This window comes from Scyliorhinus torazame, chromosome 7, assembly GCF_047496885.1.
Source record: "Scyliorhinus torazame isolate Kashiwa2021f chromosome 7, sScyTor2.1, whole genome shotgun sequence".
NCBI classification, from domain to species: Eukaryota; Metazoa; Chordata; class Chondrichthyes; order Carcharhiniformes; family Scyliorhinidae; genus Scyliorhinus; species Scyliorhinus torazame.
In genome coordinates, this window is record NC_092713.1 from 189963921 (window position 1) to 190036009 (window position 72089).

Here is a 72089-nt window from a genome sequence, read left to right on the forward strand (position 1 = left end):
TCAATTCGGGGACAGCCTGTTCTTTGCTATAACAGCGACTCGAAAAGGTTCCCTCGGGTCCTCGGTGTCACTGGTCTGCGGGAAGTCGGAATCAGACTCGATTTGGGGGTGGGTAACTGCTTGCTGCAGGGTTCTTCGGAGGTTTATTTCATTTCCTGGTTCAATTGAGGCATTGTGCTGTCATTCCAGGTGAAGGAAAGTTGTTTTACAGCTTTCAAAGATTGTTTCTTTGATTTGGGACGTTTCCCCTTTAAATGGGTGTGGTCCGGGGCCTCTGGTGTCATGACGCACATGCCATAGCACGGGGAGGCATTTGCGCATGCGCAGATCGCAGTTCCTTTACTGATGGCCGTTTCCGTGATTGCGCATGCGCGGCGTCGCGCAAATGCGCAAGTGCAGTCCCTTTAGAAAGATGGCCGCCGACCAAAATCGTTATCTGCTCCGGGATTTCGGCCTCGAGGTGAGTGCTGGCGCTTCTCTTACCTTGCCTTGCTGGTTGGAGTGTGTTTTCCTCACAGTATTTGCCGAATTTGTCCAGGACTGCCTGGAAGTCGCTCCTGTTTTGCCCCTTGGAGAACTTGAATTTTTTTAAGCTTTCTTCTGCTCTGGCACCGGCGATGGTGAGGAGAAGCTCTGTTTTTTCAGGATCGGCCAGGTCTTCTAGTTCGGCAGCCAGCAGGAAGATTTCAAACTTTTGCCGGAATGCCCGCCAGTTTTCGCGGAGATCGCCGTGGCACTGGAGCTGCTGTGGAACCCGGATCTTGAACATCTTGCCTGGTTATCGTTGCTGGTTGTCACTGTACGCTGAGGTGCCGGTGATGCGGAGCGGCGGCGGTGGGTTGATGTTCTCCATACTTCAGGATGCCGGAATGCTGATTAGTTGCAGGTGGGTCTCAGAAGTGCTAGTATGCAACCAAACCTTGTACCATGATGTGTTGGGTGTTCTGGATCACAAACAGGTCACCAACACTGGAAGTGCTGCAACTCTATTTTATTAAAAGGTTAACTATATTAACATACTTGAACTGTGGGTAAATGCAATACCAGCTTTAACTGTTGACCCTTGCCTAGTCCTAACCGGGTGATGCACTCAGCACATGGTGAATGTCTGTGTTGCAGGCTGTGAGCTCTGTGCTCCGAGCTGGCTGCTACTAGAATGAATGGGCACTCTCCTGTCCCCTGTCTTTATAGTGCGTGTGCTCTCACTGGTGATTGGCTGCGGTGTTGTGTATGCTGATTGGTCCCACTGCATGTCCATCAGTGTGTGTGTGTGTGTCTGCACCATGATATACTGGTGAATATTATGACAGTGTGGTGGCCCTCCTCCCGGGGCTGGTTGTGCATCCTCCTGTTGCCCGTACCCTGAGCTTCTTATCTGCCATTCCCCTCACCTATTCCTGTGCTCTGCTGCCCTCGCTCCTACCTTCCTCTCTTGGCCGGGAAACCCCCCAGTGCTGTTCCACTTGGTCCACGTTTGTGTGGACCAGTAACGAACGGCGCCCAGCTGGGGACTCCCTGGGGAGGCTGTTAGATACCGGGAGGCCGGTTGATCCCGGGTGAGTACGCGTTAGTGTGTTTGAGACCTACTTAGGCGTGCGCAGCTTGTTGACGCCCATTATGGGATCCTGACTTCACCACCTTGCGAGTTCCGGGTGGATCTCTCAAGGTGTACTGGCTGCCAGGAAGTCCGCGTGCGGCTTCTCCCGGCATCTACTCGTCACTTTGCACTCTCATTCGGGTGCGATGGGGCTGGTAGGTCGTGCCCCGTGTCTTCAAACGTCTGGACCCTTAACTTTCCTCCCTAAATTTACCAGCCTCTTTCTCATCCTTTGAAAGTCTCCTTAATATGACCTCTTTGATCAAGGATGTGGTCATTTGTCCTAATGTAACCGTATGTAGCTTGGTGTCAATTTTTGGTCTGGTAACATAACTATGAAATACCTTGGAATATTTACATTATGTTAAAGATGCAATATAAGTCAATTGTTGTTGTACATGTTTGGGTATTGGACACCAATTTACACCACGTTGGTTTGGAAGGCAGCTTCGCAGGATGCCACCCCTTTTCATAATAAACCGACTTTTGTATTTCTCAAACATGTTTTAACATAATTTTCTCTTGTGATTAATCATTCTCCAAAAATTATGCTGAACACGTTAAACTGCTCATTGGAGACTTTTGTACCTTGGCAAAGTTTTTGCCATTACTTTAATTGCAAGGCATTGATTTCACATGTCATGATTTGTTAATCCATCTGAGTTTTATTCCTGCAGGGCTTGAACTTGATGATCAGCCATGATCATAATGACTGGAAGCGCAGGCTTGAAGGGCTGAATGGCCTCCTCCTGCTTCTATTTTCCATGTTTCTATATCCCAAACAGACCATTAACAAAGGAAATCTGCAAAATAAGCTTCATTATTGGTCACCAGGCAACAGATTATGGGGGTTCAGTTGGTAAGCAGTTTGGAACTGACTCTTGTGGACTCAGAATGCCCCATGTTCAATCCCCTGTCTGTGCAGAGTTTACTGATTCTGGCTCAGAAGTGGAGACACTCCAGTTGGCCTCAACGTCCCTTGGCAACTTGTGCAAACTGGGTCACATCAAAGGCCTTGAAGAGGATGCAGAAGAGATTTGCTGGATTGGTACCAGGAAAAATACAATGTCAACATGTTCCTGCAAAGGTAAAGGGTGGGACCAACAAGTCTAGAGAATCTTGGATGCCAAAGAATATACAGCATTGGATAAGGAAAAAAGGGAGGCTGATGACAGGTTGAGGGAGCTCAAAACAGTCAATGCACAATAAGAATATAGAAAGTGCAGGGGGGCATGCAAGGGGGCACTTAAAAAAGAAATTAGGAGAGCAAAGCGGGAGCATGAAAAAACTCTGCCGAGCAAAATAAAGGAAAATCCCAAGGTTTTTTTATAAGTATATTAAGGGCAACCAGGGAAAGAGTGTGTGGAGCTGAAAGTTGTCGGTGAGGTACTAAATTATTATTTTGCATCTGTGTTCACTATGGAGAAGGATGATGTAGGTATAGAAAGCAGGGAGGGGAAATGTGATATAATTCAACAGATTAGCACTGAGAAGGAGGAGCTGTTAGCCGTTTTAGCAGGCTTAAAAGTGGATAAACCTCCAGGCCCAGATAAAATGTATCCTAGGCTGCTGGGTGAGGCAAGGGAGGAGATTACAGGGGCATGATGCTAACATTGAAATCCTCACTGGCCACAGGGGAGGTGACAGCTAATGTGGTACCATTACTCAAGGTCAGAAGTAGAGAAAAACCATGTAATGACAGGCTGATGAGTCTGTGGTAGGGAAATTATTGGAAAAAGTTCTGAGGGACAGAATTAATCTCCACTTGGGGAGTAAGGATTAATCAAGGATAGTCAGCATGACTTTGTCAAGGGGGAGACCATAGCTAACAAATTTGACAGAATTTTTTGAGGAGGTTACTGGGTGTGTAGATGAGGGAAGTTGATGTAGTCTACATGGACTTCAGTAAGGCTTTTGACAAGGTCCTGCATGGGAGACTGATCAAGCAGGTAAGAGCCCATGGGATCCAGGGCAATTTGGCAAATTGGATCCAAAATTGGCTCAGTGGCAGGAGGCACATAGCGGAGGGGTCAATAACCAGGGGGCATAGACATAAGGTAAAGGGCAGGAGACTTAACAGGAGATTTGAGGGAAACTTTTTTCATCCAACGGGTGATGGGAAGCTGGAATGCCTGGAAGGGTGGTAGAGGTAGGAACCCTCACAACATTTAAAAAGCATTTAGAGGAGCAGTTGTACTGCCATAGCATACAAGGCTATGGACCAAGTACTGGAAAATGGGATTATAATGAATAGGTGTTTGACAGCCGGCACAGACACAATGGACCAAAAAGCCTCTTTCTGTGCTGTAAAACTTTATGATTCTATGACTAAAACATAGGAATTTGGAGCCTCGAGCCTGCTTCACCATTCAGTACGTTCATGACTGATTTGGTAGTGTTCTGAAAACCACATTCCTATCTATCCGTGACAACCATTGATTCCCTTGCCGAACAGGATTCCATCTCCACCTTAAAAATATTTAATGACCCCACCTCCACTGTCTTTTTGCCTGAGGCAAAGAGTTCCAAAGTCACACAACTTTCTGAGAGAAAAATAAAATTCTCCGCATTCCTGTCGCAAAAAGAGCAACTCCTAATTTTACAACAGTGCCCCCTAGTTCTGGATACACCCACAAGAGGAAACATCCTCTCCATGTCCACCTCATCAATATCATTCAGGATCTTAAATGCTTCAATTAAGTCACTCCTCTCTCTTCTAAACTCCAGTGGAAAAAAGTCCAGTCTGTCCAACCTCTCCTCATAAGACACGCTATTCATTCCCGCTATCTATCGAACAAGTCTCCTTTGAACCATCTCCAAAGCATTTACATTCTTCCTTCAATAAGGAGAACCAAAATTGCACACTGTGCTCAAGATGTGAGGTGTTAATTATTTAGAGAGACTCGAAAAACTTGAACACTTATCAAATGGCTAAGGGGAAATTAAACAGAGATGTTTAATCTCATGAGAGGTTTTGAAAGAGCAGATAGGGAGAGGCTTTTTCTATTGTTAGGAGGGCTGGGAACCAATGCTCACATATTTAAAATAATTGGAAAAAAGTACAGCAGGGTGATGAGAAGTTGTGTTTTAACGCAAGGAGTTGTAATGATCAGTCATGCACTTCTTGAAAGGGCAATGGAAGCAGATTCAATTATAACTTTCAAAAGGAAATTGGATCTCTACGGTTTTTCTTTATTCTTTCATGCAATGTGAGCATCATTGGCAAGGCCAACATTTACTGTCCATCCCTCATTGCCCATGAATTGAATGACTTGCCATACCATTTCAGAGGGCTGGTAAGAGTTAACCACATTGCTGTGGGTCTGGGGTCACATGTAGGCCAGACCAGGTAAGGATGGCAGATTTCCTTCCCTAAAGCTGTCATGGTGGGACGTGGGCCCATGCCCCCAGAACATTAGCCTGAGCTTCAGGGTCACTGATCGAGTTATGTTACCAGGCTACGTGAAAGAACAGGAAAGTGGGAGTAATAAGATAGTTCTTTTAACCCAATACAGACATGATGGGCAGAATGGCCTCCTTCTGCACTCTATAATTTCATGATTGTATGTGTATGAAGAACGAGGTAAGGAACAGGCTCAAGTCAGATTCACCCAATGGGAAATAGCCTGCTGATGCTCGGTGCCTACGTTACGTGTGAAGAATGTGGTTTATATACTGGAGCACCCCTCTGGAACTGGACCACAATGTGAGTCAGTCCCTGCAGGAGATGAGGTTATGATTGGGGGACAGTAAGAAGTCTTACAACACCAGGTTAAAGTCCAACAGGTTTGTTTTGATGTCACTGTGGTGTCGGGTGCTCTGAGGTACAGACGAACCAACACGGTTGCGATTGGTACAACGCAGTTTTATTCCAACTAGTTATTTACACATCTGACTTGGTACTCAGCACGTGGTGATGTGTGAGTGTCTTGTTAATGAGGTCCTGGCCTTGTCCTGTCTCCAGATGGACTGGCCAGAAGGTGTCGTGTTTCTTATCTTATACTGTGTCTGTTCTTGTCTGTGATTGGCTGTCGTGTTATGTGTGCTAATTGGTCTGTTGGTCTGTCTATCATGATGTGTGTGTTGTGATGTGTGTTTGAATATCATGACAGTCACTAGCTTTCGGAGCGCTGCTCCTTCCTCAGGTGAATGAAGAGGTATGTTCCAGAAACATATATATAGACAGATTCAAAGATGCCAAACAATGCTTGGAATGCGAGCATTAGCAGGTGATTAAATCTTTACAGATCCAGAGATGGGGTAACCCCAGGTTAAAGAGATGTGAATTGTGTCAAGCCAGGACAGTTGGTAGGATTTCACAGGCCAGATGGTGGGGGATGAATGTAATGCGACATGAATCCCAGGCCTCAACCGGGACGTGGGATTCATGTTGCATTACATTCATCCCCCACCAACTGGCTTGCGAAATCCTACCAACTGTCCTGCCTTGACACAATTCACACCTCTTTAACCTGGGGTTAGCCATCTCTGGATCTGTGAAGATTTAATCACCTGCTAATGCTCGCATTCCAAGCATTGTCTGGCATCTTTGAATCTGTCTATATATATGTTTCTGGAACATACCTCTTCATTCACCTGAGGAAGGAGCAGCGCTCTGAAAGCTAGTGATTTAAAACAAACCTGTTGGACTTTAACCTGGTGTTGTAAGACTTCGTACTGTGCTCACCCCAGTCCAACGACGGCATCTCCACATCATGATTGGGGGAGGAAGAGGACATATATTACAAAACAATCTTGCCAAAGGTGGATGAAGAGGGCACTTGCTAAAGCTGTCTAAGCAGCAAAATTGCTTTATCATTCACTGAAATGCTGAGGAAGTAATTATGCACCAAACCCTGTCAAATAATTCTCGGAAAGTGAAAAATCTTCGGCACTAAAACTCTGTGAATTCAGAGCATACTTCAGTGTGACACTTAAGGTCAAAGTTAAAAAAGCTTCGATGATTCAAAACACACACTGCAGCTACCTTTCACCACATTCCATGTTACTGATGTAACAGGATGCAACTGAGCACAGAAACCAGAGACAGGTATTTATAATTCCCAAAAACGAGTGGGCTTTGGTCAGACGTTATGCAAAACTATTAACAGTCTCAAACCGCAACCCGACCCACCTCTGACCAACCTGCTTTTGGTTTTAACAAAACCATTCATAGAGACAGGCAGTCAGTCTGCTCGCAGGAATCAGTTTGGTCATTTAAATATTATAAGTAAGCTGTATGTCTCAAATTTAATCTCTATTTTACAATTTTGCCTGGCAGTGTTAGGGAGGTGCAGTTTACTGAATCCAGTATTTCAGTGACTTTCCTGTACATTTTCACTTTTATCTGCTGGATTCACAATTCCTGTCTTCCCTGCTACCCCTGTGATTAAACATTCCGACAAACCATGATCGCCCACAGACTGACCCTTCAGATCTCCCCTAAAACCCCTCCGATTGCCTACTTCCAACCTTGTGATTCCCCAATTGGCTTCTGATATCCACCCTATCACTTTGGCCAGTCCAATCCTTTCCTGTCGCTGGTCTCCCCACTGCACCTCTGATCCCTCTTCCATACGTGTCTCTGTTCTCCTGCTGTGGCTCAGGTCCTTCTCCCTGATTTGTCTCCTTAATGAGTCTCTGCTTTCCCTGATGATCCCTCTCCCCAAAGCGTATCCGGTGTTCAATAATTATGGGGCAACTTTAATATCCACATAGCCAGGGGGAAACAAATTGGCAAGGGTAGCCTTGAGGACAAGATCATAGGATATATCTGGGACAGTTTTCTTTTCGAACAATTTATTTTGGAACCAACCAGTGAACAGGCCATTTCAGATGTGGTCATGTGTAATGAGTGAGACAGAATTCATGAATGATTCATCGATCAGTCATGAGTAGTAAAGAATGATTGAGGGAAGAGTGATCATAACATGCTGGAAATTCACATTCAATTTGACGGTGAGAAACTTGGATCAGAACTGAGTGCCTTAAACATCAATAAAGGCAATTGCAAGGTGTGAAGATACTTAGCTATATTGGACTGGAAAAATAGATTAAAAGGTAGGATGATAGACAAGCAGAGGTGGACATTTAAGGAGTTAAAGGCACTTGGCGTGATTCTCTGGAAAGATTTCTAAGTGTAGTAGCGAGCGGAAATTGCCATGAGCTTCCTGGCGCTCAGCTCAGCGAGGCCAGCAACGCTATTCAATGTTAATTGGTTCACTTAACGAGACCCCATGGGCTTCGCACTGCAAATGAAGGCTTGTCAGTCGATTCGCTGGGACCGTGCTTGCCAGCTCCCCTCCGCTAACAGGGTCAAGCAGCACTTAAACGGCAGTTGCACAGCTAACCCCATTCAGATGCAGCCATGCCATTGAGACAAACAGCCCCAAGATTGGGGGATGCAGACCTGGGGAGGCTCCTCAATGTGGTGGAGGCAAGGAGTGATGTCCTGTTCTCCCAAGGGTCCTGGAGGGTGAGCCACAGGGCAGCCAGTGCCGCCTGAGATGAGGATGCGGTGGCCGAGAGCTCAGGGAGTGTGACCAGGAGGACTGGCCTCCAGTATCACAAGAACGTCAACGATGTGAGCTCCCCATGTGAGCACCCATCCCCGCCAACTCTCCATGTGACCCCCCAACCCTCCTTTAACCCCAGTCTCCCTTCAACCCGCCCCAACCTTTCCTTCACACACACCATCCCACCACTCTGAACCAAACGTGTGGCTAACGATGCACTCTCTGTGTCTCCTCAGGAGAAGCTCTCCCACAATCGCCAGGAGAGGGCCCAGACTGGTAGAGAAGTGGCGGACATACGAATCCTCACCATTTTTGAGGACCGGCCCTGGAGGGAACTGGGGTGACTGAGGACAGAGCGGTCACCAATATGGAGGTTGGCAGATGCCACAGAGGTGAGGAACCACCGGGCCACACCCGGAGATCCTGTCACACTTGAGTTATTGCCATACTGACTGATCCATCCCTCCCACTGACCACATGTTCATCCACCCACCGGTCCTCCAGCCGACGGCGCTGGCCCATCCCGGCGGCCCCTCCCCCCTCGGTGGCACCCCCCACATCTCAGGAGAATACCTCAGAAGAGAGCTTCGAGGATGCCACGATCGGCGCGTCACAGCTGCCATCCCCACCCTCCACCAGCACAGCAGTGCCTCGGTGGGAAACGTTAGTGGTCAGGCTTCTGGGGCACAATCTGGTGAGAACCACACAGCTGCTGATGTACATCAAGTGGAGGCAGTAATACCCAGGCAAGACAGCTCTTGGTGTCGACTGGATCCCAGGTCCCAGCTGGATCCCAGCCTGATACTAAGCCAATGGAACAGGGTTACTCAGAGCTGATGGAGGTATTAGGGGGCAGCTAGGACATCCAGAGGGAGATGTCAGAGAAACTCCAGCAGGTCCATAGCTGATTGGAGGAATCCCACAGGCTACAGGTGTAGCAAATGTCTTTGGAAATGCGTGGTACTGAGGCTAACATTGCTAGGGTGGTGACCACAGTCGACAGTCTGGTGCACAATGTCAGCACAATTAGTGAAGGTGTCCAAGGCGTTGCACAGTCGGTGATGACCATGGCTGAGGGCCTCGGCAGATTGTCCGATTCGCTGGGTGATGTGACCCAATACTAGACTGTCCTTGATGAGGTTCTGTGGGACATGCCCCACTCTCAGATGGGAATGGCTGAGGCGCTGCGGAGCTTGTCCCAGTCGCAGGTGGGCATTGGCAAGGTGCTGCGGAGCTTGTCCCAGTCGCAGGTGGGCATTGGCAAGGTGCTGCAGAGCTTGCCGCAGTCACTGACGAGCATCGCCTAGGGTGTTGACCCCCTTCGTGCAGACATCGGGGAGCCGCCAGTGCTGGCAGAGACAGATGATGCAGGGGCAGCCAGGGCCCGAACGTGGTAAGCAGCTGGCTGCCCCCAACTCCGATGTGCATCCTGGGGTTACACCGAGATGTAGCGGTAGAGCAAGGAAGGTCAAGTATGTTTAGCAACACTGAAGGCACCAGGGAGGGGCGGGGGGGAGGGGAGGGGGCTGTGAGGGGGTGTTGGCAAGAGTGGGGCGGTACCATCGGGAGAGTGTAGCATTGTTCCTGTGACACATTAAAAACCCTTGGCCACAAGCAGTATGACGCCTGTCAATTTCTTCCACAATGCGGCCCAACCTCCGAACCCTTGACATCTCCAGGCATCTTACCCTCCCCGTAGTACTTGTTGTGTTATGTAATTTGGAATAACACAAGCTGCCACTTGATGCAGTGTTGAGTAAAAGATGCTCCAGACTTTGAAGTGAGTTCAATGTGTTTTATTGAACTATTAGCACAGTTCTCAATGAGTTCGACTCTCTGCTAATCTAAATGTAGTAACTCAGTCTAACTGAACCAGCCTTGCTCTGAGCCACGTGCTGGGGTGTGTTGCTGAGGATACACCCTGTCTCACTCTGTCGATGTTGGTCTGTGGAAAGAGGCGGGGTGTGAGTGCCTCATCCCTTTTATAGTGAGATACCACCCCTGAGTGTCCTGACTGCTCATTGGTCGTGTCGTATTCTATGTGTTCATTAGCTGCATGTTTGCATATCATGACATCGCCCCTTTTTAAAAATGTTTTGTTGGAGTATGTGAATGTATTTACATGTGAATGAGTCTGTCTAACGTGACTGACAGAGGACAACAGAACAGAGCAAACAAAACAAACGTTCATAAATCCAGTCTCTGAGGCTTGCATCTGATCCTGGTCGACCGCCGGAGAGGTGACGGAGGGGACGACGGCACCTTGACAAGCGGGATGGAAGCCTGACTGGTGGCCTCGTGGTGCTAGGTATCAGGAGGTGGCAATTCAACATATGGAAATGGAGGAAGAAGTGGTTGCGGGCAGGCAACCACTTTGCGCAGTCCCCATCGATTCCTTCGCACGATGGAGCCATCAGCCATACATACAACATAAGAGCGGGGCACGGCCAGTCGAACAACGACAGCTGGGGCAGACCACCCACCATCCGGTATCTTGATCCTGACAGTGTCTGCCAGGGATAGCACGGCCAGATCGGTGGCATGGGCATCATAGCCCTGCTTTTGACGATCTCTGAGCTGCTGCATCTTCTGCAGCACCTGGAGGTGATCCAGGTTGTGCAGGTGTATGGCTGGAAGCACCGTCCACAGGTCCCTGTTCATCAGCAGTTGAGCCGGCGACATGCAAGTGGACAATGGAGTCGGCCTGTAAGCGAGCAGTGCAAGGTGTATATCGGAAGCAGAGTCTGTGGCCTTGTAGATGAGCTGTTTCACAATGAGCACCCCTTTCTCGACTTTTCCATTGGACTGCGGATAGTGCGGACTGGAGGTGACATGCTGGAAATTGTATGACCTGGCAAACGTGGACCATTCTCGACTGCTAAAGCACGGGCCATTGTCGCTCATAATGGTGATTGGAATGCCATGCCTTGAGAACGTCTCCCGACAGGCTTTGATGACGGTCCGAGAGGTGAGGTCCAGGAGCTTCAGCACCTCAGGGTGTTTCGAGAAATAGTCGATGATCAATACGTGGTCGTGACCATTCGCATGAAAGAGGTCGATGCCAACCTTGGACCACGGAGAGGTCACTATGTCATGCTGTTGGAGCGTCTCCTTGCTCTGCGCTGGCTGGAACCGCTGACAGGTAGTACAGTTCAGGACCATGTCCATGACGTCCTGGCTGATGCTGGGCCAGTAGACAACTTGCCGGGCTCTGCGTGAGCACTTCTCGACGCCCAGGTGTCCCTCATGAATCTGGCGCAGCACCAAGCTCTGGAGACTGAGCGGAATGACAATCCTGTCCAGCTTGAGGAGGATACCATCAATCACCATCAGGTTGTCCTTCACATTGTAAAATTGTGGGCACTGCCCTTTCTGCCAGCCATTGGTGAGGTTGTGGATGACTCGCTGCAAGAGGGTGTCTTTGGCTGTCTCATCACGGATGAGAACTACCTTCTCATCTGTCAGCAGGAGAGTGCTAGCACACAGCTGCACCTGCGATTCGATGAGCTGAATGATCTCCAGAGGCTCACTGGGCGAGGTGACGGAGCGGGACAATGCATCAGCGATGATGAGCTCCTTGCCAGGTGTGTACACCAAGTTGAAACCTCCTAAGTTTAAGTAGGATTCTCTGCAACCGAGGCGTCATGTCGTTCAGGTCCTTGTGGATGATATGGACCAGAGGCCTATGATCCAATTCGACAGTGAATGTCGGCAGGCCGTAGACATGATCATGAAATTTGAGGATGCCGGTGAGAAGACCCAAGCACAATCTGAGCATATCTGGTTTCAGTGGGGATCATCGCTCTTGATGCGTAGGCTACGGGTACCCAGGATGATGTGTCATCTCGTTGAAGCAACATCGCACCGATGCCATCCTGACTCTCATCTGTGGATATGTTTGTCTCCCAGTCCGGGTCGAAGAATGCCAGGACTGGTGCAGTGGTGAACTTGGCTTTCAGCTCTAGCCACTCTGTCTGGTGTGCCGCCTTCCACTCAAAGGCAGTTGACTTTTTCACCAGGTTGCGTAGGGCCGTGGTGTGTGTGGCCATGTTTGGAATGAACTTGCCCAGAAAATTGACCATACCCAAGAAGCGCAGCACTGCCTGTTTGGCCTCAGGGACCTTCATCACCTCAATGGCCTTGATTTTGTCTGTGTCCGGGCACACACCATGCTGTGAGATCCGGTCGCCAAGGACCTTGAGCGTCGATGTGCCAAAACAACATTTGGACCTGTTTAATTTTAGGCTGTTGGCATGTACACGGCGGCATACCTTCTGGAGATGGGACACATGTTCTTCAGGGGTCGTGGACCATATGATCCACGTACACACGAACTCCTTCAATGCCTTCCATCATCTACTCCATGATGCGGTGGAATATCCCCGATGCCGAGATGATGCCAAATGGCATGCGATTGCAGCAGTATCTGCCGAAAGATGTGTTGAAGGTGCAGAGCCTTCTGCTGGACTCTTCCAGCTGGATTTGCCAAAATCCCTGTGATGCATTCAATTTGGTGAAGAAGTGCACGTGTGCCATCTCACTCGTGTGTTCCTCCCGCTTCGGGATGGGGTAGTGTCCCCGCATGATATTCTTATTGAGATCCTTGGGATCAATGCAGATGCGCAGGTCCCCCGAAGGCTTCTTTACGCACACCATCGAGGTGACCCAGTCAGTCGGTTCGGTGACCTTGGATATGATGCCTTTTTGCTGAAGATCCTTGAGCTGTGCCTTCAGGCGCTCCCTCAGCGGAGCCGGGACCCGGCGTGGTGCGTGGACCACTGGCTTGGCATCAGGTCGTAGCAGAATCTTGTATCGATACGGCAGCGTACCCATCCCGTTGAACACATAGGATACTGGGCGAGGATGTCGTCGATGCCAGCCTGAAGATCCACATGGGAGGATGTCATGGTGTGAACCCTTTCAATGAGGTTCAGCTGCTTGCAGGCCTGCGCACCTAGGAGGGATGCCCTGTCCAGCTTAACAATTTCAAAGCGTAACTGTGCTTGTGTGTGTCGGTTGGATACGTGCAGATGGCAGGATCCCAGTGCTGTGATGGCATTCCCGTTGTAATCCAGGAGCTTGCAGGCAGCTGGAAGGACCGTGAGGGGCTTCTTAATGCGCCTGACGTCTGCCTGTGAGAGGAGGTTGGCAGAGGCACCTGTGTCCAGCTTGAACTGGATGGGGCAGTGGTTGACCTTCATCACTGCTCGCCCTACCTCGAACATCAGGCGCCTGCTGAACGTGATGATGACCCCCTCCGGGGAGAGAACACCAGGGGTGATCGTCTCCCTAGATGCAGAACAGGCCTTCGACAGAGTCGAATGGAAATACCTTATAGAGGTACTGGAGCGGTTCGGGCTTGGAACAGGGTTCACCTCCTGGGTAAAGCTCCTATACAACACTCCCATGGCGAGCATATGGACCAACAATACCAACTCCCGATACTTTCAGCTGCACAGGGGCACCAGACAAGGATGCCCATTGTCCCCGCTGCTGTTCGCTCTGGCGATCGAACCACTAGCAATCACGCTCAGAGCAGCAAAAAGCTGGAGGGGGATCCGAAGGGGAGGCAGAGAGCACAGAGTCTCACTCTATGCAGATGATCTTCTCCTCTACATTTCAGACCCACAAAGCAGCATGGACGGAATCATCGCGCTCCTGAAAGAGTTTGGCGCCTTCTCGGGCTACAAACTCAACATGAGCAAAAGCGAGATCTTCCCGGTACACCCACAAGAAGGTGGGGCAGCCCTAACCGGACTGCCGCTTAAACAAGCACAACACAAATTCCGCTACCTGGGGATCTTTTGGGAGGGCCACGAAGAATCCACCCCGAGTTTCAAGGATACAAAGAAATAACATTTATTTACAATAACATATATATACACAACAGCAGCAACCTCACTTGCTGCTTACTCCTTCCTGATGATTCCAAACTGGCCAGCTTTATTTATACAGGGAGTCTGCTAATGATTTCTCCGCCCCCCTCATTGGGGAAGCTCATACTCCCACAGGATTGTGGGATTGTCATTAGTCCCCAGCCAATGGTAAGCAGGCAGGTTATAACATCCGTCCCCCCCCAAAGTCCAAGGAATCCACCGAAGACCCTGGCGAAGGAGGGCGTCGGACCCGTTTTGCCGCAGTCCGGACACCATTTGCACGAGGCGCTGGATCGGGCGGCATGTAACGAGATGGAAACCGGCGCTTCCGTGATCAACGCCGTAATGGTTGTACATCCACGGCCCGTGGGCCCGAGGATTCCTGTGTCTCCATCTTGGAGTCAAAGTCTGCTGCCTCTGTAATCTCGGCATCTCTATCTCCGCGCGGTTCTGTAACGACCTGCGCAGGCTTTGAGTGAGGCACCAGAGGAAGATTGTGAGGACAACTTTCCATTGTCTCCGGTCTCTGCGGCTGTAGAAATGATCTCCGGGGCGGGGAATCTTTGGAAGGGATAGTCTTCTGGACCGAATGTGGTCTACATGTTTGCGCTGGAGACGACCCTGGGCTTGCACCTGGTAAGATATAGGGCCCGTTTGGTGAAAGATTACGCCAGGGACCCACTGGGCACCCCCAGCAAAATTTCGAACGAACACTGGGTCACCGGGTGCAAACTGCCGAATTGGCCGATGCTGAGGAAAACCCTGTCCCTGCCGTTCTTGTGTGCGGCGTACTTTTGCGCCAATGTCAGGGAAAACCATACTAAGGCGGATGCGAAGTCTCTGACCCATTAGGAGTCCTGCGGGAGCGACCCCAGGCACCGCATGGGGGGTGGTTCTATACGAAAACAAAAAGCGAGCCAGTCTCGTGTCCATTGACCCGGAAGACTGCTTTTTTAGGCCTCGTTTGAATGTCTGCACTGCGCGCTCCGCCAACCCATTTGAAGCCGGATGGTAAGGGGCAGTGCGGATATGGCGTATGCTGTTCATCTTCATGAACCTCGCAAACTCCTCACTGGTGAATGGAGTGCCGTTATCCGTGACCAGCACCTCGGGGAGACCATGTGTACCAAAAGACAAACGCATCTTCTCAATTGTTGCGCAGGATGTTGTGCCGAGCATCTTATGCACCTCTAGCCATTTAGACTGGGCGTCGATTAATAAAAGGAACATGGATCCTTGAAAAGGGCCGGCGAAATCCGCATGCAAGCGTGCCCAAGGCCGCCCTGGCCATTCCCAGTGATGTAGGGGCGCTGCCGGCGGAAACTTCTGATGCTCCTGACAAATGGAGCAGCTTTGGGCCACCTTCTCAATGTTGGTGTTGAGGCCTGGCCACCAGACATAACTCCGGGCCAACATTTTCACTTTGGTCACACCTGGATGCCCATTGTGCAAGCCTCTTGATATTAGCTCCTGTCCTTTTTCCGGGACAATCACACGCGTCCCCCACAAGAGGATGCTGTCTTCCACGCTGAATTCTGACAGCTTGGAGGAAAATGCCCGCAACTCGCCTGGGAGCTGTCTATGCTGCCCACCATACAGGACTCTGTGTCGTACCTTTGACAGGACTGGCCGTCTGGGTCCACTCACAGATCTGCGATGCCGTGACAGGTAAGGTGTCCATAAAATCAAGGTTTTAACCACCTCACCGGTCGTGGGGGTCGACTTGGGGCCGGTCGATAAAGGCAATCAGCTCAGTGCGTCGGTATTCGCTATCTGCGTTCCTGGTTTGTGCTCCAGAGAATACTCGTATGCAGCGACCAACAAAGCACAGTGCTGGATCCGTGTGGAAGCAATGGGCGGTATTGGCTTATCCTCTCTGAAAAGTCCCAGCAGAGGCTTATGATCAGTCACGATAGTGAAGTGGCAGCCATACACATACTGGTGGAAACGTTTCACCGCAAAGACCACTGCAGGCCCTCCTTCTCGATCTGCGCGTACTTTCTTTCCGCAGCAGTCAATGTGCGGGAGGCGAAAGCTATCGGCCGCTCGGCCCCGTTCTCCATCTTGTGGGACAGGACGGCCCCAACATACAGGGATGCATCACATGTGACGAGCAAAGGCTTTCCAGGATCATAGTGGGTTAGTAACCCAGACGACGACAATTGTTGTTTTACCCGCCGGAAAGCGGTTTCTTGCGGCTGACCCCAAACCCAGGTGTGATTTTTCTTTAGCAGAAGATGCAACGGGGCCAGCGTAGTTGCCAGATTGGGGAGGAACTTCCCGTAATAGTTTACGAGGCCAAGAAAAGAACGAAGATGCAAAGTGTCAGTCAGGGCGGGGGCCTGTTGAATCGCGCGCACCTTCTCTGCGACGGGATGCAAACCTTCGCGGTCCACTCGATAACCCAGGTAGACTACTTCCTTCGCCTGAAAGACACACTTTGGGAGACGTAAACGGACTCCAGCCTCCGAAAAGCGTCTAAGGACAGCCTCCAGATTTTACAAATGTTCCTGCTCCGACGTCCCTGTGATCAAAACGTCATCTAAGTAGACAGCAACACGCGGTAAACCTCTCAAAATGCCCTCCATAACACGTTGAAAAATAGCGCAGGCAGAGGATACTCCAAAGGGCAAACGGTGTGTATTAATCGTTACATATGGTCGGGAGGCAGGGTCCAGCTCCAACTGTAGGTAGGCATGACTCATATCTAATTTTGTGAACGAGAGTCCACCTGCAAGCTTTGCGTAGAGATCCTCTATGCGAGGCATTGGATATCGGTCGAGTCGGGAAGCTGTATTCACTGTAAGTCTATAGTCGCTGCACAAGCGAACTGTGGCATCTGGCTTCATTACTGGTACAATTGGTGCTGCTCAGTCAGCGAAACGGACGGGCCTGATAATACCCAAAGTTTCCAAACAAGTGAGCTCCCCTTCTACCTTCTCGAGCAAGGCGTAAGGCACCGGGCGCACCCAGAAATAGCGCGCGTGGCTCCTGGTTCGACTTGGATACGGGATATGGCCCCTTTTATTTTCCCCACACCGGGCTGGAATACATCTGGGTATCGTCCTAGCACCTCAGTCAACCCTCCAGAAACTGTTTGGAGGATGTGCTGCCACTGCAGCCGCAAATGGCGCAACCAGTCCCGACCCAATAGGGAAAATTAAAACGTCAGCAGCAGCAGCGACCCGTAGGGGAGTGGGGGTGAGTGCTCCGTTGGGAGGGTGTGGGAAGACTGAGGTGCGTGGGGTCACGTCTAGTCAATTGCTATTGTATATTCTCTTTTTGCACTATGTTAATGTTCACTGTGTTTTGCTGTGTTAGGATTATTACTGTTTATTCTGAAAAACTTTGCAAAACTTTAATAAAAAAAGTATTTTTTTAAAAAAATCACTGCTCGCCATTCATCCTCGGAATCCACATCTAGGATTGACTGGACTTGCGATGAGTCTGGTGAGCCATATTCACACGTTGTAATAATGCCCACACGGTAGGCATTGTCCAGGCATTCATCATCTGGATCCGTTGCACTGCTGGGATCAGAATCCTGTTGGCGTTGTTCCACACTCCGGATGCGCCGTTGTCGGAATTGGGAGCGCTGGCTCCTGACTGGTGGTGCAGATCTGCACAGGGCTTCATAGTGGCCAAGCTTCCCGCAGTTTAAACAGTGTCTGCCTCTTGCAGGGCAGTGGTTCTTTAAATGGGCGGTGCCACAGTTCGAACACGTCATGACATCAGCGTGCTGATGCTCCGTGCGTCGTTGCACATGCGTAGTGCGGTTCTCAGACGTCTGCACCTGCGCAGTACGGGTTTTGGCCGCGTCGTTATTCCGTTCACATCGCGCATGCGTCGGGCCACGGGAAAAGCGCGCGAAATGGTCGCTTTCGTCAATGTTGAGGCGCTGCATTCGGGAGATGGCCTGCACACTCTCCGCCTCATGGGAGGCTAGTTTATAATTTCCTGCTGTTTTTGTACTGGGAACAGCGATTTTCAGCATGCTCGTGCACTGTGCATGTTTCAATCGCGACTGGCAGGGTCATATGCTTGATCTTCAGTAACTGCTCTCTCAGAGGATCAGAGTGAACTCCAAAAACGATTTGGTCTCTGATCATGGAGTCAGTGATATCACCGAAGTTGCAGGATTGCACTAGCAGTCTAAGGTTAGTTAAATATGAGTTGAAGGATTTGTCTTTACCTACAGGACCTCCCTAACTAAAGGGACCCCTCCAGTGACCCCGTAAATAGGGAGACACCCCCACAGGGACCCCCAAAATAAGGAGATGACCACGGGCAGCCCCTAACTGAAGGGACCCCCTCCAGGGACTCCCTAAATCAGGAGACCCACAGAGATCCGTAAAACAGGAGACTCCTTAGAGACCCCCTAAATAGGGAGGCTCCCAGGGACCCCCTAAATAGGGAGACCCCCACAGGGATCCGCGAAATAGGGAGACACCCTAGAGGGACCATTAACTAAAGGGACTCTCCAGGAACCCCCTAACTAAAGGGACCCACCAGGGACCCCCTAAATATGCAGACCAGCTACAGGTACCCCCTAAATAGGGAGTCCCCCCACAGGGATCCTCTAGCTAAACGGTCTCCTCTAGAGACCCTGGGCAGGATTCTCCGAGCCTCTGCGCGGAAATCGCGCTCGGCGCTGTTGTGTTATGCTGCTTTGGATAACACAGGCTGCTACTTGATGCAGTCTTAACTAAAGGATGCTCCAGACTCTGAAATGAGTTCAACGTGTTTATTGAACTATTAACACAGTTCTCAAATGAGTTCGACTCTCTGCTAATCTAACTGTAGTAACTCAGTCTAACTGTGCCAGCTTGCTCTAAGCCACGTGCTGGGGTGTGATGCTGCTGATCAACCCTGTCTAACAATCTAGATGTCTGTCTGTGGAAAGAGGCAGGGTGTGAGTGTCTCATCCCTTTTATAGTGTTTATGTCATGCCCCCTTGTGGTAATGCCACCTCTGAGTGTCCTGACTGCCCATTGGTTGTGCCCTAATCTGAGTGTTCATTGGTTGCATGTTTGCATATCATGACATCTCCCCCTTTTTTTTTAGATGTATATACATGTGAATGTGTCTGTCTAATGTGACTGACTGAGAAATACAGACCAGAACAAACAGAACAAAGTCCAGTTCATAAGTCCAGTCTCTGAGGCTTGCGTCTGATCGTCGTCGACCGTCGGAGCGGTGGTGGAGGGGATGACGGTGTCTTGACAGGCGAGTGGGAGGCACGACAGATGGCCTCATGGTTCGAGATGTCTGGAGGTGGCAATTTGACATGTGGAAACGGAGGGGAAAGTGGTTGTGGGCAAGCAACTTTTCACAGTGACCTTCGATTCCTTTGCACAATGGAGCCATCAGCCATATGTATGACATAGGATCGGGGCACGGCCTGTGAACAACGACAGCCGGAGCAGACCACCCACCATCCGGTATCTTGATCCTGACCGTGTCTGCCGGGGATAGCACGGCCAGGTCTGGCTGTCGCGAAGCGGCTGCATCTTCTGCAGCACCGGGAGGTGATCAAGGTTGGGCAGGTATATGACTGGAAGCATCCCCGCAGGTCCCTGTTCATCAGCAGCTGAGCTGACAACATGCCAGCGGACAAGGGAGTAGCCCGGTACGCAAGGAGTGCAAGGTGTATGTCGGAGGCAGAGTCCGAGGCCTTGCGGATGAGCTGCTTAACAATGTGAACCCTTTTCTCGACATTGCCATTGGACTGCGGATAGTGCGGACTGGAGGTGACATGCCTGAAATTGTAGCCCTTGGCAAATGTGGACCATTCTATATGTGGAAGCACAGGCCATTGTCGCTCATGACGATGTTCGGGATGCCATGCCATGAGAATGTCTCTTTACACGCTTTGGTGACGGTCCATGAGGTGAGGTCTGGCAGCTTCAGCACCTCAGGATAGTTCAAAAAGTAATCGATGATTAAGATATAGTCGCGACTATTCGCGTGGAATAGGTCAATGCCAACCTTGGACCACGGAGAAGTCTCTAGGTCATGTGGTTGGAGCGTCTCCTTGTTCTGCGCTGGTTGGAACCTCTGACAGGTTTCGCAGTTCAGGACCATGTCCGTGATGTCCTGGTTGATGCTGGGCCAGTAGACAGCTTGCCGGGCCCTGCGTCTGCACTTTTCCACACCCAGGTGTCCCTCATGAATCTGCAACAGCACCATGCTCTGGAGACGTAGCAGGTTGACTATCCTGTCCAGCTTGAGCAGGATGCCATCGATCAGCATCAGGTCGTCCTTGACGTTGTAGAATTGAGGGCATTGCCTTTTCTGCCAGCCATTGCTGAGGTTGTGGATGACTCGCTTCAACAGGGGGTCTTTGGCCGTCTCTTCTCGGGTGAGAACGATCTTCTTTTCTGTTGCCGGGAGAGTGCTTGCACACAGTTGTACCTGCAATTCACTGTGCTGGATGATCTCCAGTGGTTCACTGGGTGAGTTGACAGAGCGGGACAATGTATCGGCGATGATGAGCTCCTTGCCAGGTGTGTACACCAAATTGAAATCATACCTCCGGAGTTTGAGCAGAATTCTCTGCAAACGAGGCGTCATGTCGTTCAGGTCCTTTTGGATGATGTGGACCAGAGGCCGATGGTCCGTCTCAACAGTAAATGTTGGCAAGCCATAGACATAATCATGAAATTTGAGGATGCCAGTGAGAAGATCTAAACTCTCCTTCTCAAACTGCGCATATCTAGTCTCAGTGGGTGTCATTGCCCGTGACGCGTATGCTACTGGTACCCAGGATGACGTGCCGTCTCTTTGAAGCAACACCGCCCCAATGCCATCCTGACTCATATCTGTGGATATCTTGGTCTCTCGGTCTGGGTCAAAGAATGCAAGGACGGGTGCAGTGGTGAGCTTTGCTTTCAGCTCCAGCCACTCTGTTCGGTGCTCCGCCTTCCACTCAAAGGCAGTTGATTTTTTCACCAGGTTGCGTAGAGCCGTGGTGTGTGTGGCCAAATTCGGGATGAACATGCCAAGGCAATTGATCATTCCCAGGAAGCGCAGTACTGCCTTCTTGTCCTCGGGGACTTTCATTATCTCGATGGCTTTAATTTTGTCTGTGTCCGGACGCACACCGTGTTGTGAAATCTGATCGCCCAGGAATTTCAGCATGGATGTCCCAAAACAGCACTTGGACCTGTTCAGCTTGAGGCCATGTTCATGTATGCATTGGAATACTTTCTTGAGTCGCGACACATGTTCCTCTGGGGTTGTGGACCAGATTATGATATCATCAACGTAGACACGAACCCCTTCTATTCCCTCCATCATCTGTTCCATGATGCGATGGAAAATCTCTGATGCCGAGATGATGCCAAATGGCATTCGGTTGTAGCAGAATCTGCCAAAAGGCGTGTTGAAGGTGCAGAGCCTTCTGCTGGATTCTTAAAGGTGGATTTGCCAAAATCCTTGGGATGCGTCCAATTTTGTGAAGAAACGCGCGTGTGCCATCTCACTCGTGATTTCTTCCCTCTTCGGGATGGGGTAATGTTCCCGCATAATGTTTTTGTTTAATGCAGATGCGTAGGTCCCCCGAAGGCTTCTTTATGCACACCATCGAGCTAACCCAGTCGGTTGGTTCAGTTGGAAATGATGCCCTTTTTGTTGTAGACTCGTGAGCTCTGCCTTCAGGCGCTCTCTCAGTGGAGCAGGGACACGTTGTGGTGCGTGGACCACTGGCTTGGCATCAGGCCACAGTAGAATCTTGTGCTCGTACGGCAGCGTGCCCATCCCACTAAATACATCTGGGTTTTGGGTTAGGATGTCGTCGATGCTGGCCTGAAGATCCGAATGGGACGGCGTCGTGGTGTACACCCTTTGAATGAGGTTCAGTTGCTTGCAGGCGTGCGCACCTAGCAGGGACGCCCTGTCTGGTTTAACAATCTCGAAGCATAAGCTTGCTTGTGTGTGTCGGTTGTACACCTGCAGATGGCAGGACCCCAGTGCCTGATTGCGTTTCCATTGTAGTCCAGGGGTTTGCAGGCAGCTGGAATGATTGTGGGGGGCTTCTTGATTCTCTTGACGTCCACCTGCAGAATCAGGTTGGGAGAGGCACCTGTGTTCAGTTTGAACTGGATGGGTCAGTGGTTGACCTTCATCACTGCTTGCTATTTGTCCTCGGAATCCACGGCCAGGATTGATTGGACTTGCGATGTATCCAGTGTGGCATATTCGCACTTCGTAATAATGCCCACTCGGTAAGTGTTGTCCAGGTATTCATCATCTGGATCATCTGGATCCATCGCACTGCCTGGATCAGAGTCATGCTTTCGATGTTGCACACTTCTGATGCACTGCTGTCGGAATTGGTAGCGCTGGCGCCTGACTGGTGGTGCAGGTCTGCACAGGGCTGCATAGTGGTTTGGTTTCCCACAGTTTCAACAGCGTTTGCCTCTTGCAGGGTAGATTTTTAAAAATGGGCGGTGCTGCAGTTCGCACACGTCAGGACGTCGGCGTGCTGCCGCTCAGTGCGTCATTGCGCATGCGCGGTTCTCGGACGTCTGAAATGAAAATGAAAATGAAAATCGCTTATTGTCACAAGTAGGCTTCAAATGAAGTTACTGTGAAAAGCCCCTAGTCGCCACATTCCGGCGCCTGTTCGGGGAGGCTGGTACGGGTCATGCACAGTACACGTTTCAATCGCGACTGGCAGGGTCATGTGCTTGATTTTCAACAATTGCTCTCACAGAGGATCAGAGTGGACTCCAAAAATGATTTGCTCTCTGGTCATGGAGTCAGTGATATCACCAAAGTTGCAGGATCGCGTTAGCAGTCTAAGGTTAGTTAGATAGGAGGTAAAGGATTCGTCTTTACCTTGCATTCTCTGATTGAAGATGTAACGCTCGAAGATTTTGTTGGTGTCCACCTCGCAGTGGCTGTTGAATTTGTCCAAGATGTTTTGGTACTTTGTTTTGTCCTACCCTTCGGAAAAGTGAAAGGAGTTGAAGATCTCTATCGCATGGTCACCCGCAGTGGTGAGTAGAAGAGCTATCATCTGAGCATCGGTCGCGCCATTGAGGTCGGATGCTTCCGCGTATAGTTGAAATTTCTGCTTGAATGATTGCCAGTTGGCACGAAGAATGCCGGTGGTCCTGAGCTGATGAGGAGCCTGAATCTTGTCCATTGTGCCTGTATTCAGTAGCTGGTTGTCACGGATCTTGCTGAGTTGAACTAAATAGATTGAACAGTCACTCCTGGTATCATATTGTGTTATGAAGCTTCGGATAACACAGGCTGCTACTTGATGCAGTCTTAACTAAGGGATGTTCCAGACTCTGAAATGAGTTCCATGTGTTTATTGAACTATTAACACAGTTCTGAAATGAGTTCGACTCTCTGCTGGTCTAACTGTAGTAACTCAGTCTAACTGTACCAGCTTGCTCTAATCCACGTGCTGGGGTGTGATGCTGCTGATCAACCCTATCTAACTCTCTAATGTCTGTCTGTGGAAAGAGGCAGGGTGTGAGTGCCTCATCCCTTTTATAGTGTTTATGTCATGTCCCCTTGTGGTGATGCCACGTCTGAGTGTCCTGACTGCCCATTGGTTGTGTCCTATTCTGAGTGTTCATTGATTGCATATCATGACAGGCGCGGGGGCGGAGAATGGGCGTCAGACCCGCGATCGGTCCCCGGAGAATCGCCGCCATTCGGGCGAACGCGGTCGATGTAGCGCCGGTCGGCGGCCAGTGAAAGAGGCCCCCCTGCGGTGATTTTCCGCAGACAACTGGCCGAGTTCTCGCCGGTGTGGGTCTCTCAAGGTCCCACCCGGTGGGAACGTCATCTGGCGGCTGCGGACACAGTCCTAGAGTACGCCGCTTTTCAGAGGGCGGAGAATTCAAAAACCGGCGCCGCTTGCCAATCCAATCAAAACGGATTCTCCTCCCCGTCACCGAACGCGATTTCGCCGTCGGGGAGCGGAGAATCCAGCCCTATGTGCATTCTTCTGGTGATCCATTGATGGGCTCCTGTTTGCTGATGGGAAAGAGCTTGGCATGAATTAAAGACAAACAACAGAAATCGCGGCAACACATTCATTTTAACCGCCTGTACCCGACCCGCCAGTGACAGAGGGAGACCATCTGTCACTGGCGGGTCGGGTACAGGCGGTTAAAATGAACGTGTTGCCGCGATTTCTGTTTATTTTCCAATGCCTGCCGATTTTCCTGCCAAAGGCATTTTTTAAAGCGATTGAAGGGATGATTACCTCCTTCATATGGGGAGGGAAGGTGGCCAGAATTAAAAAGGTGCTGCTACAGAGGGGAAGGCAAGAAGGGGGTTTGAGTCTCCCGAACCTGATGTATTATTACTGGGCGGCGAATGTGGAGAAGGTACGGAGCTGGGTCAGAGGGGTTGACTCCCAATGGGTCAGAATGGAGGAGAGTTTGGGTAGGCGGTCGAGATTGAAGGCGCTAGCGACAGCGCCGCTCCCGGCGGCCCCGGGGAGATACTCAGGGAGTCCGGTAGTAATAGCTCCGCTGAGAATTTGGAGGCAGTTTCGCAAGCACTTGGGGTTGGAGGCAGGGTCAAGGGAAATGCCGAATCGGGGGAACCATAGATTTGAGCCAGGGAAGTGGGATGGAAATTTTCAGACATGGGAGGGGAAAGGAATTAGAACACTAAAAGATTTGTGTCCTGGGGGTTGGTTTGCAGGATTGAAGGAGCTGGGAGCGAAGTATGGGCTGGAGCAGGGGGAAAAATTTCGATACATGCAGGTTTGAAACTTTGCCAGAAAGGAGAGACAGAGCTTCCCAGTAGAGCCGGCTTCCGCATTGCTGGAGGAGCTGCTGACGACAGGGGGACGGGAGAAAGGGGTAGTATCGGCGGTTTACGGAGCTATTTTGGAAGAGGAGAAGGCACCCCTGGAAGGGATCAAGGCAAAGTGGGAGGAAGAGTTGGGAGAGGATGTGGAGGTAGCGGGGAGACATGCTGGAATTCTTGATGCTTGAAAAGGTCAAATTTGAAGTGAGGGGAAGGATGGAGGAATTCTACAATTCATGGGCGTTATTCATTTTGCACTTTTGTGACTTGGATCACATCGAACATTGGGGGGGGGGGGGGGGCGCTGGGAGGGTTGGGGGGAGGGGGACTGTATGTGTTAATGGTGACTATGGGTGATTCCTTTTTGTCATTTGCTTATGTTAACATGCGGGCTAATGTCTGGGATTTGATGGGAGGATGGGATCATTGTTATTGATATGAGGATTGACATTACATTAGTTACTGATTATTGTTGGGTGTAAATTTGGGAGAAAATGTGAAAAAAGAGAATAAAAACATGTTAAAAAAAAAAAAATTCCCCCACGAGATGGTTGACAGCTTCAAATTCCTAGGGGTACACATCTCCAACAATCTGTTCTGGTCCACCCACGTCGACCTGCGTGGCCGCCTTCAGTGTTGTACCGGTCACAGGCAGGCTCAGTTCTAAGCTGATTAAAACCACGGTTAACTTCTCCATGTGTCTTCGAGTGAATTGATGGTCGCATCAATTTAATCAGCTTAAAATACTACAATGGAATCAGCCCTCAAACCTGACAGACTGGATCTCGATCCACAGGCTGCTGAGACGAAATACATTTTTTCACATTGGCTTCGCTGCTTCAAGGCCTATCTCGCCGCGTCGTCTACGCCATCCGTCACTGACGAACAGAAGCTGAGCCTCCTCCACGCACGGGTGAGCCATCACATTTCTGTCCAGCTCGACGAAGCCGCTTCCTATACAGAGGCCCTCGCACTACTCGAACGCCTCTCTGTGCGGCCTGTGAACGAGGTATACGCGCGACACGTCTTCACCACTTGCCGCCAGCGCCCCGGGGAGTCGCTAGATGATTACCTACTCGACCTCAAAGCCCTCGCGCGCAACTGTAACTACAGTTACGGCCACTCAGCACATGGAGCTTGCCGTCCGAGACGGTTACGTGGCGGGGGTCCGATCGAACTATGTGAGACAGCGCCTGCTCGAAAAAGGGGCCCAGGACCTGGACGACACGGTAAAACTGGCTACCTCTCTGGAGGCCGCCTTTCAGAGCATTACTTCATTCCCGGCCGATCATGCGACGCCCTCGTGGGCCCCCAACCCGAGACTACCCCAGGCCTGTGCCGCGCGGCCGCCTGCCCATCATGGGCTACTTTTGCGGCCAATCCCAACACCCCAGACTGCACTGCACGGCCCGCAACGCGAACTGCAGCAGCTGCGGGCGAAAAGGACACTTCGCCAAGGTCTGCCTGGCCAGGTCTAAGAACTCGAACTCACAGACCCGATCCACAGACTCACAGGCCCGCAGACCCCGCAACGTGGCAGTGTGTCTGCCGCCTCCGCCTCTGCATAACATGTGCGACTCATGGGGGCTGCCATCTTGGACATCCTCCCCCAGACGGCTGGTCACGTGTGATCCATGGGGGCCGCCATCTTTGATGCCATCTTCCTCACCGCCCGCCACCCTCGACCAACGGGAGCCGCCATCTTGGCCGCCATCTGCTACGCCGCTCGACACGTACGACCTTCACGGACAACCATCGCGGGGCCACCCCAGCACCTCCAATCACGCCGCCGGCTACCCACACCTCAGCGCGGTCACCCTGGACCAGTCGTGACCTAAGCACCTCCGGAGCTCCATGATGGCCGTCCGGGTTAACGGGTACGAGACACCTTGCCTTTTCGACTCCGCGAGCACAGAGAGCTTCATTCACCCGGACATGGTAAGACTCTGCTCGCTCCCAAAATTCCCGACGCAACAAACCATATCCCTCGCCTCTGGGTCTCACTCGGTGCAAATCCAAGGGTGCACTACTGCAACCCTAGCGATACAGGGCGCTGAGTACGCTAAGTTTCAACTATATGTGCTCCCAGACCTCTGAGCTCCTCTCCTTTTGGGACTCGACTTGCAGTGCAACCTCAGGAGCCTAACTCTTAAGTTCGGGGGGCCCCTGCCCCCGCTCACCATATGCAGCCTCGCAACCCTAAAAATCGACCCCCCCCCCCCCCACCCTCGTCGCAAACCTCACCGCCGATTGCAAGCCAGTAGCCACCAGAAGCAGGCGGTATAGCATGCAGGACAGGACGTTCATTAGGCCCGAGGTCCAGCGTCTCTTGCGGGAGGGGGGTCATAGAGGCCAGCAATAGCCCCTGGAGAGCTCAGGTGGTGGTCGTCAAGACCGGGGAAAAGTTCCGGATGGTGGTTGATTACAGCCAGACCATTAACCGGTTTACGCAACACGATGCGTACCCCCTTCCCCGGATTGCAGACATGGTAAATCAGATCGCTCACTACCACGTGTTCTCCACGGTGGATCTGAAGTCTGCATACCACCAGCTCCCAATCCGCCCGGACGACCACCACTACACGGCGTTTGAGGCAGACGCCCGCCTTTTCCATTTCCTCTGGGTCCCCTTTGGTGTCACAAACGGGGTTTTGGTGTTCCAACGAGCAATGGACCGAATGGTGGACCAGTACGGGCTGCAGGCCTCGTTTCCGTACTTGGACAATGTCACCATCTGCGGCCATGATCAGCAGGACCACGACGCCAACCTCCACTGATTTCTCCAAACCGCCCAAAATCTCAACCTCACCTACAACAAGGAGAAATGCGTTTTCCGCACAACCAGGCGAGCCATCCTCGGCTACGTCGTGGAAAACGGGGTCCTAGGGCCCGACCTTGACCGTATGTGCCCTACAACTCCCTCTCCCTCACTGTCCCAAGGCCCTGATGAGGTGCCTTCCATTTTTCTCCTACTACGCCCAGTGGGTCCCCCAGTATGCGAACAAAGCCCGCCCTCTATTTATGGCCACCTTCTTTCCACTGGCAGCCGAGGCCCGCCTGGCCTTCAACTGCTTCAAGGCGGACATCGCCAAAGCTGCAATGCGCATGGTGGACGAGTCCGTCCCCTTCCAGGTGGAGAGCGACGCCTCAGAGGTCGCTCTCGCCGCCACCCTCAACCAAGCAGGCAGACCGGTAGTGTTTTTTTCACGCACCCTCACCACCTCCGAAATTCGACACTCCTCGGTCGAAAAAGAAGCCCAAGCCATCGTGGAAGCCGTGCGGCACTGGAGGCACTACCTCGCTGGTAGGAGGTTTACCCTCGTCACCGACCAACAATTGGTTGCCTTCATGTTTGACAATACACAGCGGGGTAAGATCAAGAATGATAAGATCTTGAGGTGGAGAATCAAACTCTCCACCTATAACTACAATATAGTATATCGTCCTGGGAAGCTCAACGAGCCCCCAGATGCCCTGTCCCGCGGCACATGCGCCAGCGCGCAAGGTGACCGACTACAGGCTATCCACGATGACCTCTGCCACCCGGGGGTCACCCAGCTCGCCCATTACATCAAGGCCCGCAACCTGCCCTACTCCACCGAGGAGGTCAGAGCTATAACCAGAGACTGCCAAATCTGAGCGGAGTGTAAACCGCACTTTTATCGAACGGATAAAACCCAATTGGTAAAGGCATCCCGGCCCTTTGAACGCCTCAGTATCGATTTCAAAGGGCCTCTCCCCTCCAATAACCACAACACGTATTTCCTTAACTTCATAGATGAGATCTCCCGCTTCCCGTTTGCCATCCCCTGCCCTGATATGACCAGCCCCACTGTCATTAAAGCCCTGCATAGTGTCTTCACCTTGTTTGGTTTCCCCAGTTATGTCCACAGTGATAGGGGCTCGTCGTTCATGAGCGACGAACTGCGTCAGTACCTGCTCAGTAAGGGCATCGCCTCGAGCGGGACTACCAGTTATAACCCCAGGGGAAACGGGCAGGTGGAGAGGGAGAACGCACCAGTCCACAGGAATGAAGCTCCGGAAGAGCCGCTCCCGGAGTCCACGCCTGTGCCTGCTCCGGACCCACTTCCACAGCCACCCGAGGCGGCTGCAACACCAGTGCTTTGGCGGTCGCAACGTACGATCCGGACACCGGACCGACAGAATCTATGAGCCCGTCACCCCCGCTGGACTTCATTTTTAAACAGGGGGTGAATGTGGTGAATGTATAATTACGGATAATTCACCAGTGCACTGTGTTATGTTACTAACCCTGTGGGCTCTACCTATGGGCCATTGTGTGGCTTCACCCACAGGGGATATGTTGGGGCATGTACAGGCTCTGCCCATGGCTCCACCCCCTTTACAGGAAGTATAAGAGCTGCTGACCTGCGGGGCCACCTTCAGTGTTGTACCGGTCACAGGCAGGCTCAGTTCTAAGCTGATTAAAACCACGGTTTACTTCTCCACGTGTCTTCGAGTGAATTGATGGTCGCATCAATGGGGTTGGTGCCAGGGGCACAGTGCTGCCTACTCACCGTGGCCGCCCTGAGGAGGTTGTGCAGTTTCTTCCAGCACTGCTGGCCGGTCCGGATGGTGTATCTCATGGTGCTTACAGCCTCTGCCACCTGCACCCATTCATGGAGAACGGAGGCAGCTGACAGCCTCCTTCCCAGGCTGGGATACAGGGCTGCCCCCCCTCTCCTCCACGGTGTCCAGGAGGGTCTCAAGCTTAATGCTCGTGAATCTCGAGGTAGCTCTCCTCGCTGCCATCTTGTTGGCTGGGATGGTGTGTGTGGGGAGTGAAGTGTATATAATTTTTTAAAAATAATTTTATTGTCACAAGTAGGCTTACATTAACACTGCAATGACGTTACTGTGAAAAGTATATGCGGCTGCAGTTTGTCAGCCTCCTGAGTGTCAATCGCAAACCCTATGAATCCGGCACCGTTTCCCATTGCAATCCACTTGGCGCCGGTGCTATTCCCTTAACAGTTGCTGAATCGGTTCAGGTGCGGCGCCAGTTTTGCTGTCATGGAAGTCCACGAATCCTGCCCTGGCGTCAACACTTAGGACGGGATTCTCTGAGCCCCCCACCGGGTCGGAGAATCGCCGGGGTGGGGCAGCGTGAATCCCGCCCCGCCGCTCTGACGCTGGCTGCCGAATTCACCGGGGACGGTTTTCGGGCGGGGATCGTGCCGCACCAGTCGGGGGCCATTGGCAGAGGCCCCCCCCGGCAATTCTCCGGGCCTCCATGGGCTGAGCGGCCATCCATTTTCGGCCAGTCCCACCGGCGTGAAATAGACATGGTCCATCCCGGTGGGACCTGGCTTGGAGGGTGGCTTGCAGAGTCCTCGGGGGGGCGCGGGGGGATCCGGCTGGGGGGGGGGGGGCGGGCACGGTGGCCTGGCCCGCGATGGGGGCCCACTGATCTGCGGGCAGGCCTGTGCCATGGGGGCACTCTTTCCCTCCACACCAGCCTCTGTCAGGCTCCACCGTGGCCGGTGCAGAGAAGAAACCCCCTACGCGCGCGCAGGAAACACTCTGGCGGTTGTGCACATGCGGCAGAACATGCCGGCAGTCCTGCGCATGCGCCAACTCGCAGCGGCCCTTCGGCGCAGGTTGGGACTGTGCCACCCCCTCCAACGCCGGCCTAGCCCCTGGAAGTGCGGGGGGATTTCGCAACTTCCGGGCGGCCCGGCGCCGGAGTGGTTCGCGCCGCTCTTGGCGCCGGTACGGGCCGCCCTGCCAATTGAGGGAGAATCCCGCACTTAGTCTCAGGGACGGAGAATTCCTTCACATTTGAGTGGTCAATGAGCGGAAAACACCAATTGCCCCACAAATCTTTTACCACTGCTACCTGTGTCAGCTGTGTTTGACTCCAAAACATCTGCCTCTGTCACCTACAAATGATCAAATTATTCTAGATGTGTCTTATTTCTGCGTATAAATTATTTCCAATGTCGGATCGAATTTCCCATGACCACTCGCTGTTCATCTTCCCTTCTCAGGGTGTTCCACACCCATTCTATGTCACCCTTGACCCAGGCACCAGGGAGACTAGATACCATCCTGGATTCATGTCTGCAGCCGCAGAAATGTCTGTCTGTGCCCGAACTACCAAATCTACGATCACAATTGTTTTTCCAGTCTTTCTGCTCTCCCCAGATGAACCATTACTTTGCTCAGCAATCGGAATTGAATATTGGTCACAGCGTGAGATACACTCAAGAGACACTCCTGCAGTATCAGCCTATTTATTTTTGTCTGCCTCGTGGTCACCTGTTTCCTCTCGCCCTATATATTCTTAAGCTGCGGGACTGACCTTATCTAATCGTTTTTAATTGTATGCAGATAGTGGTCATTTTCAGGACATTCATTTGCGTCCTCAATGAGTAGACAGCCAGGCAGCAGGCAACCAAGGAGGTCAATTGGCCTAGCTGCCTGTCTCTTCCACAGTTATTTCCTTGCCTGGGTGTCTCTGGAAAGATAGAATATGGTACGCTTGAGGCCTTCCGCAACTGGTGGGAATGTTATTTTAACTTTATTTCAGTTTCTTTTAAAGTTTTGGGTTTTTGGTGCAGTGGTGTACTTAGTGGTGTAAGAATACTTAGTTGTTCAAAGGGATGGTAGGTTGGCTTAGTTGGCTATTCGGCTAGTTTGCAGTTCAGCATGGTGCCAACATCATGGGGTTTGATTCCTGTTTTGTCGGAGGTAGCCCAGGGGCCTGCCCCCTCACCCTACCTGTAGTAACAACCATGACATTATGCTGTGGATCAGTGACCCTCATAATTTAAGGATGCTACCTAGACAATGTTGTTCAAGGATACTCCAAGAGAAATTCAAACTGTGGTCATTGGTATTGTGCCAGATTTGCTGAGGCCCTCAGCTGAGAAGATTTATGTATTCCTGTAGTGTGTAGCTTTGCAAATAGATATAAAAGTGTGTAAAAATTGGTTCCGATTTTTTCCTTCACCAACTGGATTTCTGGAGTAAACTGAGGGTTCTCTTTACAACACATTGAGTAGGATTTTCCATCCATTCAGGGCACCATATTCTCCGGGCCCATGTGATTCTCCAGTCTTCTGGGCCAGAAATCAGGTAGGCGGGATTTACAAATGGTATTTCCCAGCGTGGCCTTGACGTGGTGGACCTTGCGGTGGGCCAAAGGGGTAACTCCTTCAGGGAGTTGCCCTTGAAGTCCACCCGAGGGCCACTCTTCCCTCCCTAATTCTAGATTTGCCCACCTTATGCCCACCAGACCTCCCCCCCCCCCCCCCCCCCCCGCCCCCCATGACCCACTAAATAAAGAGATCCCCCAGAGACCCTCTCGATACTGGGATCCCCAGAGACCCATTAAATAGGGGGAGCCCCCAAAGACATTTAAAGCTGACATTGATGCACAGACCCAACACCGTATCCAATCCGCAAGCGCCTCCTTCGGACAATTAAGAAGAGTCTTTGACAACCGCAACATCTGTGCTGACAGAAAGATCCCCGTGTACAAGGCAGTCATTCTCCAAACTCTTCTATATGGCTCAGAAACTTGGGTTACGTACATACACCACCTCCAGGCCCTGTGGAGGTAGCATCAATGGATTTTCCGCATCAGCTGGGAGGGCAGGTGTGATGAACTGAAATGAAATGAAATGAAAATCGCTTATTGTCACAAGTAGGCTTTAATGAAGTTACTGTGAAAAGCCCCTAGTCGCCACATTCCGGCGCTTGTTCGGGGAGGCTGGTACGTGAATTGAACCGTGCTTGGTCTGCTTTAAAAGCCAGCGATTTAGCCCAGTGTGCTAAACCAGCCTTTATGGTATTGTCCCTTTAAGGGCGGAAGAAAGTCACCTGTATTGAGGGACCAATTAAGATCGAGAGTAGGTAATCACCTCTGGTGATGGAGCCCTCTCTTAGGCAGAAGATATGTAGGGGAGTGGGGCAGCCGGTGGGCTGCTCTGGGTCAGCTGGTCACGGTACAGTTTTTCTTATTAATAAATACCTTTTGTGCTTCTAATGAAGTCTATAAACGTGCATTATTACAACAGGCATACTAACATCAGTGTCCTCGAAGGTGCCAAGAGCATGAACACCAAGCCATGATCACCCAAAACCAATTTTGTTGTGTCGGCCACATGCTCAGAATGTCAAGCCCCGACTGCTAAAGCAAATCTTCTTTGCCCAGCTCACGGAAGGCTCCCCAATAAGAGGATGACAAAGGAAAAGCTTCAAAGACACCCGAAGGCTTACCTCAAGAAATGCAACATTGGGACTTCCGGGTGCGGCGATGACCAGCTGAGTCGCACGTTTCGGCAGCTCCCTGTGAAACGGACTTTTGGGCTCTTGATAGGAGCCCCAACGGCAATTTTAACGGCTGAAAACACCGTGCGGTAAACCAGAAGGGTGTTCCCCCTGGACACGGATGGAAAAAGGAGAGGAAAGTGGCCGGATTGCAGCGGATCCTTTGGAACAACGGCAAGGAAGGCAAGCAGAAACCAAGATGGCGTCGGAAGGTGGCAGTTTCATATGGGGCCCTGAACAACAAGAGTTTTTGAAACGCTGCGTGGAGGAGATAAAAAAGGAAATGAAGAAAGAGTTGTTGGCCCCGATACTACAGGCGATTGAAGGGCTGAAAGAGGAACAAAAGACCCAGGAGCAGGAGCTTCGGGTCGTGAAGGCGAAAGCAGCAGAGAATGAAAACGACATACAGGGCCTGGTGGTGAAGTCGGAGATACAGGAGGCACACCAGAAACGATCTGTGGAGAGGTTGGAGGCACTGGAAAATAACGCAAGGAGGAACAACTTGAGGATTCTTGGCCTTCCTGAAGGTGTGGAGGGGGCGGACGTCGGGGCATATGTGAGCACGATGCTGCACTCGTTAATGGGAGTGGAGGCCCCGACGGGTCCGTTGGAGGTGGAGGGAGCATACCGAGTTATGGTGCGAGGACCGAGAGCAGGAGAAGCTCCCAGAGCCATAGTGGTGAGATTTCTCCGTTTTAAGGATAGAGAAATGGTCCTTAGATGGGCGAAGAAAACTCGGTGTAGTAAATGGGAGAACGCGGTGATCCGCGTCTATCAAGATTGGAGTGCGGAGGTGGCGAGAAGGAGGGCGAGCTTTAATCGGGCCAAAGCGGTACTTCACAAAAAAAAGATAAAGTTTGGAATGCTGCAACCGGCAAGACTGTGGGTCACATATCAAGGGAGGCACCACTACTTTGAGACGGCGGATGAAGCGTGGACTTTTATTGTAGAAGAAAAATTGGAATGATTGGACTACGAAAATGAACGTTTGGACAAAGTGGTGGGACGAGTGGGGGGGGGGGGGGCGAAGAGGGATTGTATGATTAATCCTGCGGTATGGTAACTTTTCTTTCTCCCACAGGTGGTGATGGGGGGAGGTGGGGAGGGAGAGGAGATGGGGCGTTGGCCATGGGAGGCGGGGCCGAGGGAGAGGCGCGGGCTTGGTTCCCGCGCTATGATAATTATGGCGGGAATAGAGAAGCAGGAAGGAGGGGGCGCCGCACGGGGCGAGCCGTGATCACGGGGGGAAGCCGAGGTCAGCCAGAGTTTGCTGACTTCTGGGAGCAACATGGGGGGAGTAATTACGCTAGCGGGGGGTCTAGCGGGGGGGGGGGAGGGGGGAATTACTGGGTTGCTGCTGCTGGGGAAAGGGGGGAGTGGGTGCGGGAAAGGATGGGCGGGGGGGCACCGTCTGGGAGAAATACAGCCGCGTGGGAACTGGGCGAGAAGCTGGAAAAAGATGATGGCTAACCGGCAAGGGGGGGGGGTGGGAAGCCCCCCAACTCGGCTGATCACGTGGAACGTGAGGGGGCTTAACGGGCCGATAAAGAGGGCACGAGTACTCGCACACCTTAAGAAACTTAAAGCAGATGTGGTCATGTTACAGGAAACGCACCTGAAACTGATAGATCAGGTTAGGTTGCGCAAAGGATGGGTAGGGCAGGTGTTCCATTCGGGGCTGGATGCGAAAAACAGGGGGGTGGCTATATTAGTGGGGAAGCGGGTAATGTTCGAGGCAAAGACTATAGTGGCGGATAACGGGGGCAGATACGTGATGGTGAGTGGCAAATTACAGGGAGAGATGGTGGTGTTGGTAAACGTGTATGCCCCGAATTGGGACGATGCCAATTTTATGAGGCGAATGCTAGGACGCATCCCAGACCTAGAGACCGGAAAGCTGATAATGGGGGGAGACTTTAACACGGTGTTGGAACCAAGGCTGGATAGGTCGAAGTCCAGGACTGGTAGGAGGCCGGCAGCAGCCAAGGTGCTTAAGGATTTTATGGAGCAGATGGGAGGGGTGGACCCGTGGAGATTCAGTAGACCTAGGAGTAAGGAGTTCTCGTTTTTCTCCTATGTCCATAAAGTCTATTCACGCATAGACTTTTTTGTGTTGGGTAGGGCATTGATCCCGAGGGTGAGGGGAACGGAATATACGGCTATAGCCATTTCGGATCATGCCCCACACTGGGTAGACTTGGAGATAGGGGAGGAAACAAGAGGGCGTCCACCCTGGAGAATGGATATGGGACTAATGGCGGATGAGGGGGTGTGCTTAAGGGTGAGGGGATGCATTGAAAAGTACTTGGAACTCAATGACAATGGGGAGGTTCAGGTGGGAGTGGTCTGGGAGGCGTTGAAGGCGGTGGTTAGGGGGGAGCTGATATCAATAAGGACACATAAAGGGAAGCAGGAGAGTAAGGAACGGGAGCGGTTGTTGCAAGAACTTTTGAGGGTGGACAGACAGTATGCGGAAGCACCGGAGGAGGGACTGTATAGGGAAAGGCAAAGGCTGCATGTGGAATTTGACTTGCTGACCACAGGCACTGCAGAGGCACAATGGAGGAAGGCGCAGGGTGTACAGTATGAATATGGAGAGAAGGCGAGCAGATTGCTGGCACACCAATTGAGGAAAAGGGGAGCAGCGAGGGAAATAGGGGGGGTGAGAGACGAAGATGGAGAGACGGAGCGGGGAGCGGAGAGAGTGAATGAAGTGTTTAAGACATTTTATAAAAAATTGTATGAAGCTCAACCCCCGGATGGGAGGGAGAGAATGATGGAGTTTTTGGATCGGCTGGAAATTCCCAAGGTGGAAGAGCAGGAAAGGATGGGATTGGGAGCACAGATCACGGTAGAAGAAGTGGTGAAAGGAATTAGGAACATGCAGACGGGAAAGGCCCCGGGACCGGACGGATTCCCAGTTGAATTTTACAGAAAATATTTGGACTTGCTCGCCCCGCTACTGACGAGGACCTTCAACGAGGCAAAGGAAAGGGGACAACTGCCCCCGACTATGTCAGAAGCAACGATATCGCTTCTTTTAAAGAAGGAAAAGGATCCGCTACAATGCGGGTCCTACAGACCAATCTCCCTCCTCAATGTAGATGCCAAGGTCTTGGCCAAGGTAATGGCAATGAGAATAGAGGAATGTGTCCCGGGGGTGGTTCATGAGGACCAAACTGGGTTTGTGAAGGGGAGACAGCTGAACACGAACATACGGAGGTTGTTAGGGGTAATGATGATGGCCCCACCAGAGGGTGAAACGGAGATAGTAGTGGCGATGGATGCCGAGAAAGCATTTGATAGAGTGGAGTGGGATTATCTGTGGGAGGTGTTGAGGAGATTTGGGTTCGGAGAGGGGTATGTTAGATGGGTGCAGCTGTTGTATAGGGCCCCAGTGGCGAGTGTGGTCACGAATGGACGGGGATCGGCATATTTTCGGCTCCATAGAGGGACAAGGCAGGGATGTCCTCTGTCCCCATTACTGTTTGCACTGGCGATTGAGCCCCTGGCGATAGCGCTGAGAGGTTCCAAGGGATGGAGGGGAATACTTAGGGGAGGAGAAGAACACCGGGTATCTTTATATGCGGATGATCTGCTACTATATGTGGCGGATCCAGCGGAGGGGATGCCAGAAATAATGCGGATACTTGGGGAGTTTGGGGATTTTTCAGGGTATAAATTGAATATGGGAAAGAGTGAGCTGTTTGTGGTGCATCCAGGGGAGCAGAGTAGAGAAATAGAAGACCTACCGTTGAGGAAGGTAACAAGAGACTTTCGTTACCTGGGGATCCAGATAGCTAAGAATTGGGGCACATTGCACAGGCTAAATTTGACGCGGTTGGTGGAACAGATGGAGGAAGATTTCAAGAGATGGGACATGGTAGCATTGTCAATGGCAGGGAGGGTGCAGGCAGTTAAGATGGTGGTCCTCCCGAGATTCCTTTTTGTGTTTCAGTGTCTCCCGGTGGTGATCACGAAGGCTTTTTTCAAAAGGATAGAAAAGAGTATTATGGGTTTTGTTTGGGCCGGGAAGACTCCGAGAGTGAGGAAGGGATTCTTACAGCGTAGTAGGGATAGGGGGGGGCTGGCACTACCGAGCCTAAGTGAGTATTATTGGGCCGCTAATATTTCAATGGTGAGTAAGTGGATGGGAGAGGAGGAAGGAGCGGCGTGGAAGAGATTAGAGAGGGCGTCCTGTAGGGGGACCAGCCTGCAGGCTATGGTGACAGCCCCATTGCCGTTCTCACCAAGGAACTATACCACAAGTCCGGTGGTGGTAGCTACACTGAAGATTTGGGGACAGTGGAGACGACATAGGGGAAAGACCGGAGCACTGGGGGGGTCCCCGATAAGAAACAACCATAGGTTTGCCCCGGGGGGAATGGATGGGGGATATGGAATGTGGCAAAGAGCAGGTATAACGCAATTGAAAGATCTATTTGTGGATGGGAAGTTTGCGAGTCTGGGAGCGCTGACCGAGAAATATGGGTTGCCCCAAGGGAATGCATTCAGGTACATGCAATTGAGGGCTTTTGCGAGGCAGCAGGTGAGGGAATTCCCGCAGCTCCCGACACAAGAGGTGCAGGACAGAGTCATCTCAAAGAAATGGGTGGGGGACGGTAAGGTGTCGGATATATATAGGGAAATGAGAGACGAAGGGGAGACTATGATGGACGAACTAAAAGGGAAATGGGAAGAAGAGCTAGGGGAGGAGATTGAGGAGGGGATGTGGGCAGATGCCCTAAACAGGGTAAACTCGTCGTCCTCGTGCGCCAGGCTAAGCCTGATTCAGTTTAAGGTATTACACAGGGCACATATGACTGGAACACGGCTCAGTAAATTTTTTGGGGTGGAGGATAGGTGTGCGAGGTGCTCGAGAAGCCCAGCGAATCATACCCATATGTTTTGGTCATGCCCGGCACTACAGGGGTTTTGGATGGGGGTGACAAAGGTGCTTTCAAAAGTAGTAGGAGTCCGGGTCGAACCAAGCTGGGGGTTGGCTATATTTGGGGTTGCACAAGAGCCGGGAGTGCAGGAGGCGAAAGAGGCCGATGTTTTGGCCTTTGCGTCCCTAGTAGCCCGGCGCAGAATATTGCTAATGTGGAAAGAAGCCAAGCCCCCGGGGGTGGAGACCTGGATAAATGATATGGCGGGGTTCATAAAGTTAGAGCGGATTAAGTTCGTCCTAAGGGGGTCGGCTCAAGGGTTTACTAGGCGGTGGCAACCGTTCGTCGAATATCTTGCGGAAAGATAGATAGGGGAGAACAAAGAAGGCAGCAGCAGCGGCCCAGGACTTGGGGGGGGGGGGGTGGCCTGAGACAAGGCAGTTGCCAATTAGGGCTAGTTTTTTTTTTTTGTTATTTAATATTTATTTATTTGTTGTTGTTTTTGTTTAAATTTAAAAAAGGTCATTATTATCTGTATTGTTACAATGTTGTGTAAAGGATGCACAATGTACTGTGTTGGTTGACCAAAAATTTTCAATAAAATATTATTTAAAAAAAAAAAGAAATGCAACATTGACATCTATGTCTGGCAGACTCTTGCACAGAAGAGACCTACTTGGAGGATCCTCCTGATTGAAGGGACACAATTCTTCGCGAACATCCAACAGCAAGAGGAGGTCCGGAAAAGGAGCCTGACGAAAGGAATACCAGCAATCTCAAGTCCAAGGACCAATTCCACCTCCAGGAAATACCTGCAAGTGTGCATTTGGAACCCACAGAACCCATGATCAATGACATGGAGATTTTTACGCGGACAATCATACTCGTTAGCGAATGATCACCAAAGAAGAGAAGAAGATTCCGTACTCTCCGTTTTGGTGTGAGTGATCTTCTCCTGGGTGGCTGTAGAACTTGTAGTGAGTCTTTTCTCTTCTTCATCACAATCTGAGTGGTAAGCCCAAATCTCTATTGGCTTTCTCTTCAAGGATATTAAGGCTCTGTGGTTCTCCTTTCGATAGCCTGCTCTGTCTCAATCCTGCATAATCTTGGTTGTGGAGTTTTTTTAATGATTGGGCCTTCCTTCTGGTGGTCTCAGACCCATTTACTCTCCTCAGCCTTCAGCACTGGTGACTCACATGCTCTATGCCTGTGATTAAAGTTTTGAACCTGGTTGCTTCTTCAGACCGGTGTTCACTGCTACTACCCCAATGTTCCAATGACTTGGTGAGCATTAATTTTATTTTATTTTTTCTTTTGTCCTTCCTTCAAGGATCTCTTTTCTTGCTAGCCCTATATCTTCTTTGTAAAGTTTGCTGGGTCTTACACTCACTGACACCATGTTTTGTTGTGTGGTCGGTGTCTAGAAAGGGGTTTTGCTGATTGTCTATTCCACTAAAGTATGCTGCTCGAGTCTGTAGTTTCTTAAAATCATCACTCCACTTACAGCAAGTATTTCCATGTTTGGACCTCGACACGAGGTTGGAGCTTCTCCTCCTTCTAGATATTCTCTTACTTCTCAGTCATGCTTCTGATGTTAATTCGACAATTAAACCCTTCTACAAGACTACTGAAGCTATTCAGAAGCTGTCAGACCCATTTAGATATTATGTAAAGCACTGCTCGGCAATTTATAGCAGGGATGTGCAAAGAGATTGAGAAGGTCCAGAGCAAATATGACTTCCAGCGTGAAACGAGGGGCGGGATTCTCCGACCCCTTGAATCCCACCCCCGCTGTCCTCCGAATTCTCCAAAATCACCCCGGCTTGAATCGCGCTGCCCGCCTCAGAGAATGGCGGGGACCGGCGCGACTCAATGGGCCCCGGGGCCGCCCGAATTCTCCGGCCCACGATGGCCCGAAGTCCCGCCCATTTTTTGACAGTCCCACCGGCGTAAATTGGAGTAGATCCTTACCGGCAGGACCTGACGGCGCGGGCGGCCTCCGGGGTTCTCGGGGGGGCGCGGGGGGATCTGGCCCCAGGAGGTGCCCCCACGGTGGCCTGGCCCGTGATCGTGGCCCACCGATCCACGGGCGGGCCTATGCCGTGGGGGCATTCTATTCCTCCGCATCGGCTGCTGTGGTCCTCCGCGATGGCCGATGCGGAGACGAACCCTCCCGCGCATGCGCCGGGATGACGCCAGCACACACTTGCGCTCCTGCGCATGCGCTAACTCACGCCGGCCGGCAGAGGCCCTTCTGCGCCAGTTGGCGTGGCGCCGGCCGGCGGGCGCAAACAACTTCGGGGGGGGCGGGCCTAGCCCTTGAAGGTACGGAGGATTCTGCACCCTTGAGGGGCCCGACGCCGGAGTGGTTCACGCCACTCCGTCCCGCCGGAGTTGCCCGCCCCGCCGATTACGGCAGAATCCCGCCCAATGTATTCAGACACTGTGAGACAGCTTTTTGAGTGGAGTTCTGATCTGGCTAACACTGAGTAATAATACGAATAATCTTTATTAGTGTCATAAGTAGGCTTACATTAACACTGCAATGAAGTTACTGTGAAATAAGTTAGGTCTTTTCACAGTAGGATAATTTTTAAAAGATTAATAGTATTTCAAGCAATGCAGACTTGTCCAACGACAAGGGGGGAGCTGAAACAAACTAGTTCTTTTAACGACGTCCAGCAAGAGTCTGCAGGCGTTCTAACAGGAGCCAAATCTGTTCTGGAAAGTAAGTATTACTCTGTGCCATTAGGTTGTGAGATGAATTGAGAGCTGTATGCTTTTCCTTTCTTGTTTAATTGAGAATATAGATAGTAATTAAGGGTATTGTATTTACTATATTTAGTAGTATTATTTAAGGGGTAATTCTAAGCTATTTTTGGGTGTGATGTTAATATTGTGTTGATAACAAAGTTTTGTTTTAAAATACCAAATCCTTATTTCTTCATGCAATCATTCCTGGAGCAAAATATTCTTTCCGCACAGTCTTACAAAACAAAATAAAATATTGGGGTTTCGGTCCACTATCCTAGCCATGGTTGGGGTCTGGTTTAGGATCGTAATCGATGTCACCCGCATGCTGAAGTTCCACAAGCGATGTCAGTGTTGTTTTCTTCTTGGATTTCAACCATTGTATAACTTCAAAAGGGGATCAGAACCAGCTCGGGGGATTGGTCAAGCAGCCTCAAAAACTTAACCTGTGAAGTCTGAGACTTTGGGGATGTGGTGATATGCATCACTGTATATACGCAAGGGGTTAATGTAAGTACACTACAACTAAGTAAACACGAGAGGGAACACCGGGGATGTCATGATATGCAAACATGCAGCTAATGAACACTTAGAATAGGACACAACCAATGTGCAGTCAAGACTCCCAGAGGTGGCATTACCACAAGGGGGCATTACACAACCCATATATAAGGACAGGGCACACATGCTCTGACTCTTTCCACTGACGACACTTAGAGAGTAGGACAGGGGCAGATCCGAAGCATCACACCCACCACGTGGCTTAGAGCAGACTGGTTAGTTAGACTGAGTTACTATAGCAAGATTAGCAGGAGAGTCGAACTCATAGAGAACTGTGCGAATGGTTCAATAAATCACATTGAACTTACTTCAAAGTCTGGAGTATCTTTTGGTCAAAGCTGCATCGAGTTGCAGCCTGTGTTATCCCAGAGTACATAACACAACAGGGGAGAGTTGTAAAAGGTCGTAAATACGATAGGGATAAAGATTTGAGTGGGGGTGCAGGAATTGTGAGATGTAGAGTAAGTAAAGCATTAACATCAGAAGTATACATGATGATGATGCAATAGTGGTGCTAGATCACATGACTGTAGAATAATTGAGATCTGGATGGCAAAGAAACTCATCTTGAGGTGTTAAATACTTGCTGTTAATAAAGAGCAATGGTTTTAAGAAACTGCAGGCACCAGGAGCATACTTTGGGAGAATAAACAATCCCCAAATCCCTGATGAGACCCCGATCACACAATAAAAGTTACTATAGTTGACATGGAGCCTGGAGGGAGTGCCTGATAAGACATTATTTATGTATGATTTTACTCGATGAATAATTCATGGAGCAATATGAATGGAAATTTCCCTCATGCACTGTAGATGGGTGAGGCACCGCACTGAGAGCAGGGACCTAGGCCAAATATGTTTCACTTAAGCATAGTTTGCTATGATATAATTTGCTTTATTATCAATATTTTGAAGGACTATTTAGTTACACATTTTAAAAATTATTTCATGGCACGTAGCCAGCATTTATTACTCACCCCTAAATGCCTTTAAGAAGCTCATCATGAGCCCCTTTCTTGAACCAGTCCAGTCCATGTGGTGTAGGTACACTCACAGTGCTGTTCGGAAGGGAGTGCCAGGATTTTGAAGGGATGGCGATATAGTTCCCATGCACCTTCTGCTGTTGTCCTTCTAGGTGGTAGAGGTCACAGGTTTGGAACAATTAACTGCATGTAAAGTTTCAATGGATTGCTGGGCAATCACAAATGTTCATGGTCCTCATGAATTTTTAAATTCTTTCATGGGATGTGGTCGGCAGCATTTGTTGCCCAATCCCTAATTGCCCTTGAACTGAGTGACTTGCTCGGCCATTTCTGAGGGCAGTTAAAAATATTCCACATTGCCGTGGGCCTGGAGTCGCAGACAGACTGGACTAGGTAAGGACGACAGATTTCCATCAGTTAACCAGATGAATTTTTACAACAATCAATGAACATTTCATGGTCACTATTACTGAAATTGGCTTTGAATTCCAGATTTTATTAATTAAATTTAAATTCCACCAGTTGCCGTGGTAGGATTTGAACCTATGTCCATAGACCACTAACCTAGGCCTCTGCAATACTAGTCAAGTGACTTTATCACTAGGTTGGCATCGTCTCCTAAATGTAACACTGTCTGTGAGAGTTTATTCCTAAAATCTATTTTCATATCTCAGCTGAGGGTTTGATGTTTTTTTGTTAATTTTATTTTAAGGATCACCTCTTAATTCCTAACTTCAAATTTATTTTTTAACTACTGCCTCTCTTCATTGTCAGATAAGAATGCCCAGCATTTTGCTCAGGACTCTTCATGAGCCTTTCGGCTCTCACCCGATTCCACCGATTCTGTAGTTATTTTGCTCAACATTGTGTCCAATGACCAACAGTGCAGTAGTCAGCACTGAACCTTCCCAGCCATCAGTCCACCCTTTTGCAAGAATATTTAAATGCTTCTGTGGTGATATGCATCACTGTAAATACACAGGGGGTTAATGTAGATACACTAGGACACTGTAAATACACAAGGGGTTAATGTAGATACACTAGGGCACTGTAAATACACAAGGGGTTAATGTAAATACACTGGGACTAAATAAACACTAGAGGGAGCACCAGAGACATCATGACACACAGACATTCAACCAATAGGTCAGTAAGACAGGACACGACCAATGAGCAGTCAAGACATACCCAGAGGTGACACTAACACAAGGGGGCTGCCCATATAAAAGGACAGGGCACACATGCTCTTTCTCTTTCCATAGGCGACACTCAGAGAGACAGGGGCAGATCAGGGAAGCATCACACCCACCACATGGATTAGAGCAGACTGGTTAGTTAGATCGAGTTATTATAGTAAGATTAGCAGGAGAGTCGAACCCAGTAGGAGAATTGTTAACTGTTCAATAAATGTGTTACATCTATCTCCACGTCTGAACCTTCCTTTGTCAGAATATACATCAAGGAAGCAGCTTCTGCTACGTGAAGAAGCATAACACAACATGGTACCAGTTAGTGGCCTGTTGAATCCCTATAGTTCAACTCAACAAATCCGTGACTACCAGCAACAGCACCCAGGCATGATGTTCGAAATTCCGGCTCCGCAGCAACTCAGGTACCACGGCAATCTCAGTGCCAACTGGCGTGCGTTCAGGCAGAGATTTGAAATCTACCTGGTAGCGTCCGACCTAGATGACCTGGCAGATGCAGAGAAAATAAAGCTTCTGCTCACTATTGCGGGTGCAAGAGCAGAAGAAACCCAGTACTCCAAAGGGCAAGAAGAGAGAGACTTCCAGACAGTCCTGGACAAATTTGATACATGCTGCGAGGTAAACACAAGAGAGAACAGCAAAAGAGGCGCCAATACTCACCACGAGGCGAAGGTAGGCCTGTAAATGCAGAAAACGGTAGTTTTGATTGGCAGGCATCTTGGGAAAGGAGCCGCACATGCGCAGTTGCGAAAATGGCGCCAAGTAAAGGAACAGCGATCTACGTATGCGCAGTCCATTCCTACGTTCTACGTCACCAGCATCATGATGTCAGAGGCCCAGGACCACGCCCACTTAAAGGGAAATGTGGCAAAACAGTTTTTTAAAAAATTTAACGCTGGAAAACACAATTCTTTCACCTGGAACGACAGCACAATGCCTGAACTTCGGCCAGTAGCTGAAAGTAACATCCGAAGAACCGTGCAACAACAGTTAGCACCACCTGAAGTGATGATTTAGTCCTTGACGACTACGACTCAGACGTTGATTACTTCTTTGGACATCACGAGCACAATGACAGCTCCAACACAAAGAGTGATGATATGGTCCTTGAAGACTACGACTCAGACGACGATTTCATCTTTGGAGATGGCGACCTCAGTACCAAATCCGAATTGCAACGCGATGTGTTATACAGTGAAGAATTCGACGGAGATATGGACGAGTTCTTCGGGTTTGAGGATCTTCAGCCCATCATATATGACATCCCGACTCGTGAGTGCAGGATTATGCTGCGGCTTGATGCCAAGAGACAGCGAGCGGTACAAGCCCACAGAGAGCGGCCTGCTGCTGCACAGAGTGTGGTCCACGCACCACGAAGAGTCCCCGACTCCACACAGAGAGTGGTCCACACACCACGAAGGGTCCCAGCCTCCACACAGAAAGCGATGACAGTCTCCACAGCGAGATCAATGCACGATTCCACACAGGGAATACTGCACAACTCCACAGAGAGAGTGACACAAGCCTCCACAGCGAGTTCGTGGACAGACTCCACGATGGAAGCAACGCAAGACTCCAGAGCGCAGTTCTTGCATGAACAAGACCATGAAGATCTAGCAACCTTAACTGAGCAACCAGCAGCAGACGATGCAAGTCTGCCATGCTCAAGTGCACAGCAAGAAGAATATGACAGTCTACCACGCTCACGTGAACAATAAAGCGACCATGACAGTCCACCCAGATTATTTGAGCCACCACAAGAAGACTCTGACAGTCTACCCAGCTCATTTAACCAGCAAGAAGACACTGAAGCTCTACACACTGTATGTGCGACGAGTGACGACGGTATCCCACTTCCCATACCAGATGTGCAACGTGACAGACCTCAGCTAGTGTGTACAGAGGCAGTCGACAATCACAGTGAGACTACTGGTGACTCCGGTGACACCACGTTAATTCAAACCTCATCCGCTCGAGTCTCTCCACAAGCAAATGCATTCCTGAATGAAATGACTCCGGACGGGGAGCATCAAGAAACCTCAGCTGACACAGGTGAACCAGAAAGGGCTCCAGACAGGGCCATCGACAAGCCAAAGCTGATTCAAGTAAGCTGGTCATGACTCCTGACGGGGAGCGCCGCGGACTCAGTGACGGCACACTCAAGGAAAGCATATGCCACAAAGGTCGCTGACACGAGTAACTGTGTGAAGGACTCGTATTATCCACAGAGGGTGGTCGTTGAGCGCAACAAACACAATAACAAAACCAACAAATCAACAACAAAGACAACAACAAGAAGCGTACCAAAGGCAACAACGTCAACAACAAGCACGACAAAAACAACAACAATGGAACTACGACTGGTACGACATGGTACAACTCTGCAAATGGGGGACACTGTTAATGCTCAGCTCAGTACAATGACATACCAATGCATGACAGCAAATCTCAACAATTCCAGTGTGCTCCACTACGAACAAGCAAACCAGCTTACAACACAGCTGACCTACTACATCGCTACCCCAAGCATCGAAAAAAAAGAGTCCAACTCAGACGACGAAGTGATTTGACCACTTCTTGGTTCCTTCAGCACAGGGACACTGATGATGTTCACAAAGACATGCCACCATCAACATCACCACTTCACCAACAAAGCAAGAAGGCCACTCGACCATATTAATTCATGAACTTTGGACTCATACATATGATTTGGACTTATTGTGTCATCATCACACATCATGATTTGTACATGTCATCACTTATCTACCTATTTTGTTCAATTTTCTTTAACACAGTACAGAAAATATGTAATACGAAAAAAGGGGGGATGTGGTGATATGCATCACTGTAAATACACAGGGGGTTAATGTAGATACACTAGGACACTGTAAATACACAAGGGGTTAATGTAGATACACTAGGACACTGTAAATACACAAGGGGTTAATGTAAATACACTAGGACTAAATAAACACTAGCGGGAGCACCAGAGACATCATGACACACAGACATTCAACCAATAGATCAGTAAGATAGGACATGACCAATGGGCAGTCAAGACACATCCAGAGGTGACACTACCACAAGGGGGCTACCCATATAAAAGGACAGGGCACACATGCTCTTTCTCTTTCCGTAGGCGACACTCAGAGAGACAGGGGCAGATCAGGGAAGCATCACACCCACCACATGGATTAGGGCAGACTGATTAGTTAGATCGAGTTACTATAGCAATATTAGCAGGAGAGTCGAACTCAAGTAGGAGAATTGTTAACTGTTCAATAAATGTGTTAAACCTATCTCCAAGTCTGAACCTTCCTTTGTCAGAGTATACATCAAGGAAGCAGCTTACGCTACGTGAAGAAGCATAACACAACAGCTTCTGCAACTGTTCAACTACATCTTTGGTTTTGCTGCTCTTCCTGTTTCAGTTTATTTATAATTTGTTTTGGACAAGTCAGCTATTACTGCAGTGGATTGTTCACCCAGATTTAATGATGCAAAAGTTATGCAAGACAAGGACCAGAAAAGGACACTGCTGAAGTGATCTGGAACATTCCAGTACACTTTACTTGCTTGATGGGCTCTTGCTGGGGAATTGATAATGGTATTGGACACAAAACCAAAAGAATTAGGACCAGGAATAAACCATGCGATGCCTTGAGCCTGCTCGTCTATTCAATAAAATTATGTCTGATCTTCAATCTCATCTCCACTCTCCTGCCTGGCTCCCTCATATCCCTTGATTCTCTTAGTGTCCAAAAAGGGATTGATCTCAGCCTTGAATATACTCAATGACTGAGCACCCATAGCTGCCTGGGGTAGGGAATTGTAAAGATTCGCAACCCTCCGAGTGAAGAAAGTCCTCCTTATTTCAGTCCGATCCCTAATCCTGAGACTATGGAGGAAATTTTGACAGGTACGGTGAGGTGGATTTGGGTGCATGCGAGGAATTCAATCCCTTAAAAGTGACATCGGTCGGATCACGAGCCCACTTCCGTAATTCATCCATGATTGCTTGAGGGCCAGCAGGGAGCAGTTGTTGGGTAAGTCATTTAAATATTTTAAAAGAGAATTAAACACTGTTTTAACTAAGGGATCTAGCTATAATAGTGGACCAATCTCTTGGGCTGTCAGCAACTCACCAGGGTCACTGAGCCAAATGCACAGTGTGGAGTTCTTCTTCAGTGAAATTGGCAGGCTGGGAAGCCTTTGAATAGTGAAACTGAAGAATTCCAGCCATGGCCAGTTGTGAGGCTGCTGTTCACTGCATTCCCTCTCAGAATGTTTTCACTGTTTGACAGGTGATTTCCAAATTCTTGGAAGTCACTTCATTATTCATGTTTTACTCACCTTCAACTGTACTTTCCTACTGTCCAATATGGGAGCAACATTTGCAGCTCTACTTTGGACCTCCAATGTGGAGCCAGAGGAACAGCAACAGCAGTAGCAGGAGCAACAGCAGTATCAGCACCAGCTGTCTTCTCCTCAGCCACTCCATAGGGCAGAGAGGGTGAACACCAAGATCCAGCTCCAAGAAGGCAGAACCTGCAGTATTGGGTCGAGAGGCAGAGGGTCAGCTTCCTCGACGTACATGAGCACCAGTGTCTCAGGAGGCTCAGGCTTTCATGTCAGGTATTTTCTGACATCTGCAGCCTCCAGAAAGAAGACGTCCTTCCCAATGGGCCAGGTAGATATGCATTGCCAGTGGCCGTCAAGATCCCTTTCACTGGACTTCCGGTTGTGGCGATGCGGAGCTAAGCCGCACATTTTGGCGGCTCCCGCTAGAACGGCTCTCCAGAGGAGCCCCAACGGAAATTTTTCGACAACGTCCCGTGTGGGAAGGTGAGAGCAAGGTCCCCCTTCCATAGTATATGGAGTGGACCAGAAGTGGAGCGGTAAAAAAAGCGGCTTTGGAGCAGCGAAAGAAACGAGGGAGGAAAAGCAAGATGGCGGAGGGTGGAGATCGAGCAGCCTGGGCCCGGAGCAGCAGGAGTTTCTCAGGCACTGTGTGGAGGAGCTTAAGAAAGAGGTGCTGGCGCCACTGCTGACGGCGATCGAGGGGCTGAAGGAGACCCAGAAGGCCCAAGGGGTAGAGATCCGAGAGGTGCGGGAAAAAGCCACTGAGAACGAGGACGAGATCTTGGGCCTGGCGGTGAAGATGGAGGTGCACGAGGCGCTGCACAAGAGGTGGGCCGAAAGATTCGAGGACCTGGAGAACAGGTCAAGGCGGAAGAATCTTCGGATTCTGGGTCTCCCTGAAGGGATGGAGGGGGCCGATGCTGGGGCATATGCGAGCACGATGCTCCATTCGCTGATGGGTGCGGAGGCCTCTCCGAGTCCCCTGGAGCTCGATGGGGCTCATCGGATCCTGGCGAGGACGGTGCAGGAGGCGCGGGCACGGGACTAGCCTAAAACAGGAGATGGCTAGTCGGCAGGGGATATGTTGCCACTCTCGCTAGCGGGCAGGGTACAGTCAATAAAAAAGATGGTCTTCCCGAGGTTACTTTTTGTGTTCCAGTGCCTTCCTATTATGATCACCAACGCCTTTTTTAAGAGGGTAGGCAGGAGCATCATGGGTTTTGTGTGGGCAAACAAGACCCCGAGGGTAAGGAGGTGGTTTCTGGAGCATAGTAGGGACAGAGGAGGGCTGGCGTTGCCGAATCTGGGTGGCTACTATTGGGCAGCCAACATGGCGATGATCCGTAAGTGGGTGATAGAGGGAGAGGTGGCGGCATGGAAGAGGTTGGAGATGGCGACCTGCAAAGGAACGAGCCTGGGGGCGCTGGTGACGGCACCGCTGCCGCTCTCGCCGACAAGGTACACCATGAGTCCGGTAGTGGCGGCAACGCTAAAGATCTGTGGGCAGTGGAGACGACACAAGGGTGTGATGGGAGCCTCGGTGTGGTCCCCGATCAGAGGTAACCATCGGTTTGTCCCAGGAAGGATGGACGGGGGGTTTCACAGCTGGTATCGGGCAGGGATTAGAAGAATGGGGGACCTGTTCATCGATGGGACGTTTGCGAGCCGAGGGGCGCTGGAGGAGAAGTTTGGGCTACCCCCGGGAAACGCTTTCAGGTACATGCAAGTGAGGGCGTTTGTGAGGTGACAGGTGAGGGAATTCTCGCTGCTCCCGGCACAGGGGATTCAGGACAGGGTGATTTCGGGAGTATGGGTCGGAGAGGGCAAGGTGTCGGTGATATATCAGGAGATGAAAGAAGAGGAGGAGGCTTTGGTAGAGGAGCTGAAGGGCAAATGGGAGGAGGAGTTGGGGGAGGAGATTGAAGAGGGTCTGTGGGCTGATGCCCTAAGTAGGGTTAATTCCTCTTCCTCGTGTGCCAGGCTTAGCCTTGTACAGTTTAAAGTTATTCACAGAGCGCATATGACAGGGGCGAGGCTGAGTAGGTTCTTTGGGGTGGAGGACAGATGTGGGAGGTGCTCAGGAAGCCCGGCGAATCACGCCCATATGTTCTGGTCGTGCTCGGCACTCGATGGGTTCTGGAGGGGTGTTGCGAGGACTATGTCTAAGGTGGTGAAAGTCCAGGTCAAGCCAAGTTGGGGGCTAGCACTATTTGGAGTGACGGACGAGCCGGGAGTGCAGGAGGCGAAAGAGGCCGTATCCTGGCCTTTGCGTCCCTGGTAGCCCGGCAGAGGATCTTGCTATTGTGGAAAGACGCGACATATTACATGTATTACGGTACTGCCCGTATATTAGAGGTACAAGGGTAAATCCCTACCTGCTGGCTCCGCCCAGTAGGCGGTGTATAAATGTGTGTGCTCTCCTGTGCTGCAGCCATTCTGGTTCCAGCTACAGGAGGCACAACATCTTTGCTCAATAAAGCCTCGATTATGCCACTACTCTCGTCTTTGTGGTAATTGATAGTGCATCAGGTGTACTTGACCTTTTCCAAGTATAAAAAGTCCATAAGGTCACCCAACAGGTCACCCAACCAGGCCACGGCACTTGGCGGACAGAAACTCTCCAACCCAGTAGAACTCGCCTTCGGGCTATCAGTGAGGCAAAGGCGAATGCACCTGCCCTCATCCCGGTCTACAGCCTCAAAAATGGCCTCCAACTGACAAGGCTCCAGATCAACGTTAAGAACCACTGACATGGTGTTAAAGAAGGAGACCCAAAAGCTCACCATTTTTGGGCAAGACCAGAACATGTGAGTATGATTGGCAGGCCCACGAGAACACCACTCAAACTTGTCCTCCACTCCATCAAAGAACCCTCTCATCCTGCATTTGGTTAGGTAAGCTCTATGAACCACCTTGGTTTGGATAAGGCTGAACCGCGCACAGGATGAGGTGGAATTTACCCTACAAAGGACCTCATTCCACACATCCTCATCTTGGGTGGGTCCCAACTCCTTCAGCCATTTTGCCTTCATCCGATCAAGCGACGAAGATTCCAGTAAGGTGGTCCGCTCATAGATAGCTACGCTCCGTGAGGTCCTTATCTTTCTTTAAAATAAGGGAGAAAGAGACCTGTGTAAGCATACCAGGCAGATAACCTCGAGCTGAGGCTTCATTGAACATATCTACCAGTACTGGTACTAGCCGGTTAGAGGAAGGGGAGGGACTCATCGACCGCGTGCATCGTGGCCTTGGCGATGTCTGCCTTGATGCGGTTGAAGGCCTGGCGGGCCTCAGCTGCCAGGGGAAAACTGTGGACTGACCGAGTGGGTGGGCTTTGTCCGCATAATTCGGGACCCACTGAGTGTAATAGGAGAAAAACCCCAGGCATCGTTTCAGGGCCTTGGGGCAATGAGGGAGTGGGAGTTCCATGAGGGGGTGCATGTGGTCGGGGTCGGACCCTAGGACTCCATTTTCCACGACATAACCAAGGATGGCTAAGCGGTTGGCGCGGAACACGTATTTCTCCTTATTGTATGTGAGGTTAAGGAGTTTGGAGGTCTGGAGGAATTTTTGGAGGTTTGCGTCGTGGCCCTGCTGATCGTGGCCACAGATGGTGACATTATCTAGGTACGGGAAGGTGGCCCACAGTCCGTACCGGTCAACCATTCGGTCCATCTCTCGCTGGAAGTCCGAGACCCCATTAGTGATGCCGAACGGAACCCTAAGGAAGTGATAGAGGCGGCCATCTTCTTCAAAAGCAGTGTACTGGCGGTCCTCCGGGCGGATGGTGAGCTGGTGGTAGGCGGACTTCAGGTCCACTGTGGAAAAGACACAATACTGTGCAATCTGGTTGACCATGTCAGATATGCATGGGAGGGGGTACGCGTCGAGCTGTGTGTACCGAGCTGCGTCTTCACTACTACCACTTGAGCTCTCCAGGGGCTGTTGCTGGCCTCGATGACTCCCTCCCGCAGAAGCCGTTGGACCTCCAACCTGATGAAGGTCCTGTCCTGGGCACTGTACCGTCTGCTCCTAGTGGCGACGGGTTTGCAATCCGGGGTGAGGTTCGCAAACAGGGGAGGTGGATCGGCCTTAAGGACCGTGAGGCAGCAGATGGTGATGGAGGATAGGGGTCCACCGAATTTTAAGGTTCGGCTTTGGAGGTGGCACTGAAAGTCCAGGCCGAGTTACAGGGCAGCGCAGAGGTGGGGGAGGACGTACAGCCAGAAGTTGCCAAACTCTACGCCTTGGACGGTGAGGGTCGCGATGCAGTACCCCCGGATTTCCACGGAATGGGATTCGGAGGCCAGGGAGATTTTCTGGGTGACGGGGTGTACCGGGAGGGAGCAGCGCCTTACCGTTGTGGGGTGGATGAAGCTCTCTGTGCTCCCGGAGTCAAAAAGGCAGGTCGTCTCGTGCCCATCTATCTTCACCATCGTCGGCGCGGTCGCAAGTTTGCGGGGCCGGGACTGATCCAGGGTGACAGAGGCAAGCTGTGGCAGATGCTGGGAGGTCCCGGGCTGGTCAGCGGTGGAGGAGGTCGCGGCAGGCGATGAACGGCCAGAAGAACAGGGGTCCTGAGGCGCAGTCGAAAATGGCGCCAAAGATGGCGGCTCCCACGGGCCGCACGTGGCTTGCGAAGGGGAAAATGGCAGTGCCCCTGGATCGTACATGGGGGGTGTAGGAACGCCAGGCCTGGAAACAGCGGCGACCGACTGGGCCTGGCAAACAGAAACAAAGTGTCCCTTCCTCCCACACCCGTTGCAGGTCGCGCTCCGCGCCGGTCAGCGCTGCCTGGGGTTGTTGTTTTGTCCGCAAAAATAGCACTTGGGCCCTCCAGATTTGTCTGGCTGCCGCGCGGCACAGGCTTGCGGTGAGCTGGTGGGGCCCACGATGCCCACAAGGGTGCCGGGCAGTCGAGGGGTGTAGGACTGAACGTTCCGGGAGGCCACATCTAACGAATTAACGAGCTGCCTAGTTCCCGCAAGGTCAAGCTTGCTTCCTTCCAGTAGCCGCTGGCGGATGCACGCAGACTTCATGCCCGTAATGTAAGCGTCTCAAATTAAAAGTTCAGTGTGCTGGACTACCGAAACTGCCTGGCAGTCACAGTTCCTCCCTAGGATGTGCAGGGCATGCCAGAATTCGTCCAGAGACTCCCCGGGGAGTTGCTGTCTCGTGGCCAGGAGGTGCCTGGCGTATACTTGATTGACTGGTCGAACGTAGTGTACCTTCAGGAGCTCCATCGCTTCGGAGTAAGTGGGCACATCCCGGATGAGAGGAAAAATGTCAGGGCTCACCCGTGAATAGAGGACTTGGAGCTTCTGCGGGTCCGAGGTTCCTGAGCGGCTGTTCTAAGGTAGCTTTCGAAGCAGGCTTGCCAGTGGTCAAAGGCGGACGTAGCGTTGGCTGCTTGAGGGCTCAGCTGCAGGCTGATCAGGTTTGATGTGAAGATCCATCGTTTAAAAAAAACTTTGCTCAATAAATTGATGCACTATCAATTACCACAGAGACGAGAGTAGTGGAATAATCGAGGCTTTATTGAGCAAAGATGTTGCGCCTCCTGTAGCTGGAACCAGAATGGCTGCAGCACAGGAGAGCACACATATTTATACGCTGCTGACTGGGCGGAGCCAGCAGGCAGGGATTTACCCTTGTACCTCTAATATACGAGCAGTGCCGCAATACATGTGATATACTGCTGGTGGTGACCACCACAACACCATCAGGGGATTAGTAGAAGGATTCTACCTGAGGTGGAAGCCATTTATCTCTCATTTCAAAGAGGTAATTACCATCAGCTGTTCGGAGGGTAGAGCTTATGGGTGGGGTTAGGGGGAAAACAGGGGGGATTTGGATGTAGCTTTTGTTGTGCATTTTTCTATATCTCTGATTTTTTTGTGTTGTTTATGCGACAATTCGACCATGTTTGAACAATTTTCGCAGTTGTTGTTTTATAGTTCAGTTCATGTTTGTTAAATATGAAACCTTCAATAAAATATAATGTTTTTTAAAAAAGAGTTGAACCCTGGGATAATCCGACACTCTCAGTTTGTCACCGGAGGAGGGTTTTCATAGAATCATAGAATTCAGAAGGAGACCATTCAGCCCATCGAGTCAGCACCAGCCCTTGGAAAGAGCGCCCTACACAAGCCCACACCTCCACCCTATCCCCGTAACCCAACCTAACCTTTTTTGGACACTAAGGGCAATTAGCATGGCCAATCCACCTAAACTGCACATCTTTGGACTGTGGGAGGAAACCGGAGCACCCGGAGGAAACCCACGCAGACAACGTGCAGACAGTGACCCAAGCCGGGAATCGAACCTGGGACCCTGGAGCTGTGAAGCAACTGTGCTAACCACTGTGGTACAGTGCCTCCGAGATAAACAGACTTGGCTCCTGTTTCCCACATCCAAAGGAGAATTCAGGGCCCTTATATCTTCTCCATAACTTACTTTCCCACCTAACTTTGTATCACCAACATACTCTGACACATTATACTGTCCCCTTTCATCTAAGCCATTCGTATAGATTTGAAGTAGCTAAGGAACTGATTCTTGCCAAATCTTGCTAGTTTCAATATGCTATTCTCCGTTTTTGTCTTAACTGATCCTCTGTCCACATTACACACAAACCCATGAGCCCTTATCATGTGTAACAACATTTTCTGTGGCACCTCTTCAAATGCCTTTTGAAAATCCAAATACACTGGGCGGTATTCTCTCAGCCCGGAGCCAGGCCGGAGAATCCCCGCGACCGGCGCGAATTGCACCATGCCTCCCCGATGCCGGCACGAGATTCTCCGCAGAGCGGACAACCGGCGCCATTGGCGCCGGCGTGGTTGGCGCGGCGCCAGTCGGGTGCCGCTCTACGCGGCCGTGCCGTCGATTCTCGGCCTGGGATGGGCCAAGTGGCCGTCGTAAAAACGCCGAGTCCTGCCGGCGCCGTCCACACCTACTCTCAGCCGGCGGGAACTCGGCCTGGAAGGGGGGTGGGGGTCCGACCCTGGCGGGGCCCCCATGTGGCCTGGCCCGCGATTGGGCCCACCAATCGGTGGGCCGGCCTCTCTGTATGGGGCCTCATTTCTTCTGCGCCGGCCCTTGTAGTCCTGCACCATGCTGCGTCATAGCCGGCGCGTTGAAGGAAGCCACTGCGCATGTGCGGATCCCGCGGCGCCCAGTTGACACCGGGATCAGCAGCTGGAGCGGCGTGAACCGCTCCAGTGCCGTGCTGGCCCCCTGCTGATCCTGAGGCTGTTTTGACGCCGTCAACACTTGGCCTCAGGATCACAGAATCCCGCCCACTATATCTATGAATACCCTTTATCTACCCTGCTAGTTATATTCTCAAAAAGCTATAACATTTGTCAAACAGATGGGCGGCACAGTGGCGCAGTGGTTAGCACTGCTGCCTCATTGCACCAAGGACCTGGTTCGTTCCCAGCCCTGGGTCACTGTCCGTGTGGAGTTTTGCACATTTTCCCGTGTCCGCATGGGTCTCACCTGCACAACCCAAAGATGTGCAGGGCATGTGGATTGGCCATGCTAAATTGCCCCTTATTTGGAAAAAAAAGAATAGGGGCCTGCATTCTCCAAGCCCGCACCAGGTTGGGGAATCGCCGGAGGTGCAGGAAATTCCCTCCACGCCGCTCCGACGCAGGGAAATTTTCCCGCGCCGCCGGCCTGGGGCCGCTGAAATAGGCCCTCGCGGCAATTCTCCACGGGTGACCGGCCAAACTCCCCCCGCGTTCTGCCGAGTCCCGCCGGCGTGGTTCCAACCTGGTGCCACCTGGTGGGAGGTCGAACCCGTGGCCGCGATGGATGCCCTGGTTTGGGGGGGGGGGGGGGCTCCACGCGGTCCAGGCCTGCGATCGGGGGCTTCCGATTGGCGGACGGCCCCGATCTGGAGGGGGCCTACCTCATTCTGTGCGGCCCGCTATAAAGTCCCCGACATGTTGCTCCGCGCCGGTGCGGAGACGGCAACCACATGCATGTGCTGGCATACCACGTGCATGCGTGGCGCAGAGACGGCATCCACGCGCATGCACTGGCGCGGAGAAGGCCATCGCGCGCATGCGCGGATCCGCGCCGGCCGTGCAGGGCCTCCTTTCGGCGCCGGAGCAGCGCGCAGCACTCCGGCGCCATGCTAGCCTCCTGAACACCGGTGAATTGCTGGGCCAGGAGGCCTGTTGACGCCGGCGTACACCACTCCGGTGTTTATGCCGGAATCAACACTTGGCCGGGATTTCGGAGAATCCCGGCCCGGTACTGTAAATTTTAAAATTAGAAAAGAAGATTTGTCAAAAATTATTTCCCTTTGACAAAACAATATTTACTTTTGTGCAGCAACAACCATTTGATGATTCTATAATCGTATTCGGATTCTCTGAGTGTCGTGTTACCACATCCTTAATAATGGATAGAAAAATGTTCCTGCTGACTGCAGTCAGGCTAACTGACCTGTGGTTTCCTGTTTTCTCTCTCGCTCCTTTCTTGAATACTTGTGTTCCATTTGCTGCCACTGGGACCTTTCCAGAATCTAAGGAATTTTGGCAGATCAAAATCAATATATCCATGATACCTTTAGCCAATGCCTTTCGAACTCTCGGATGTAGGCAATCAGCTCAAAGGAATTTGTTGACTTTTAGCCTCATTAATTTCTCACGTATTTTTTTCTTTACTTTTTAAAAATAAATTTAGAACACCCAATTCATTTTTTCCAATTAAGAGGCAATTTAGTGTGGCCAATCCACCTAGCCTGCACATCTTTGGGTTGTGGGGGCGAAACCCACACAAAACACATGTGCAAACTCCACACAGACAGTGACCCAGAGCCGGGATCGAACCTGGGACTTCGGCTCCGTGAGGCTGCAGGGCTAACCCACTGCGCCACCATGCTGATTTTTTTCTTTACTGATATTCACATAATCACGGAATACAGTGCAGAAGAGGCCCTTCAGCCCATTGAGTCTGCACCGATGCATTAAAAACCTGCCTACCTAATCTCAGTTGCCAGCACTTGGCGCATAGCCCTGAATGTTATGACGTACTAAGTACTCATCCAGATACTTTTTAAAGGATGTGAGGCAACCCACCTCTGCCAGCCTCCCAGGCAGTGCATTCCAGACCATCACCACCCTCTGGGTAAAAATGCTTTTCCTCAAATCCCCCTTAAACATCCTGTCCCTCAGTTTGAACTTGTGTCCCCTCATGACTGACCCTTCAACTAAGGGGAACAGCTGCTCCCTTTTCACCCTGTCGATACCCCTGATAATCTTGTACACCTCAATCAGGTCGCCCCTCAGTCTGCTTTGCTCAAGTGAAAACAGCCCAAGCTTATCCAACCTCTCTTCATAACTTAAATGTTCCATCTCAGGCAACATCCTGGTGAATCGCCTCCACACCCCCTCCAATGCAATCACATCCTTCCTATAATGTGGCGACCAGAGTTGCACACAGTACTCCAGCTGTGGCCTCACCAAAGTTTCATACAACTCCAACATGACCACCTTTTGTAATCTACACCTCGATTGATAAAGACAAATGTCCCATATGCTTTTTTTAATTACTGTAAGTTCTTCACATTAGACCCTTAGTTCCCCACTAAGCATTGTGTGTAAAGGCAAGCACAAAATTGTAATTTAAAGATTTGGGTCATAACTTCTACAGAGTGGCAGTGTCAGATTGCCACTCCATACCCAATTACTGACACTAAATTTCTTCCATGCCTGCCTTGCCCGCCCTGACTCAGGTCAGGTGAGGTCCAGGCAGTGCAGTAGTTCTCGAGGCCCAGCACTGAAGTTCAGCTTTGTAAAAGTGAAGAAGGACACGCCCCTTTTAAAAAAAAACCACACACCAGCTGCCGTAAACCAGGTAACTTTAAAGTTCCCATTGAGATTTACAGGCCGGGGAAGGTTTTAGGTAAATGGACAGGATTTGGCAAGGGAGAATCAGAGATCTGTTTGTTGGGCTTCGAGGGCAGGGGAGTCGGGCCTCGGGGATGGGATGGATCGGGTCAGGGGTTCGGGTCTGCTCTGGCCTGCGGGTGATTGGGGGGCAGGCTGAGGTCAGGTTGGGCATGCAGGCAGGTGAAGGTCAGGTCACGACGGGCCTGCTAGGATGCAGTTGGTGTTGGGTCAGAGAGGATTGGACTTCGTGTCTTGGGCATGTGTGGGGGTGAGTCGGGCTCATGGGGGGGGGGGGGGGGGGGTACAAAATCCCATGGGACTCAGGGAATGAGCAATATCATGGGGGATGTGGTTAGTTGGGGGTGGTGGAGACCTTGAGGGTTGGGGTGTGTTGAGAGCCCCATGGTGGATGTGGCGGTTGGTGGCAGAAGGTATATTTGATCTGGGTCTTTACAATAGTTAGCCAGATGTTAGAAGAGGTTTTAATACTTCTAACCTTGTTTGAGTAACTATTGGTGAAACCCTAGGTGAGATTCTTCGCTCCTCGACCCCGGCAATGCGGATTGCGATCGGGCAGAGAATCGGGCAACCGGCAGAAATCGAGCTTCCCACCAAGCACCAAACTGACCGCTATGCATCCTGCCCCCTCCGGCGCCGGGATTGGATTCCCGCTCGTGCGCCAGTGGGAGGATGCTAGTGGGCCTGGCCCCAGTCTCTGAACCATCATGATTCTCTGGTCCTCCGAGCCGGGAATTACATGGGCGTGGATAACTACAGATATCACCATACATGAACCTGATGTGGTGGACCTCGCAGTGGGCTAAGGTGGGCTAAGGGAGTAAGACCTTATGGGGGTTGCCCCAAAGTCCACCCAAGGGCCACCCCCCACAATGCACTACCTGCCCACCACTCCTCTTCCAGACCCCCCCCGAGACTCCCTAAAATGAGAGACACCCTCCCCAGGGAGCCCCTAACTAAAAGGCCCCCCCCCACAGAGACCTCCAAACTAAAGTGACCCCAACCAAGACAAGAGACCCCCTGTGTGGAAGCTAGAGAGCAGTCCAGACAGGGGCAGTGAAAATAATTACAGTTGTAACATACCTGGAAGTACCATGTGTCCATTCCTGGAAAGATAACAGCTCTGACCTGTGTTTAAACCCCTCAGATCCTTTAGCAGCAAGTCATTCATTCATGTCTGGTAGTGGGCTGTGATTGACAGCTTCCACAAAACAGCTGGTAGCCTTGCTTCATTCATCTTCTTCACTCTGAGTGCTGGAACCACAATGTTTACAAACATCAACCACATCAAAAAGAGTTAAGTGCTATCAATTCCCAGCTCAGCACTTCAAAATCACTCAAGCATGAAGGGGCGTGATTGGAATGCAATCTGCTGCTATTGTCCTTGTAGATGCTGTTATGACACCCTGGGCGAGTGTGCAGTCAGTTCCAGCCCCACAGACCCTGGAGTCCCAACATAAGTGAATTAACCAATAGTTGCGAGATCTTTAAGACTTGATTGCTCCAATGAGTAAAAGATGAACATTTAATGGCAATAATGGAACAATGGTCTACTAGCCTCAGTATTCCCCAAGACCACGTCCCACCCTCCACCCAGACACATGCAAGACAGACACATGGTAAAGGGGGCAGGAATGGTTAAAAAATACCAGGGATAAAGAGGTATGAGAGCTTTGAGGATCTTCTCTGCTGGAGTTGATGTCCTTGTCGGCGGTGATACCTTCAGAATGCAAGGTGTTCAACCGTCGGTTGGTTTAGATCTTCAAGCTGGACCACTTAGGCCAGACTCTCAGGCTGTGGGATCACCTCTGGGGACACACTCTAATTTGTGTTGGGCTGAGCCTCACCCACGGAAAATGCACTGCAGGACTGCTCAGTTTCTGATATGTGGTCAACTTCAGCAGACTCACTTAAACAGAAAATCAAAGCAGCAGTTTTATGCGGGGCCTTCGAGTTGTCTGGTACCTTTCATTGGAGAGGAATTCGGAAAGTTCCCCTTCCCCAGCTCTGTCTTCAGGATTTGAATACTCACTAACTGCTCTGTGTCCTGAAGGGTGTTCCAGCTAAGGTTTGAGAGAGAATCTTCTATGGGCGTCATGGTGGCGCAGTGGCTAGCACCGCTGCCTCACGGCGCTGAGGTCCCTGATTTGATCCTGGCTCTGGGGTCACTGTCTGTATGGAGTTTGCACATTCTCTCCGTGTCTGTGGGGGCTTCACCCCCACAACTAACGCTAAGTTGGCCCTTAATTGGAAAAATGAAAAAAAAGAGAATTCCCCTCTTCTGGGAAGGAAATTCAAAAAGGATTCTACTCAGCTCTGCAGTTCCCAAACAAAACATACTAAAATTGTCCTGAGTCCCCAGGGATGTACAGATTAAGTGGGGATAGGGGACAGCATGGTGGGCCAATGGTTAGCACTGCTGCCTCATGGTGCTGAGGACTCGGGTTTGATCTCGGCCCCGGGTCACTGTCCGTGTGGAGTTTGCACATTCTCCCTGGGTCTGCATGGGTCTCATAAACCACAACCCAAAAGGTTGTGCAGGGTAGGTGAATTGGCCACGCTAAATTGACCCTTAATTGGAAAAAAAAGAATTGAGCACTCTAAATTTATTTTTAAAAAGGTTATGTGGGGATAGGGTGGGACAGTGGGCATAAGTGGGGTGTTCTTTCAGAGGGTCAGTGCAGACTCGATGGGCCGAATGGCCTCCTTCTGCACTGTAGGGATTCTATGACTTGTATGAAAACAAAGCAAAAATAGAGTCACCAGCAGGACATTCTCGAATAATCCACACCAATCCGCATCGAGAATCTGCCGTGTCCCAGGAAATGAAAGTAGCTGATTAGCTGTCAACCGAGTCTGTCAAGACATGTCACCACTGATGTCAGCATATCCAGCTCCTGCTTGTTTTTTTTAATTAAAGGTGTAGCGCCCAGCAATGCTCTGATGCAGCCAAAAGAACAGGATTAAAACGGAAACAAGGGTCCAACCAGGATTCACGAGAGGATTCCCCACAATTATAGTGGTGGTGTGTTTGGAAGGTTATACCGAAGGCACCTCGGTGAGTTCCTGCAGTGCATCTAGTTACTGGTACACACAGCTGCCACTGATCATTGGTGGCGGACGAACTGAATGTTTGTGGAAGGGTAGCAATCAAGCGGGCTGCTTTGCCCTGGATGGTGTTGAGCTTCTTGAGTGTTGTTGGAGCTTCACTCATCCAGGCAAAGAGAGAGTATTCCATCACACTCCTGAATTGTGCCTTGTAGATTTGTCAGACATGACCTCCCGTTGACGAAGCCGTGCTGACTCAGTCCTATTTTATAATGCACTTAAAAGTACTCCGCAATCTGATCTTTAATACTGGACTCTAAAATCTTACCAACGACCAAAGTCAGGCTAACCGACCTATATTTTCCTATCTTTTGCCTTCTTCCCTTCTTAAAGAGGGGTGTTACATTAACCATTTCCCGGTCCTCTGGGACCCTCCCAGCCTCCAGTGATTCCTGAAAGATCACCACCAATGCCTCCACAATCTCCGCAGCTACCTCCTTTAGAACCCTGGGGTGTAGACCATCCGGTTCAGGTGATTTATCCTCCTTCAGTTTCCCCAGAACCTCCCTTAGTGATGGCCACTACACTCACCTCTTCCCCCTGATTCCCTTAAGGTCTGGTTTCCCACTGGTGTCTTCCACCATGAAATCTGATGCAAAGTAACTATTCAGTTCCCTACCATTTTTTTGTTTCCTATTACTACTTCTCCAGCCTCATTTTCCTGTTGTCTAATATCTATTCTTTCCTCTCTCTTACCTTTTATATAATGAAAAAAACTCTTGCTATCTTCTTTTATATTATTAGTTAACTTACACTCATGTTTCATCTTCTCCCCATTATTGCCTTTTTAAGTTGTCTTCTGTTCACTTTTAAAGGCTTCCGAATCATCTGGCTTCCCATTAATCTTCACCACCTTTATGCTTTTTCTTTTGCTGTCGTGCTCGAAGTTGACTCCGGGAGTGTGCCGAAATCCTCTTCATCAACGGGGGTGGGCAGGGGGAGAGCGGACGGTCCTAGGGGGGGTGATGGGAGCGGCGGGGGAGGGGAGGGTGGTGCCGGGGGCGACGGGGGTGGTGTGGGGGTGGAAACTGCTGGTGCCAGGTCCCTGAAGGAGACATAGTCGTACTGTGGGTTTGCGTGGAGCAGGTGTACCCTTTCCACCAACGGGTCCGCCTTGTGGCGCCGCACATGTTTAAGGAGAAACACGGTTCCCGGAGCTGTGAGACACGTTGGGAGTGATACCCCAGATGTGGACCTCCTGGGGAAGGCAAAAAGACGTTCATGCGGTGTACTGTTAGGGGTAGTGCAAAGTAATGAGCGAATGGAATGTAGTGCATCAGGGAGGACCTCTTGCCAGCGGGAGGCCGGGAGATTTCTGGACCGTAGGGCCAGCTGGACGGCCCTCCATACCGTCCCATTCTCCCTTTCTACCTGTCCGTTTCCCCGGGAGATGTAGCTCATCGTTCTGCTGGAAGCAATACTCCTGCTGAGCAGGAACTGACGTAGCTCATCACTCATGAATGAGGATCCCCTGTCACTGTGGATGTAGGCGGGGAAGCCGAACAGAGTGAAGATAGAATTAAGGGCTTTAATGACGGTGGCAGACGCCACGTTGGGGCATGGGATGGCGAAGGGAAAACGGGAGTATTCATCGATCACACTGAGAAAATACGTGTGTCGGTCGGAGGAGGGGAACGGGCCTTTGAAATCCACGCTGAGGCGTTCAAAGGGGCGGGAGGCCTTCACCAGGTGCGCGCGGTCCGGCCGGTAGAAGTGCGGTTTGCACTCCGCACAGACCTGGCAGTCCTTGTTGATCGTCCTTACTTCCTCGAAGGAGTAGGGCAAATTTCGTGCCTTAATGAAGTGGTACAACCTAGTGACCCCTGGGTGACAAAGGCTGTCGTGCAGGGTGCGGAGTCGGTCTACCTGTGCGCTGGCACATGTACCTCGGGATAGGGCGTCTGGGGGCTTGTTGAGTTTGCCAGGGCGATACTTAATCTCATAGTAATAGGTGGAGAGCTCGATTCTCCACCGCAAGATTTTGTTATTTTTGATCTTGCCCCGCTGCGTGTTGTTGAACATGAAGCCTACCGACCGTTGGTCAGTGAGGAGAGTGTATCTCCTGCCGGCCAGGTAATGCCTCCAATGTCGCACAGCCTCAACGATAGCCTGGGCCTCCTTTTCTACGGATGAGTGCCAAATTTCGGAGGCATGGAGGGTGCGGGAAAAGAATGCCACGGGCCTGCATGCCTGGTTGAGGGTGGCGGCAAGGGCGACATCCGATGCGTCGCTTTCTACTTGGAAAGGAAATGTTTTGTCTACCGCGTGCATTCCAGCTTTGGCAATATCAGCTCTGATCCGGGCGAAGGCCTGTTGGGCCTCAGCCGTCAGGGGGAAATGAGTGGACTGTATGAGTGGGCGGGCCTTGTCCGCATAGTTTGGGACCCACTGAGCGGAATACGAGAAGAACCCCAGGCAGCGTTTGAGGGCCCCCCCGATTCCGACTGACTTCAGTTTTGCTCGAACTCGTAGATGCCTCCTCGATCAAATGCTGCCTTGATGTCAAGTGCAGTCACCCTCACCTCTGAGTGTTCAGCTCTTTTGTCCATGTTTGAACCAAGGCTGTAATGAGTAATCCTGGCGGAACCCAAACTGAACATCTGCGAGCAGGCTTTTGCTTTTTTAACAAAAATTTGTTTTTAGAGTATCCAATTATTTCGTTTTCAATTAAGGGGGAACTTAGTGTGGCAAATCCACCTAGTCTGCACATCTTTGGGTTGTGGGGGTGAAATCCACGCAGACACAGGGAGAATGTGCAAACTCCACACACACAGTGACCCAGGGCCAGAATCAAACCCGTGTCCTCAGCGCTGTAGGCAGCAATGCAAGTAGGTTATTGCTGAGTAAGTGCCACTTGATAGCACTGTTGATGAACCCTTCCTTCACTTTGCTGATGATCGAGAGTAGACTTATGGGGCAGAAATTGTCCGGTTTGGATTTGTCCTGGTTCTTGTATACAGGACATACCTGGACAATTTTCCACATTGCTGGGTAAGATGCCAGTGTTGTAGCTGTACTGGAACAGCTTGGCTAGGGGTGTGGGAAGTTCTAGAGCACAAGTCTTCAGTACTATTGCCAGAATATTATCAGGACCCATGGCGTTTGCAGTATCCAGTGCCTTCCGCCGTTTATTGATATCACATGAAGTGAATCGTATTGGCTGAAGACTGCAATCTGTGATGCTGGGAGCTTTGGAGGAGGCCAAACTGGAGCATCCACTCAGCACTTCTGGCTGAAGATTGCTGCGAATGCTTCAGCCTTGTCTTTTGCATAGATGTGCTGGGCTCCTCCATCATTGAGGATGGGGATATTTGTGGAAACTCCTCCTCCAGTGAGTTGTTTAATTGTCCACCGCCATCCACGGCTGGATGTGGCAGGACTGCAGAGCTTAGGTATGATCCGTTGATTGTGGAATTGTTTAGCTCTGTCTATCGCTTGCTGCTTGTGCTGTTTGGCATACAATTAGTACTGTGTTGCAGCATCACCAGGTTGCTACCTGATTTTTGTTGCTCCTGACATACATGCCTCCTGCACTCTTTTTTTAAAAAAGAGTAACCTATTGATTTTTTCCAATTAAGAGGCAATTTAATGTGGCCAATTGGCCTACCCTGCACATCTTTTGGGTTCTGGAGGTGAGACCCAAGCAGGCACAGGGAGAATGTGCAAACTCCACACAGCCAGTGACCCCGGCCGGGATTGAACCAGGGCTCTCGGCACTATGATGTAGTAGTGCTGACCACCATGCCATCGTGCTGCCCCTTGCCTCCTACCCTATTAATTGAACCAGGGTTGGTCTCCTGGCTTAGTGGGACTGGTAGAGTTGAGGGTATGCCAGGCCATGAGGTTACAGATTGTGCTTGAGTACAATTCTGCTGCTGCTGATGGACCACAGCACCTCATGGATGTCATGTCTTGAGCTGTTAGATCTATTCGAAGTCTATCCAATTTGTGAAGTACCACACATGGTGGAGGGTATCCTCAATGTGATGACGAGGCTTTTTTTCCACAAGGACTTTGCGGTGGTCACTTTTACCGATACTGTCATGGATAGATGCAACTGCAGCAGGCAGGTTGGTGAGGATGAGGTCAAGTGTGCCTTTCCCTCTTGTTGGGTCCCTCACCCCTGCCGCAGTCCTGGCCGAGCAGTTTTGTTCTTTAGGACCCAGCCAACTCAGTTTATGGTGGAACTACCCAGCCACTCCTGGTGATGAATATTTAAGTACATTCTGCACCCTTGCTATCCTCAGTGCTTCCTCCAAATGGTGTTCAACGTGGAGGAGTTCATCAGTTGAATCAGTGATGATTGATCAGTTATGAGGGGGAATAGTACATGGTAATCAATAGAAGGTTTCCTTGCCCATGTCTGACCTGGTACCATGGGAATTCTGTAGGCTATGATTCTGTGAGTTTGACTATGTTAATCTGTTGCTTGAATAGTCTGTGAGACAGCTCTCACAATTTTGGCACAAGCCCCTAGATGTTAGTAATGAGGACTTTGCAGGGTTGGCCGGGCTAGTTTTGCCATTGTCGTTTCCAGTTCCTAGGTCAATGCCAATTTCATTCCTGTGTGTTTTCTTCATAGCGGTTGAATACAACTGAGTGGCTTGCCAGACCATTTCAGAGGGCATGTAAGCGATAACCAATGTGAGTCTGGAGTCACATGTAGACCAGACCAGTTAAGGATGGCAGGTTTCCTTCGCTAAAGGACATTAATGAACCAGATGTGTAAGGGCGCTTCCTGTTGATTCCCTTTTCTTTTACTTGGTGATTATCATTTTGATCCATGGTTACTTAATGGACATATACCTTTACATTGAGCAGAGGAAGCGAGTTACAAAATGGTACACTGTGCTATTGGAGACTTAGCTTTTGAACAGCAGAATTCAGACTTTTGGGCATCCAAGAGATCAGATGATTGGTTTGATTGGTTGGTTGGTGACCAATGAATTGGCCAAAGCATGTATTCTGCCCAGTGACAGGCAGTCATGTTTGGGTCCTACTTGAGTGAGATGGTTTTCAGAGGACCCAGGAAGTACAAGAGGAACTTGGAAACTGAGAGCAGAAGCTGTGAGCTGCTGTCAGTCTCTCTATCTCTTTCTCCAGAAATGGTGCCTAGCTGATGTTTGCTGAACCTGCTCAGAGGTTCTTGAGACTTGGATGAATCTACAATGAAAACCATTACACACTGGAAGCAAAAACCTCCAAGTGAAGGCCTAGACTGAAGAAAGGTGGACTGGAAGATGTCCCAGTCTCAAACAGAGACTTCTATCCTTTTCATTTTTTCTTTACACCCCTCTTTCCTCTCTGTGCTTCTTTGTCTTGTGTGTGTGTGTGTGTATAGAGGGTGGGAAGGAGTTAAAGAGGGGGGTTACAAATTAGATAATATATTTGTGCCTACTTACTCATCGTTATTGTTATTAATAAAAATTAATTGTGTTTAAATTTATAAACCTGGGGCGTCATTCTCCGACCCCCCGCCGGGTGGGAGAATGGCCGTTGGCCACCGTGAATCCCGCCCCCGCCGAAGTCTCCGGTACCGGAGATTGGGCGGGGGCGGGAATCGGGCCGCACCGGTTGGCGGGACCCCCCGCTGGATTCTCCGGCCGTCCCGCCCAGAAATTGCCTGTCCCGCCGACGTAAATCAAACCTGGTATTTACCGCGGGACCAGGCGGTGTGGGCGGGCTCCGGGGTCCTGGGGGGTGGCGCGGGGGGATCTGACCCCGGGGGGTGCCCCCACGGTGGCCTGGCCCGCGATCGGGGCCCACCGATCCGCGGGCGGGCCTGTGCCGTGGGGGCACTCTTTCCCTTCCGCCTCCGCTACGGCCTCCACCATGGCGGAGGCGGAAGAGACTCTCCCCACTGCGCATGCGCGGGAAACTGACAGCGGCCGCTGACGCTCCCGCGCATGCGCCGGGAAACTGACAGCGGCCGCTGATGCTCCCGTGCATGCGCCGCATTTCCGCGCCAGCTGGCGGGGCAACAAACGCCATTTCCGCCAGCTGGCGGGGCGGAAATCCCTCCGGCGTCGGCCTAGCCCCTCAATGTTGGGGCTAGGCCGCCAAAGATGCGGAGCATTCCGCACCTTTGGGCCGGCGCGATGCCCGTCTGATTGGCGCAGTCTTTGGCGCCAGTCGGCGGACATCCCGCCGTTGGGGGAGAATTTCGCCCCTGGTGACTGTAGTTATTGGGCCGCCAAAGACCAAAGTCTTTGGGTATTTTCTAAGTATTACTTGTTAATTTCAATTATGTTGTGTCTCCAGGTCAAGTGGGGCAAGAACTGACCGCGCACTAGCCCAGGGGGTTGTAACAATGTTTTTTCCGACAATGGTTTCATGGTCATCATTCAACTTTTAATTCCACCATCTGCAGTGGTGGCATTCGAACTCTGGCCCCCAGAGGATGACCCTGAGTCTCGGGATTATTAGTCCAGCGACAATGCCACAGCACCACCGCCTCCCAATATTTATCTGTATTTGTGCCGTTACTTTGTCTATCTTGTTCAAAATGTCTTGCGTAATCAGATAAAACAACTCCATTATGACATTTTTTAACAATTCTTTCCCTGATGTGACCTTGTTCACTGATGCACTATTAACATTCAATTCTGTGTCCCTTTCTGACACACTCCGCTTCTCTTTGCCCAATCGCTACACTGCTCAATGGTTTTAACTTTTCCCTTCATATTTAACAATATTCCCTCACATGAGCACTTTCTGCCCACCTCTGACCTCCCTCCCTCCCCTACACCTTTTAGTTTAAAGCCCTCTCTGCAGCCCTAGCTATTTGATTCGCCAGGGCACAGGCTTTCGTAGAATCCAACCTGATGAAATACCGTATTCTTTTCCCAGTCCTTATGCCAGTTTCTCATGAATTAAAACCCATGTCTCCCATAACACTCCTTAAACAACACATTTAATTGATCCCTTTGACCCTACGCCTAGTTGCATTGGTGCAGGTGATAATCCAAAGATGATTATCTTTAAGGGTTCTACTTATTAACTTGGACTGTAGCTCCTCAAGCTCCCTCAGCAAATCCTCATTATAACTATACCTATGTCCTTCAACCTACATAGACGCAACAAACAGATCCTACGCCTCCCACTTCCAGGTTTTGCTCAGCTGTCAGAAGATGTCCTTAATTCTGGCATGGACAGGCAATTTTTGGTCACTGCTGCAGAGAACAGTAACTGACCCTCAGACAATACTGTCCCCTACCATTATCATATTCCTTTTCACTTTCCCAGTTTAATGGACTCATTTATCACAACGTCATTGTCAGTTTGCCTTCATCCACACAGGCAGCAAGACCCGCAAATTGGTTGAGTAAGGGCAAAGGCCAAGACTCCTCTAGCACAGCACATGAGGGTCTCCTTATGTGCCTGACTCAGTCACACCCTCCTGTCATTGACCGTTAACCAGATCTGTAATCAGCAGCTTACATCAGGGGGTGTCACGAGCCCCTGGATGTTAGTTTCCAGGCAACTCTCTCTCTCCATGAAAACTTACAATGTCATCACCTAGCGATCCAGCTCAACATCACTGAACCAAAGTTCCTGCTGTTGAGTAATTGTGATGCTCTTCCCAAATTCCATTTTCTGAGGTGCAGTATATTGCTTTCAATAACAACTATATAACCTTGTTCGCTTTATTGAATTCATTAACGTTTGTGTATTTAATCAAGGTAGCATTTTTAGAAGATTTTTTCCATTAATCCTTGATATAATTTAAATAATAGGTTGATTGAATTTAAATATTTGCCTCTAACCTAACATTGTGGGAGACGGTGATGTAGTTGTAATGTCACTGGGCTAGTAATCCAGAGGCCCAGTGAAATGTTCTGGCCATGGGTTCAAATCGCGCCATGACAGCTGGTGGAATTGAAATTCAATTAATAAAGTTGGAATTGAGAAGTTAGCCACAATAATAGTGACCTTGAAACTATTGTTGATTTTCAGAAAAACCCAGCTAAGTGAATAAAAATATTTATCAAAAAGAAATTACAGCAGATTGAATAATGCCTTTCAGGGAAGGAAATCTGTCATCCTTACCTGGTCTTGTTCACATGTGACTCCAGACCCACAGCCATGTGGATGTCTCTTACCAGCCCTCTGAAATGGCCTCGCAAGCCACTGAGCGCAAGAGCAATTGGGGATCGGCAACAGATGTCTCCCTTGCCAGTGATGTCCGCATTCCTTGAAAGAATAGAAAAAAAAAGTTGCCACCCCATCTTCTGCTACATCACTTTACATTTTCCTCCTATGCTGCTCTCGGGCTTGTCTTTCTATTTGTTAACCTGAAGGACGCTCTGATCTTTAAAAAGGTAAATGATAAATTAAGCAACAGGTTCTAATTTCTCTTGCCATTTCCTGCTCCACATGGGCTCTGGCATCATGTTTTGAGCTTTTCCCTGTTTGTCAGGCATCAGCTTTTTAAAATGTAATTCAGAGGATGTGGGCGCCAATGGCGAGGTCAATATTTATTGTCCCTCCCTAATTGCCCTTGATGATGGTGAGCTGCCTTCTTGAATAGAGGGCAGTCAAGAAACAACCACATTGCTGTGTGTCTGTCATCTACTGTAGGTCAGGATGGGTAAGAATAGCAGGTTCCTTGCAGAAGGACATCAGAGAACCAAATGATTTTTTCAATGATTCAGTAGTTTCATCATCATCATTTCAGTCTAGCTTTATTTAATTGAATTAAAATTCCATATCTGCTTTGGTGGGTTTGAATTCACGTCTCTCATTGATCCAGGCCTCTGGATGGAGAATGCAAAATTCTTCCCATAATATCTGAGGGGTTTTGACAGAGTAGATGCTGAGAGGATCTTTCCTTGGTGGGGGAATCTAGAAATAGGGGCACAATTTCAAATTAAAGAGTCTTTCATTAAAGACAGAGATAAGATGAACTTTTTTCTCTCCCAGAGAATTCTTTGGAATTCTCTACCCTAGAGAGCAGTGGAGTTGACAGATTTTAATTGACAAGGCAGTCATGGATGATGGAGGGCAGGCAGAAAAGTGGAATCAAGGCCACAATCAGACCAGCCACAATCTTATTAAGTAGGTGCGAGGGGCTAAATGGCCTATATGTGCTTCTACTTTTATGTTCTTATGTTAAGAGTGCATACACGTGAACACCAGCTGGGGCCTATTAGTTTGCGGATAATATTGATTTTGGCCTTGATCTTTCTGTGATGCATTTCAGCTGTTTGCAGTCTATGAAGCTATGATCCAGGGTGATTCCAATGTACATGGTTTGTTCTTGAGGGTGCTGCAATAGGCGACTTGAAGTTCGCAGTTAGTCAGTTGGTTGCTGAGGTGGAAAGCAGTGACTTAATTGGGGTTGGGAGGAGGTGCCATGAGTTAAAATATTGGTCCATCACTTCTAAGTCCTGAGACAAGCTGCTGATATCCTCAAATTTGCTTTGGTAGCAAGGGCCAGATTATCCACATGGAAAAACTTCATAGAACTGGTGGGAGGCATGTCACTCACGTAGGTGTTGAAGAGGACTGGAGCTGAAACAGAGCCTAGGGGAAGTCCATCATTCAGAGTCCTTGTCCAGCTTTTTTGGGAAACCCTATACCTTCAGTTGTTAAGTATTGAAGAAAGAACACATATTGCAGCCTGATACCAGAAAGGTCTGGCAGCTTCCAGCAGAAGACCACATTGCCACCTCATGTCAGATGCTGGTGAAAGCTGCAATGCCTGTTATCATGTTCTGTAGACTGGCCAAAGTGAATGATGAACTACAGAACATCGAGTTTAAATAATTTATTATGGAACAATTGCGTGATAAGATAACTAGGATAAATAAAATAATAAACTACGAATATTAATGAACTATCCTAGAGCTGATGCAGAATATGTCTATCCTCCAGCATGACCTACTCCCAACTCCCCAGCCACAGGGTCAGTGATAGGTTTACACTGCCACCTAGTGGTCGGAGGTTATCCATAACATTATGTACAAACTTGCTTTATGATTCTCATCACATCCCCTTTCCTTTGGAAAATGAAATTATTTGCATACATGAAATAACTGTTTTTACATTTCACCATGACATGCATAACTATTTACATGTTCAGAATTTTTTTTACAGTCTGTCACAAGTTCAGTCTTTCTGGCTTGTGCCTTATCCTCATAGACCTTCTCAGTGTCTGCTGAACTTGCAAAGGTTCTCTTTGTTCTTTAGTGTTTGTTGCTTGAGTTTGATGTTCTTCATGTATTGACAATAATAATAATCTTTATTGTCACAAGTAGGCATACATTAACACTGCAATGAAGTTACTGTGAAAAGCCCCTAATCACCACATTCTGGCGCCTGTTCGGGTACACAGGGAGAATTCAGAATATCCAATTCACCTAACAGCACGTCTTTCGGGGCTTGTGGGAGGAAACCGGAGCACCCGGAGGAAACCCAGGCAGACACAGGGAGAACGTGCAGACTCCACACAAACAGTGACCCAAGCCAGTAATCCGAAACTGTTGAGGTGCCTTGATGCCTTCCATCTCAGGCTTCGAAGTTTTACCTTGCGATGAGCACCAGATGCCAGTAGCTAGCAAGGTTAATAGCAAAGATGGTTTCTTCCTTATCCTTCCAAGTTATCTCTAGTGGTTTGGATTTCTTCATACTGAATCTTCGAGTTCTTAGTAAATCATCAATCCTGGTACCATGTCATGTTCTGTAGACTGGTCAAAGTGAATGATGAACTGCAGAACATCTAGTGTAAATAATTTATTATGGAACAAATGCGTGATAAGATAACTAGGATAAATAAAATAATAACCTATTAACACTAATGAACTATTCTAGAGCTACTGCAAAATACTTCTATCCTTCAACATGACCTATTCTCAACTCCCTAGCCACAGGGTCACGTGGTAGGTTTACACTGCCACCTCGTGGTAGGAGGTCATGCATAATATTATTTACAAATTTGCTTTATGCATATCATCACAGCTGCCTTGAGGCATTGGTACCATTCTCCATGTGGGTGGTTAGTGCAGGTACTTGGCCAACACATCTCCAATCAGATCTGAAACCAGCTTGCTCATTAGGGAGGTTGGGCTCCATTAGTGGTGAGAGTGTAGCCAGTGAGAGCTTTGTTTGTTAAAGGTACATAGCAGATATATGGGCTGATGACTAGCTGGATCAGGAGCAGGTTTGCCTGACTTGAGAATGACAATGTCTTTAGCCTCTCTCCAGATTGATGGAATAGCATAATTTACAT